The following is a 72,089-nucleotide window of genomic DNA, read 5'->3' as shown; positions in this document are numbered from 1 at the left end:
CGTATAAATAGCTTTTTTCTGCATCGTAGTCGAATGGAGTTTGTAAATTATTAATATTGCAATCCTCAGTGTCTAGATTATTGCTTGTAGATGGTGTTTTGGAAACATATGGATTGCGATACCCCATTATGTAGTACAAATGGCTCGCTTAGGGTATATACTCATGAATTCCCATCATCTTTGAACTACGTTTAGATTGTGTTATTATGTAGTTAGGAATTGCGATTTTGGCAATGGCACTATGTCCATTGCCAAAAGTTAACATTACTGGAAACGGCATGACTAATTAATATTAAGGAGGGGGATAAGAACAGTTGTTAGATCAATCATCCCTAAATAGTGTAACATTTTTTCATCATTTTGTAATTTTATATAAACTTCTTGTACATCCTTGCAACAGAAGTGTGATAAGTTGTTAGTGTAGATATGGGTATAGTATGTAATAATCGTACTTGTGTTGGTAAGTTTTACAGATAGTTCAATTAGAGTTACACGTTGTACAAAGAATATTACATAATTCAGAACAGTTATCAGCAGTTTGTCAAAAGAATTTTTTGATTTTTTAAAATCTTTTTTGGTATGCAGTTTTCTTCTTAGTTCTTGTAGTGGAGTATTGGTCTCTGTATACTGCATTGATTATTTTTAAATTATGACCGTTCAACTTTGGTTATGGTATAACAATACTTATCCGAATTTCTTTTTGCCTCTGAACGAGTTAAGGTTGTTTGTGGCATGGGATAGATGTTGGTGATTTTTGGATAATTTCTCACCTTTTGATTAGGAGAACCTGTCACATCCTACTGTCGGGAATGCTATGTGTTATTTCAAAAACTTGGGGGATGCTACATGTGATTAGAACAAACATTAGGGGAGGTTTCTGATATTAATCTGTGTTAGAAAATATTGAATTACATATAACATGATTCATGATTATATGCATCCAATGCAGTATAATAAAATGGTTAAAGCAGCATATGATAAGTTGAGCGAGGAAGAAGTCCAGAATCGAAAAGAGAACTATCGAAAAGAGAAAGAAGAGTACAAGAGAGAAATGGCGCGTCTTGGAAAGACTATACCGGGAAAACAGCAGATTAAGGTAAGCACAAGGCATGGATGCTGAAATAGGTTGTTACGTGATAATGTGTGTATATCTAACTAGTTTTTGTGCTTGAACTTAATTATAGAATCCGAAGTACACCATTCGTTGTTCACCAAATCAGATGGTTTGGTTAGCATCGAACATTGATGAAACAAAAAAACAGCAAATCAGAGATTTGGGGTTTGGAGGGCTGCTGGAAATAAAGTGTCGCTCCATTCCGAACGGCATAGCAACCTGGCTGATCGACAATTTTAATCCTACACTAAGTAGCTTTCAGCTACATAGAGATGGTGTGCTACCCTTAACAGCAAAAGACATCAGTTTAATCCTTGGAATCCCAAATGATGGCCCCTTACCAGTTGAAGATACTGATAGCAGTGAGGGTGGAGATTCTGGACCAAGTCGCTGAACATACAAATGGAAAGAGCTGCCCGAAGAGTTAGTAAGCATGAGCGGTGGGGACGAGTTCAAGCGACTATTTGTTGCATTTGCTTGTGGATGTCTATTAGCTCCAACTACACGGGCTGAGCATAAAATTCGACTATGGGATTGCACGAAGGTGGTTACTGAGGTGCCCTCATTAAACTGGGCAGAGTACGTTAGAAATGTACTATGCAATAGGATTTTAGAAGTACAGAAGAAAAGCGGAAAGCAGCACCAATATGTTGGGGGTTGCATGTTTGTCCTACTGGTAAGTTTAGTTATGTGATATTGAAAGTTAGTAAGTGATCTAAGTAGTAGGGGATGCAACAAAAAGAAATTTTAAGTAGGCACATGAAGGTTGTTTATGCATAGTACTTGAATTGTAGGTGATATAATTGATGTGTCAGTGTCTAATTATATTGCAGGTGCATTACATTGATCGAGTGACAATACTGAAGCACAGAGTGGCTCGAGTTACACCAAGAGTAAAGGCATGGACAGATGCTTTAATTTCAGAACGGGATGCATTGGAGATCGATAATCTCGGAGGTTATGGAAAAGGAAAACTAGTAAGAGCGATAACTTTTTTTTGATGGATTTTAACTTACTAGTTTGTATGTATAGGCCACACATACCATGTACTTATGAAGTGATGGTTTGATTTTGTTTTCGTAGATTGGGACGCATGAAGAAGAAGAGGCTGAATCTGGTGCACAGATAAATGAACTACCCCCTGAACTAGTTGGAATAATGATGGACAGCGGGCATCATGATATCGCAGTAAGCTGCCTAACTGTTAAAACTGATACTTCATTATGCGCTATTGTTGCTTAAGTTAAAGTTATACATTTTTTATAATTTGAACAATCATTCGTAAGCAGCCACAGCTACGTAACTTAGGAAAGTAATCTTGTCAAATACAATCATTAAGTGTTGACGTACAGCATACAATCATTTTGCGTTTGCTATGCTTGACATACAAAATCAGGAAAGTTAGTTGTAAATCGAGTATGGGACAAAGAAGTAGTTAAGCTTTGAAAAAAGGTGGGAAGATTTTTCGAACGCCGATCACAAATAACACTAGTGCTCAGCTATAATCTAGCTACATTTGAAACGCAGTGTGCTCATGTCGTTTGTTCCATATTTTATGACAGAAACGAGAGAGAAAAAAAATTCTCGAATATTATTCATGCAAAATACAAAGTTAATTGTATACTTCATGCAATTCGTGTGCCAAATACAGCTTAGTCATTTTCATGTAACTTTTCTTGAAAAATATTTCACCACCTGAAAGCGAACAGGCAGATTTCATGAGGTCCATGAGTAATTAATACAGATCAATGCATAATATGATGAATTCATCTGTTCAGATTAAGTCGAAACGGGCTATTCATTGTGGTTTGTTAATGTATAAGCAGGTTGAGCTTTCAGAAGTGTACAGTATGACAGTGAGTTGCCAAAAAAAGGATATTAAATATTGCAGAATTGCTGTGTTCTCATCCTAGGGCCAAAACAGCAACAACAGAGGTCGTTTCAAACGAAAAGCAGAAACAGAGGATGTCTGATTCAGAGCAAATACATCTTGATATGGACAGTGAAGATCATTCGGAATATCAATCCACAGAAGCAGGAAAGGACTCCAATGCTGACCATGACGGTGATAGTGAAAAAGAACAAGATGCAGGCGGTAATGATGATGACATTGGGACCTCAACCAGAGCAATAGATGAGACTGAACCAACAAATCGACATTCGATGGGGTAGACGACAGTTGGAAAAGAGCAAAGTGGGAGAACCACTGATGGGAAGGAGGCAGAAAATGTTGGCAACACAAGTGATGGGAAGGACATTTCAGACAGTGTGTACAAGTCAAATGATACCCCAACAATCATCCAATATGACTGAACAGGTCCCTTTCGAATTGAGCATCCTTTGGATCTGCCACACACACCGAGAAGGTTGCGGTCTTATAGTCGCAAAAGGAAAGGTTAGTGAACAAAAAAACAGTGTCTTGAATTTGATGTACAAGTACTCATAAATTAAATTTATTATGTTGTGTTCAGAAGATAGAAACCTTGATAGTATTTAGTCTGAATTAATAGTTACATTTGAGTTTTGCATATGAATTGAAGAATTCTTAGCTGATCGGTTAAACGTTATTGCAATGTGCTGCCCCATTAAATTTTTGTATAACATGTATACCTAATCATTAGGGTTAATATCAGAAACCTCCCTTGAGGTTTCTTCTAATCACACCTAGCACCCCTCATGTTTTCGAAATCACACTTAGCACCCCTGGAATGACAACTTTGGTATCATTGTCAACCCCTCAATATTTTTGTTCCACTTTTACCCTCCTTGTGAACTCTATTTATGTAACTCACATCCCTTCAACTTTAGTAACACTACAATATCGTGCCTGAACAGCGTAACATGTTTTGAACATTTTGTAATTTTATATAAGCTTCTTGTACATCTTTATAACAGATTGCGTTTCTGTTATTAAGTTTTACAAATAATTCACATAGAGTTATACATTGTTTAAAAAATGTTACATTGATCTGAATGAAGATAAAAAAAAATGTGAATATGGATTGTCAAAATGGCAGCAATAGTTTCAATATGTGGTTGTAGTTGTAAATAAACTTGCTCTTTCATTTTTGTGAAAATGAGGTAGTATAAATAGTTTTTTATGCATCCTAGTTGAATGGAGTTTGTAAGTTATTAATATTGCGATACCCTATTGTCAAGTAGAAATGGCTTGCTGATGCTATATACTCATGAATTTGCATCATCTTTGAATTACTTCTAGATTGTGTTTTATTCACTTAGGAATTGCAATTTTAGCAATGGCACTATGTCCATTGCCAAAAGTTAACGTCACTGGAAACTCCATGACTATTTAATATTAGAGAGTGGGATAGGAACAATTGTTAGATCAACCATCCCTAAATAGTGTAACATTTGTTGAATATTTTATAATTTTATGTAAACTTCTTGTACACTATTACAATAGAAGTGTGATAAGTTGTTAGTATACATACGGGTCCAATATGTAATAATCGTATTTGTGTTAATAAGTTTTATAAATAGTTCAATTAGAGTTACACTTTCTACAAAAAATATTACATAATTACAGAATAGTTTTTCATAATTTAGGGAAAACCTCAAGGGAGACTTCCGAAATTAACTCTACATAAATAGAGTTCACAAGGAGGGTAAAAGTGGAACAAAAATATTGAGGGGTTGACAATGATACCAAAGTTGTCATTCCAGGGGTACTAAGTGTGATTTCGAAAACATGAGGGGTGCTAGGTGTGATTAGAAGAAACCTCAAGGTAGGTTTCTGATATTAACCCCTTATCATTATTCTGTCAGTGTGAACTACATAACATTTTGATTTTCTGATGTATTGATATCTGCAGCAGTTGTTGAAGATGAGAATGAGCACAGGCCAGCTCGGGCAATGAAGAAAAGCAGCATGCTACGGTCAGCCGAGTATGTTCTGCCTTCGCACGTGACAATCAGCATTTACGACAAAAGGATCGCTGCATTCGCGTGGGAGGTACATAAGAATCCCAAGTAAGGTTCCTATATATTTATCATACGATTATGAGGTTATAATACAGGCACTTAAGGATTTATTGGTGCCACTATTTGTTAAATGCATCCCTCCAGTCCATTCGTAATCAATTCATGCATTTTTATGCTCTTCGAATTGGAATTCAATTTAGTCTAAAATGGTATCAATTGTAACCATAAGATTGTAACATTTGTCCCGAATTACGTTTCTTGAACATCCTTTTTGTAATGAAGAACTAGCATAAGGTAGTAAAATTGATGAATATTAGGGAATGCATGGTTTATTAGCGCTAGTATTTGTTGGCTGAAGTTGAATGTAACGTTATGATAAAGCATTTACTTTTTGTAGAACATGGTTGCTAACAACTGCCAATTTTAAAAGTAACTCTTTGTCTGACTTAATGGCAGGGAGACACTCATTCAGATGTTCCAACTTTCTCTAACACGAGATGACCTCAGGACTCTTTGTGATGGCATGCATGTGTCGACTCGGGTTAGGCATATTTTTTCAGCCCGAGAAATAATACATTGTGTTGGTTTGGTAAGGTAAAGCGATACGTTTTCCAAATGGCAGTAACTAAACCCATTCTGCTACTTGGCTGTAACTGTACGCAGGTCATGGACATATTTGCCAGGCATATAAACTGGGGTGGGGAGGCTAGTACAACCAGTAGACTCAAGCGCTATATTGTCGAGCCTATAGCAGTTGTAAGTATTAAAATTATTGTTAGATAATAAGTACCATTCAATAAAATATTATCAAAGTTTCACACAAATGCATGTACCAATCTATTACCCGAGTCAGTGAAATTCACCCTAAACATCTATATCCCCTTGTACTGATTGCTAACAGGATGGCATTTTGAATCTTCGAAAATTCGAAACACAACCCGATGACATCCTAACTACTAAGCTTATGAAGTTGTTCAAGATTCGCGGGCCTGATAAAGCGGCTGATCCATCTAAGTGTCAGTTGGTATGGATATAACCTTATCGTAACTATTGATGAGACATGCTATATATTGGCAAGTTATTGGTAAACTACTCTATTATGCTCGTGCTGATGAAATTTTTTTTTATGCTGCAGATTCTTGTTCCTGTCCTCGTAGACAGCTGCTGGTTTGTGTACTCCTTCCATGTCTCACAACGCATAGTGCATCTGCTAGACCCTGACCCACAACAAGCAAAGAGCAAAGATATTACAGTTCTAAAGCGCTTGGTATGAGTGTTTATAGGAATTGTTCATTACTTTTTATCGTACAAATAGTTACTTGACTCTGTTTCATGCAGCAACGTGCCCTCGGACTGATAATGGCAGCTAAATTTGGGATGGAACTTGACTTTGCAACTTTCAAACTCTTAGTTGCTGATGTACCTCATGTGTCACCCGATCGCATGTAAAATATGGGATCTTTCAATACCACCCCGATACCTTACTATTGCAATGTGTACTCCAATCACTTTAGTATATTGTCCATATTTCTGAGTCACAATATGTTGATCTGTACAGGTTCGATAGTGGAGTTTTCACGATGACCTTTCTTGAACACTGGAGTGGAAGATTGGCTGTGCGAATTACTGAGGTGTGATCATATTCTATAACTATCTGTTTTTCTACTTGTGGCAATAAAAAGGGGTAATAAATACCTCAATCCCCGGGTTTACTAATACAAGAGGTGAAATTGTGCAGGAAAATGTTGCGAAATATCGAATTATCTTCACCGCGCGGCTTTGTAGTTCGGAGCATAATACAAAGTTTCAGGACACTATTGTCGCCACGGTTGGGAGTAAACAGTAAAAGGTTGCAAGATCATCCTTGTTAAGAATGTAAATTCAGGACTCTTTTTGTATAGTAGCAAAGGATGTTTTTGAAGTAGTAGTTTTTCGACCTGGCCATATTAGCGACGAAATGTGCGTCTTTTTGTAACATACTGTTTATTTATCGGTTTTGGCCATAAAATCTGATTTTAAGTCATGTATTTTGTGTTCTTCGAGTTGCAGTTGTCAGTAATAACATTAGCCGAACATGTATATTTATGTATATTTTCCGTAACTCTATGCCAACTACTTGTAATACGGGCACTATGAAGAGTATGGACAATGAAGACCCATGGCACCAATGCCATTTAGATTGAGGTACGATGAAGAGTATGGACAATGAAAAAAAATTAGTTACATTTTCAAAGCATTAAGATGCATCCATGAAGTCCAAATTTGGTGCGAAGGACGCTGCCCTTCCAAATCTCCCTATTATATGAACCAAAGACACCATTTATTGTCATTAATAACCTCCCTTGTACAAGTATTTTTATAAAAACAAAACGTAACTATATGCTAAGAACTTGTAATACCGACCACAGGCATTAAAGTTTGGAGGTTTTATTATCTGTATCCATTTATTGTCAGTAACTACCACACTTGCTCAAACATAACACTTCTTTGAACAAGGTGTAAAGCCACGTCAAGTACTTGTGCATCAAATATTAAATATGGGGTCAAGATGATAAAGTGTGTGATGAAATAATGTACAGGTAAGGCATAAAACATGAAAAAATTCTTGATTTTAACAAATACTGCATGAAAAAACTTTATACACATATAAACGGTATACGGAAGGTCGGAAGCCTCAACCAACGCACATGACCTGCTGAGTTTTTGTTAAGTTCCTTTCATGATAAAAAAAGGGCAAGTTTCCGTAACTGTTTAGTAACTTGCCGTAACACTCATCAAACGTCTCGACACTATCTCCTGTATGCCTTGTACTCAAAGTAGGTGTGAAATCAAATGGACATGATTCCAAGAAAGGATGTTACTCTATAGATTTCAATCCCGCCACCTACTTCCTGGCATGCCTATTTCATAGGTGCAGTAATGAAAAATTTGCGGACATACACAGGAAAGGTTCCAAGTGCAATCGTTGCTGAAGGTGTGTGCATTTTGTATACTCCATAACTCTGTTTGCACATGGTGTAACTCCCGTTCGACAACGTGTAATTGTAGTACAAAATTAGGAGGGTTCCACACATATTGTTAAAAAATGTGGTATAAGATGATATCTAAACTGGACTAATTTTGTTTGGCCGAATATTAGCCATGAACAGCTCGCAAACGTGTCGTTTGATGTCTGAGATGTTTTTGTGTTAGATCCAGTCAACATGTTACTTATTTCATACTTACTAATTTCTGAGAAGCATCTTTGCTAGTTTATATCGTCGACAAAAATATATTTTTCACCCCTAATGTTTAAGGTGTTAACCAATTTCATCCCTAAAGTTTCATGCACAACACATTTGATCCTTGTAATTTTATAATTTTGATTAATTTCATCCTTCAAGTTCATAAATACACATTCCATCCTCATAATTTCCTAAATTTGGCAAATTAAGGACAATTGGTAGATTGTCAATCAGTTTGAATGGGATAGCGTCACTTAATTAAAGGGCGCAGTTGTACTTTTATATCCCACAACAACAAAAGTTTGTTCATCCCCCTTTCATTATCGTTTACACTTTTCATTGTATTCCACTTCACACTTCCCATTTCATACTACTGAAAGGTGGCAATGAACCCGAATACAAAATTTATTATTAGTAGTCTTCCACCCCTCTCAAAGTTGGTGTACAGGACCAGAACAAGAAGACAGCTGCAAAATTTATTTTATTGTCTGAATTGATTTGAAATAATTCAGTAGCAGCATGTGACCCATCATGATGCTTCCACATTTGGGACGACATTGCTGTCATGTAAACGATTAGAAACAGCACGTAACACGTATATTCACTGTCGGTACTACAAATCTAACGCTTTGTATGTAACGAAACTTATCTGACATGGTTCAAGCACTGCATGTGAGTCTACAGTCTCTTCTCCCGTGATATACTAGTTGGCTTCATATGCAAAAATGTCGATCTCACTATTTTAATGAGATATTCGAGAATGCCTCACTACCGAATGTTTTGGGGTTCGAAACGATCATTGTAACTATTCTCAATAGACACTTAATAAAGTGTCTAAGAAATTTAATGTGTCAGTGGGAGGAATTATCGTTTCTGCCAAGGGCAATAGCACAAATTCCAAGAAGAGGAAAGTTTCATCGAATATTAACTAGTTGTATTATCACTAGTTGTAACATCAGGGAATATCTAGTTGGAATATTATTCAGTTTTAAATAGAGCAGACGAAAAGTTGCAGATTGCAAATTCATTAGTTATAATTAATTGTAACATACACTCAACTGGTTGTAATGCAATCCGTACATAGTGAAATGTACAGGCCACTGATGTGTAACTCTTTATCCACGTGACCCTTAATATTGGTGTACAGGTCATTTCATGACAAAAGCTGCATAATTTGTTTTATTGTCTGAACAGATGTGACACAGTTCAATGGCATGCATTGAACTCTACAGCTTCCACTGCCAGGACGAAATTGTTTGCCCTGGAATGCATTGTCCAGTGATATTTTAGCACATTGTTCTTTGTTGGCGGACTATAAAAGGGCGCGGGTGCAGTAGTATATCCCTCAACAACAAAAATTTTTTCATCCACCTTTCATTACTGCACAAACATTTTTCATTTTAAATTACTTCACACTTCCCATATCATTCTACTGAAGGGTGGCAATGAACTCGTGCCTGAAATTTATTATTACTATTCTTCAACCCGCCTCTAACTTCAATTGCAGTGTCATCAATAGAGGGTTCACACAAAAATCAAGTTCTTGGCTGCCAAATAGCAGCCAGTAGGTTGTACGATGTTCGAGAAGATCTCGCTAATTTAATGAGATGTTCGAGAAGGCCCCGCTACATCAATTGTTTTGGGGTTCGAATCGATCATCTTTATGTTCTCATTAGACACTTACTAAAGTGTCTAATGAAATTTTATGTGTTGGGGGGAGGACTTGTTGTTTGTGCCAAGTGCAATTGCACAAACAAGAGAAGAGGAAAGGTTCATCAGATATTAACTAGTTGTAGTATCACTAGTTGTAATATCAGGAAATTTCTAGTTGTAATATCACTAGTTTTAAGTAGATAAGACGAAAAACTGCCGATTGCAAATTCATTAGTTGTAATGAATTGTAACATATATATAACTAGTTGTAACTCAAAATGGTACATGGCGTAATCAAAATTTGTTGCATTTTAAATATTAGTTACCATACTTTCGAATTACTTGTCCCAACGAAGTATCATGTTCTTCTGTGAAACTGTTACTTATTATGTGGTCACGTGGAACCAAGCTGAGCCGCCAATTGTAAGTTCATTTCTGTACTGAAGGAGTACTACCTATTGAAGTGCTTGTAGTACTATCTGTAATACTTATCATTAATACAATTATAAACAAATTGTCTAAGTTTTAACATACAAGCAAATGACAAGGTGCCTGTACAAGCACATCAATAAGCGGTAACAGCTTATTAATTTCTTGTAACGTACATATGCTGGTTGCAACTTCTTGTTACACTTGAAAGGTAAGGTGACTGACGTATAACTGGGTATTCACGACCCAATGGTTGTTGGAGTACAGGTCATGATCCAATCGAATTGAACCATTATTCCATCCACACACTATACATTTGACCAAACGTTGAGTCTATTCTCTCGTTAATAGGTGGTTGCCATGGCTTCATCAACTCACCCAGGAGTACTATCCTGTGGAGAACAGCATGAAATGACACAGCAAGCAGTTGGTCAAGTTGCCAGAAGAAACCATTTACTATGCATGGTCTGAAACAGGTGCTCCGTTAAAAATTTCTAACTCTTTTTTTCTCCCACCTTTTTCTTTATCAGTAGATCCTTTCTTTCATCCAACCAAAAAGCAGTAGCTATCAGCATAGTCATGCAATCCACAAACGAAGGATCTCATACAAGCTCACCATCAAATGTTCGGCAAAAAAGACGGAAAGTATCGTTGGGTCCAACAAATGCCATCAGCAAGTACGAAACACCAGACGGGAGGATTTTATATGGTACCAAACGCGAGTTCAAGAATGCTCCGCTTAACACCAACAACTCTCTGGGACTAGCTGGTCACATTTTTAAAAATACCGTCAATAATCATCTACCGTCTGGCTATTCCGTTATGAACCATGAACCCATATGGGAGCCTGTTCGTGAGCGAAGAATGGAATTAGAGGTACTTTGTCGCTGGCATGGCCTCCGCGTCCCGAGAACAAGGTCGGCGGATCTTATTATAGGACCACAAGCCAATGATGCAAGCGTATTACATAGACTACAGCGAGAAGTTATGCAGATGGAGCGTAGGCTTCACAGGTTTCACGAGATCCAAGCCGCAAAAAGACATGGTATTAGAAAACAATTTGATGTTCAGCACATTTTAGCAGATCCCATGCTTATATCCGATCCGGACCTATCTGACTTTACTGAATCAAGCGACGATGACTTTCAAAGGTACATACCCCATTGTCTAATGCATGACGGCGTTCCCAGGTGTTGTATGGGATACAACTGATAACAAGGGATGTAGTTCAATGTTTGTTAGGGTAGCGGTAAAACTATACTCATTATAATCTCTACTCAAACAAATTGCTTACCATATTTGGATATTAATCATGCCTGTTAAACAGTCGTAACTAGTTGTAACGTAACAGTAACATATCCCTAACTGGTTGTAATCCATTGTGTACTGTTCGTTCTTCCTTTTTTGTTGCATTGTAAAACTTCATTTTAACGTTACAAATTAGTTCTCCAAGAAATCATTTTCTTATGCGCACCTATTACCAACATGTGGTCGTGACCTGACTTGACCATAATTTAATTAACCTAAAAACTTGTAATACCAATTGATGTGCCTGTGATATATCATGTCAATGGTGCACTAAATTCGCCAAGCGATGCAAAACAAATGGCCTAAATGATAATGTTTTATAAAAATAGCCCAATAATAATTCGAATTTATCATCATAACAAAATCAAGACAATTTAGACTTTAGATTGTGTTATCCTATATATCGTACCTTTGGCGGTGCGATCTATGCCAATAAATATGTTATTAAGGTATGCAATTGAATGTAGTAGAATGGTATACATATCACGATAACCATTCAACTGTTATGGTCGATTTAGTGAAAAATATCCGATCACAAAAAATACGTTTAATTCTATTGTAAAATTGTTACTTCAATTTTCTACCAACTTTATAATTTTCTAACAATTTTATACAACCCAATACAAACTATTGATGACTACTAACATTAGATGCGATTACAATTGTAATCCATTTGTCTAAATTTGAAAAGAGTGAAACATCAATGGTGCCTGTATAATCTCGTCAACAAGTTGTAACAGCTTATTAACTGCTTGTAACGTACATATGCAGCATTCTCAAGTTGGGATAACCACTTAATGTCTCGTTCAAAATGTATAGTTACACATCATTCATCAACCTCATTTTGGGGGGAGGCGACGTCAACGCGTAGTTGCAATCCCTGTGTGTTATTTCTTCCCTGAAATGCGTAACGATGGCAAATCAGCAAATATTATTAATAAAACATACGATTAATGATATACGATATCCAAGTCTCCAATTAATAACATTACATAAATATGTGCTGTAACGATAAAAGTTTATCACCTGAGGTGATGGTGCAAATACATGATATGCATCAACATCACAGTGTGTTGAAATTATCCCACGCTCCTCCTACATTATATAGTATAAGTAATCGACTGTCAACAAATCATTACCAGTGCCTATATTGCTCACTTATAAAGTTAAATTGGACTAGACATTATAACAAAAATGATATATCAGACCATTAAGACATCTCTGATGGAGTTATGCTTGAAAAAAATAGAAAATCTGAGATGCATCCATTCTGTAGGGACACTTGCAGGAGGCCCCTGATTAGCCAAACGGTGGATCTTGAAATAATAAAAAATAATACGTTATTAAAGCGAACATACGTTAACTACATAATTTGCATGATTTGACAGCCTTCGGGAGCCCACCGTTACAATTAAAGAAAAAAAGGTAGCTCTACTACATGAACAAGAAGGTTTTATTTTAACTACTAAATGCATGCATACCGTTTGACTTTCATCGGTATCGGGAGCAACAACATTTGGAGGGCCATTCACTGTCTGACTCATTGAATGCGTCTACAAGTTTCGTATGGGCCAAATCATTGTATAAGACAAACAAAATACATATATCAGGAGGGATGACGGCCGTAACAACATTATCACACAATGTAACATCAATGCAACTATTTATGTTGTTAGAAACATCCAAATAAAAGTAAGAGTTATGTCCATTTTATATTAACCGAAACAGAGTCAGTAGATGAACGGCATCCCATAAACATGTATTCCTCAAATGAAACCGATGTCGGCTCCGATTCTGAGACCTACAGTATTGACACGACAATAATATTATTTCATAATGAATGTTACCTAAACTTTAGTTAATAGTATAACAATAACTTAGTTTTAGCATAAATGTTCCCCAAGTACCAAAATTTGATCCATACCGTAGTCTGTGTAGTTCTTGATAATCTAGATTTTCTTTTTACTCTGTCAAATTTATCGACCCAACTTCGCATCACTTTACTTTTCTTCCCACCGCCTCGTTTTTTAATGTCTCTTGCGACTACTGCCTCCCCCATTTCATTTACAATTTCAATTTTATCTCGTTCCTCCATATTCAGATTTTTTTGATTTTGCAAATGTTGCTCTTCACTTTCTGAGAGGAGGAGCTCAACTCTCTTTGACAAATCGGATATGACAGTGATTGCTACTTTGCTGGTGTCCTTCGACATTGCTGCTCGAGTTGCGACCTTAATCATGGCTGGAGCGAGCTCCCGATAACGAGTTGAAATCATGACTTTAGGATCAGCCACAACTTCCTGTCCTCGCCGATCAAAACAATCTCCAGCCCGAGCTCTTTTTGTCCATCGCCTCTTAATGTATTCAGGAGGAATTATTTTTATGCCCACGGTATCAAACACCTTCAACGCGTGCCCACATAAAATGCCTTCATTCTCGTATTTTTTGCAACTGCAACGTACACTTAGATCATTCCGATTGAATACTACTGTTCTTTCAGGTCCTCCATCATACCTCATGACCGTAAACTCCACAAACATCGCTGCATCTTGTTGTCTCAATATAACCATAGCTGTTGACTCGCCATATTCATTTTGGAATGCAACAAATACGGTTGGTGAATACGTCTCTGATGCATGCACAAGCATAGGTGTTTGCCTTAACCCTACCATGGGGAGCTTTTGCCTCATTTCATATTCTGCGATCAGTTCATTATGTCTCTTTTCATCAACCACCTGATTGAAATGTCTAAAGAACTGCACAAGGTCATGATCCAGTTTCAAATGATTTTTAATTGCTGCATTTAGGCTTTCGCTGAGTTGGGTGCTTCGCATTCCCGCAGTCCATCTTTCTTTCATCATGCACCTTGCCCATTTATCACGAATTTTGTACAACCCCGAGAGCCATTCATTATTTTCAAGATTGTGTTTCTTCACCATCGCCTCCCACACCCTATTGAATTGTTCCACTTCTTGAAACTCATACATGCAGGCACCAAACATGTATGGAAGATCACTATTTTCCTTGTAATGATTGCCAAGATGTTTCATAAAATTACGCCTTATGTGAAACGTACATAGATCATGAAATGTTTCAGGCATGACAATTGAAAGAGCGGCTGCCATGGCGTGATCTTGGTCGGTTAGTATGGTACTTGGATGTTTTCCGCACATTGCTTCTAAAAATGTACCAAACACCCATTTGAAAGAATCTATCGTCTCATCATACATAAGGGCAGCACCGAATATCACAATTTGCCTATGCTGGTTAAAACCCACAAATACTCCAAGTGGCCGGTATTCTTTATTTGTTTTGTAGGTTGTGTCGAATGTGACTACGTCTCCAAAAAAGTTGTAGTCAATTAACATTCCTGCATCAGCCCAAAAGATATTCGTTATTTGTTCTTCACAGTCCAGCTGTACGGCATGAAAAAAGGATGGATTCTCGAGTGTTTGCTCTTGAAAATAATTCAGCATGCTACCTGCTTCTCCATATTTCAAGCTCCTTTCCCGTCTTGTTCGAAGATATCGTTTAAGATCATCCCGAGTATATCCCACATTACCCATCCCACCTGCTTCCGTTCCCATAAGCTCATGGCTCTGTTTCAATGAAAACCCAGCATCCTCGCTTATTTCAGTTTGGAATCCTTGAGCCACACTCACTTTTCTTTGTGATGGCATCATGTGAGCACATTGAGCAATGTGCAACTCATGATTATGCTCTAAGACAAGGTCATGCACACGGTACTTCATTGTCCCTCTAAACAACACGATAACCATCTTAGCTCCACACCCTGTTTTCGTCGGCGCTCGTGTCCTCTTTGGCATCACATCACCTTCGTACTTGCGTTTCACACCTTCCTTGCAGCAACTATATCTCCTAGACGTGGTCATGCCGTCTTTGTCTTTATTCAGATAGTCTTTACGTACACTGAAACCCATTTTAAAGGCATACTTGTTGTAAAACTTGTACGCATCCTCTTCACTGTTGAACTCCATTCCTAATTCAGGGGTCCCATTTTCTGCCAATTTGCTGCAATCCATTACTTCTACTCCTGCCAATTATGTATCAAACACCCTAATTTGCAACATTTCATGAATAGTATGTACATAAACGCCAATATAAATGTATATTACCATTTATAATGTGTTATGAATCACACATTACTCGTATACCAAATCCTATTATTACGCTTATCAATATGATTAATGATTCACATCACCTTACTTTTACTCTAAGACAACGGTATTATCTATGTACAAATACAACTCCATGTACACTAACTTATACGGACTATAATGTATGAGGGGCAAACTAATATTGCTCCATGAGCATGGACCAATTACTAAATGCACAATGATTCATATCAATTGTAATACGGTGGCTATAACATGTAACTAATTTACAACAAGATGTATATTCATTCACTTGTTAAATGTGACTTTGTTTCTCTCATCTTTCCCTAATTCCAGCCCTTAAGCATAATGTAGATCTAGTGTCTTTTTTATGTCTGTGTGTAATGTTTGTTTGTATGTCTCTGTCCATATATTTATTGTCCCTTTTTGCGTGTACAATAAGACATGCATACACTAGATATAGATTATGCTTAATGGCAGGGAGATCGAGGCACACTATATATTATTCATCAATAACAGAAGAAAAAAGGGATACCCTCAAAGAGAGCAAATCAATATTTTATATACTACTCACGAATCCAGCAGCATATGTTGAGGTTTAGATCATGAAAGAGCCAAAAAGGGGTAACGGAGATCTAAAGCCTTGAGATTGGCTCTGCTACTTTTCAACGTTGAAGTTGGTGTGAAGCATGCACGTAAATTAAGAAAGGCCAAATTACCAACTCAGCTTTCAAACTTGATCAATTTGTCAACAAGAGAAGATTCCTTGTAATTTGATCAATTTGTCAACAAGAGAAGATTCCTTGATCAATTTCGAAATGTCCAGGTCCAACCTGCGCTGGTTATTGCATTTCATGATTGTATCAGTTAATTCCCTTGTAAAGCTGCTGTAGCGTTTGACCAGAGGCAATAAAATGAGGGCCTCAGTTTCTTCATCATTAGTATGTACGAATTACTTATTGAGGAATTTATCAAATATGTCTGCACAATTGTATCAACATGAGGGAGTAATCACATATGTCTGTAAAATTATCAACATGATCAAGAGACCATGGAGGGTATGTCTCATTGTATGTGAGTTCCGTCTAGTAATATGTTAGGGTTCACTCAATCATTAACTTTTTTTTTGTAATTTTGTTTCAACAAAATTCAAGAGGAGAGGGCAGGATTCAAGAAATTAACGAGGAATGGGTAGGGGAATTAAAACTCAAAATCTCTAATTTCTAACTTGTGTGTCAATTTCTGATGGTTTGTAATAGGGTAAATTACATTTTACCCCCCTGTGGTTTACCCTTTTTTTTACATAACTCCCCTATGGTTTCAAAAGCTATACATAACCCCCTCATGATTTGGATTAAAGTGTCAAAGTGAGGGAAATAGTCACTCGTAACGGAACTTCTAAAAATGTCGAAATTACCCTTATAAATACATGACATATTAATCCCGTATGATTTTTATATTTTACCATATAACCCCTTATGCTTTAATACTTTACCATATAACCCCCTTATGATTTTTAAAATATACACATAACCCCTCTTGGTTAATACATAATTTTCTATTTTACATAAGGGTAATTTTGACATTTTAGGTGACGCCGTTACGAGTGACTATTTTTGTCAATTTGACACTTTAATCCAAACTATAAAAGGGTTATGTATAGTTTTTGAAACTATATGGTTATGTAAAAAAGAGGTAAACTACAGGGAGGTAAAATATAATTTATCCTTTGTAATATGATCCTTCCCTAGTGAGTTAGTTGTATTCTTTAAAAAAGAGTATAGAAAAAAGGATTAACGACACAATATGATTCCTTTTGCGAAACTGAAAATGAACAATGATGGTTCGATGGAGTTTGTCCAACTAATATCTTCATTTAAGTCAAAAAAAAAAGAATACATCTTCATTTAACTGTCTGCTGCACAATGTCAACTTGTCTTTATATGCATGCCCGAGAAATAAGATGTACCGGGAAAAGCTTTTTGAAGACTTTTATTCAACCCTAAACCGGAAATTTATGCTATAAAAAAGGTCAATGGCCGGTGAGAATTATTAAAGATTTTATATATCACGGCAATGGATTTTGCGAAGAGAAAATAAGCCTTATTTGGAAAGTTATTTTTCTCCAAAAAATTTTTATGTTTTTCATGGACACATTTCTCAATTATATTTTTTACCTCACATACATTAAATCTCTACAGTATTTTTTGTTTTATAAAAACTCCAGAAAATAGCAATTCAAATTTTAACTTTTAAGAAGAAAAATAACGGTAGCTTCACATGATTCATGACAAGGTGTTCCCAGTTCTGGATATGAATAAGTAATTCGCAAACTTATCGAATTTTTTATGAATAAAATTATTTCTTTTTTTTTTTTTGGGTTGCATCATGAATAAGTAAGTTATTCACCAAATTGGAAGGCTTTACCAGGAATAAATAATAAGATCCTTGATATCTTCAATTTTTTTTTTCTGTTTTTCAAATCTGTAATACCCATGACAATCCATGCACCAAACAGTCTAGTAGTGTTTGTTCAACTGAGGAAACTAATAATTACATTAAACAGACCATAAAGTAGCCTTTCTCTCACTATGATATATTCCAGGTGGTGTGAATGATGCTTTGGCTATTTGATTCTAGACTCATTCCCTCTTCACTCTACTTTTATTTACATATGCAAAATAAGCGAATTGCAATCATTTTGTATGGAGAATGAAAAAGTCCATAGCTGAGCTGGTGCCATCTCTGCTTAGTTAGTTGAAAACGCAATGAGCCCTTTAGAACCTGCAAGACTTGTCAATGCAAGCCAATCTGTACCCTCTTTTCTATGTTATCCTTTAAGTTTCAAGAATCCAGCTTATATCTATAATTAAGGAGCTAATTAAAGATATGTAACTTAATTATGGGAGATCTAGAGTCAAAATTGTTTCTGCAACTTTTTCAATGTTCAAGCTGGTATGAAGCATGCACATCCATTAACAAGTACCTTGACTAATTAAGTTAATTAACTACTTGATCGATCAAATTGTCAACAACAAAAGAAAAACCAATTTTTTTCCCAAAAAAAAAAAAAGAAAGAAAAACCCAATTTCTATCTCGATCTTTTGGCTGTTGAAATGTCCACGGCCTAATTGATAGGAGTGTCTTGTTGTCTGGGATAATTATGATCAGCAATATTATCCAACTTTCAGCTGACTGGCCTCCACGATGCTGAGAAAAATGCCAAATAACGACTTGAATAATGCAAGATATCTTCCTGTTTTTATAGCGTGCCAACTATTCTTTAATTAGCCTTTATTTTTCTTGTGTTTATCTATAGATATATTTTGGCAAGCTGAGAAATTGATGAGTCTCTCTAGTTCTCATCAAACAGGCCTTTTTTTTTTTTTTTTTAAATGATCTTTACCAACAGACGAGGATAAAAACTTTCTCAAAACTGGATGAGAGAATGCAATTTGACCTAAAGTTAATGCACTCGAAAGCTCTAAAGAATTAGAGATAGGCAAAGAAAAAGAAAATTGTCAATTTATGCACCAAGGAAGTGAATTTTGGGCATATTATTAGGAAGGAAATAGGTATTTTTAATAATGTCTACAGAGTTGGGTATTGCAACCCTAAAGTAAGATGTAGCTTTTGTTCCTAAACTCTCAAGCAATAAATTAAGCAGGAATACAATACTTGTGAGTGGACTCCCGATGTAACCATTAACTTCATTTAAAAAAAAAAAATTGTACTATATATATTTATGCCTTCTGGGAGGGTTTGAGAAGCATAATCAATGCTGATTTCAGCTCCCATGATTCAGGAAATGGCTTTTGAATTGTTTATGTGCAATATGCCTCTTTGCGGAGTCCATATTTGGTTCAATCGTGAGTGCATTCCAGTTCTGGAAATGAACTAATTGACAGCCCTCATCGAATTTTTTTTATCAATTAGTTTATTAATTTAACTCTTCCAGTTCTTGAAATCTGTTTTTTTTTTGGTCTCACCCACCCTTCAAATTTTTATTATTCTGGCTCGTGCCCACATATCTTTAGGAAATTTTTTTCAGATTTCTCCCTCCATTCCATCAAGAAGGACTCCACAGCTCCATCAAATATATACATCATCAATTTTTTGTATAATAGTATTTAATTTTTCTCTAGGTCATCCATCATTTTCTATGTGAGTCCTATATGTTATCTACAAACTAGTCCCTGATCTAATTAGGATACTGATGCTTTCACGACTCTGTGGGTCAATAATAGCATAGAAGTCTCTATTAATTTCATAAAACTTTCCGGTCTAAGTATTTTGACTTCTCTGTTTCTGCACCCAAGACTCAATTGTGCTTGTGCATTTTAACTGGGCACAATCAGCTCAGTGTTTGGACGATCTGTAAGAACTTTTACAAGTAATCTATATACCCCGTAGTGGTGACCGGATTCAAACCCGTGCAAATTTTTCTATACCAAAAAAAAAAAAAACATGGACCCCCTCATACTTTCGTGATTTAGAGAGTATTTTAAGAAGGAAAAATATTAGTGTTGCTGTGTCACAGTCCATAACTTGGAGTTAGGGACAAATCTTCATGCTTCATTCATAGTGAACGGAAAAGGATACTTGTTAAGCCGGTTATCCGTTTGTTTTGCATTGTCTCCCACTAACTTTAGATGTTTCGTCAATTTAATTGTTGACCGCAATTACTGATTCCAAACACCACCGCACCACCATAATCCCAGTTTGATTTTCAGTTCGACCTACTGATGAACGCTATCCACTTTGATGTTCCATTCCACCTCCTCATCTTTACCCCAAACCTCAATTACCACAGAGGCACACAGTTAGGTGATTACCTTTTTTTTTTTTTTTTTTGGCGAAACTTATTCACTGCTATTTTGTTTGATTTCAAATGACAATTTTACTCAGGCTAAATTCACAAAACTAAGACAAATCAGGACTAATCATGATGAATAAGGGGCTGAAACTAAGATTAATATACACCCAATTATAGGAGGTGAATAGCCAAAGGAAGAGATTGGAGAGGATGAGATGAAAAAATTACAAATTTGTGGTTGGAGTTTGTAGTAGAATTGGTCAAGAATGAGCAATTTGCAATTCAACATAGTACAGGGGCTATTTTCAAATAATAACTTCATTTGACAATAATTCATAGCCTGTCAATTTTGTCCGATCATTGGGTTTGCTAAACACACGTAAACAGTAGGATGTTTCTTGTCGGAGCAGCACAAAAAAATGAATGAGAGGCACTGTACAACACTTGTGTCTTTCTATTTTCGATTTCAGTTTCGAATAGGTCACATTTTCCTTCTTTTTTCGACAAGGTTGGACTAATCCATGTTCCGCGAATAATTAATCCTGAATTTGCGTAATTTTTTAATGTTTTCAATACCTGTAAAATATTTGTACATGCAAGTGTAATTATTCTAACTGTAAATCGTATTAAATTGGAACACTTAATCCATAACAATCAATAGGGAAAACACACTTTTTTTTTCCTCTTTCTTGTTTGGTCTAATCTATTGAGAAGATGACATAGTACACGAGGGAGGAATCTAAAGGTCAACCACTTGTTGTAACGTCCAAAAAAGCTCACTTTCACTTGGTTTAGTTCATGGATTTGGAACACATGTGGGTGATTGAACATGGTCAAAGATAGGGATGGTAATTAACAAAGTTTAAGAACAAGTGATGAGCAAAAAGGCCTTGATCTGCATACAGACGTTATGGTGAGAAAAAATAGACAAAAAAAATTACTTTTTTGAAAGTGACCAGCTACTGGGGGGTTAAAGTGGACATAATCTTCAGAGAAGAACTTGTTTAGAGCGTCATGAGTGCAATTGGAATATGCCTTGTTGAAGATGCTCTATAATGTCCTTCATTGTTACGGAGAATTCATTGTCCACCTGCAAAAATGTAATGGAGATGATTCATGAGGTTATTATATGCAGTATGCGACTGAAAGTAGAACTATGCATACATACATACATACATATTATTGCAGTAAAAGACATAAGGACGCTTTATTAAACTATCTGAAAACTTTGTGTGGCACCAAAAAAATTATTTTTCAAAGAAAGTTAGAGAAATGGAGTTCAATTTCTCAAAAAAAAAATTAACTTTTTCAACCTTGCGGGATTAATTGGCTATCCCCTTTCCAAATGCCGGTAGAAGGTTGTTAATTACTGTTACAAACAATGGAGGGAAAAGAATAAAGACAAAAATATATAGAAGTAGTAGCTCTTTGCTGATCATGTCAAATTGCTGTATTGCAGGATGGGAAATTTGGGATGAAAGATTTCATAATATTTTGAAGGATTAGCAAAGATATTTAGGAAAGAAGATGCAGAAACATTAGTATCCATATTCCATACCATATATCTTAGTAGAAACCATTAGGGATTATTTCAGTCGAGAATTCGAGAAAGGATGTAGAAAGTACCTGAGCCTTAAGAGTAATGTCAAGTGTACAACAACCAAATCTTAAGATTCTGGAATCCAGGATGGTAAGATGTAGTTTCTCAAGTTCACTTGACATGCTTGATATGGATCCCTGGTATTTTTTCTCGCACAGGATTTTTACAAGCACGTTTTTGCCCTGGATTTTAACCTTGATCTCAGGGATTAGTTCTAGTGTGGCGCCTTTGAAGGAAGAAGTATTACCACTGCATGTAGAGATAATACATCTTTCTACCATGATTTCGGGTGCTTTGGAGTTGTTCTTTTTCTCTTCCTCCAGAGTCTTCAAACGTTCTTGGAGTTCTTTAATGTGCTTGTTTGCATCTTCAAGGACAGAAGCCTTGTCCAGCTGAATTTAAACGAAATGAATTTGATGAATAAAACGATGTTGTTTCAGCTAATAAACTGACATTAACTATGTATGCTATAGCTAATAAACTTCTCATTCGATATTGTCAAAATGTATGCTGAAGTTTGATGACGCATATTAAATGAGGAATCCAATGGTCATCAGCAGCTCATGCCACAATTGGATCACATCAATAGACTAACTTTTCATAAATCAAATAAGGCCACATCCGCTTGTTTTCACGTTAAAATATGACTTCAGTTTCTTGAAGGACATCAATCTACGAATCTTTGAGAAAAGGTTAAATACAAGATGCATGTGCTGATAGGATCCCCCACCGGGCTGTTTACCGAAGGTTGAGGGCCAGGAATATGATGAGATAAAACATGAATAACGATAACAGCGTTGTTAACACTACAGGCAAAACAAGGCCTTGTGTTTGTTCCGCTTTACTTCACACAATTACAGAGCCTTCTCAAGATGACAGTAATCAGTCTTGGCAATTGACAGCATAAGACCATGTTCATGGGGATCAGAAGTTTTACTGTCTCTGGGGGCAGCTAATAATCACTGGTTTGATCATCTGTGTATCAATTCTTGAATGAAAAAGAAAGGAGATGTAGAAAAATTTTATGCGCCAGATTTAAGCTAAGAATCTGAGAACGAATACCTTTTTGAGGCCTGGAACAAGTTTTGAAAGAGCTATGAAGAGGTCACTCAGCTTTTCTCTTCGCTTCCTTTCTGCCTGAACATGATATTGAGCTTGAATTGGCGTTCTCCTTATGGGGATTCTGCTATTGTAAACAATTTCATCTTCTGAGAAATGGAAACGGTTCTCATCAGAAGAGTTATTCATCAAATATGGGAAGTTTATAATTTCATGTAATACTCCATGATTTGTAACTCTTACCGTATGATTTCTCACCATCTGATGAGTATGGACTTGATTTTCCAAAAGAAATAAGTTGCGTATTAGAGAATGGAGATGAGCCCTTTAGATTTGATTCAACTGTAGGGTGTGAAGGGCTCAAATTGGTGTCGTTAAGCTGCTTGAATTTCTGTTTCATGCAAGTCTGAGGCATCTGAATCGGAATACTGTCTGAATTACAGTATGATATTGCAGGGAAAACCTCGGAAAGAAAAGGTTTAATGTCAAAAAATCCATCATCAACTTGGTGATCCTGCATTGAGTTGGTTACAAATTGATTGTTGAAGCTGGCCATGTCCATGCCCTATGAATTATCAAATCACAGAAGAAACGAATGATCAAGAGACAGAAAGTTAATACAAGAATGTACTGGTAACACCCCAAAAAAATACTCATAAATTTTCTGTTCCTTTTTATGACCGACATTTTCAAGAAACAAATGATGCAGGATACAATTTTTACAATCATAGGAATTGATAAATGAAAAGACGAGGAGCTGTGAAACAAAGAAACCATCGAGAAAAGGCCATGCTTAGGTAAGGGAGTTGGGAGCTCACCAATAATGAAGATCAACTTATGTTTCTGCTTCTTAATTCAGCCAACTGCTTGAAAAAATAAAAACCCAATTCTATCCTTTCTCAACTCCTGGATTAGATCGAGAATAGTGCAAAAGCATGGATTATGGGTAGATGTAAGCGTCCAAGAAATCAGGTCTCCTAATTAAGGGTCGTCTCGCCTGTATCAAGACTGTCAATAAATGGCAAGCAGCTGGATTAGCTTTCGGAAATTGACGGTCAAAAGAAGAGCAAAAGATGCTTGCTTGGAACCTTACCTCCATAAAAGAATATGGACTTGAAGTTCTGCCTTTGTCAACTGGTCTAGGAAGGGGTTCGAATTCGATCTCTTTACTTTGTGGCAAGTGTGGACGTACGGACTACAAGTGCAGGTGGTTTGAATAGCCTTTATCTTTCTCTTGAGGGTACTGTTAACATGGAGGCGCTCTTCTTTACACAGTACCCACACGTGAGCAATTAAATTGGATTTTTTAGTGCAAAAGCACAGGAATTTCTATCCATTCACAGATAGTTTGGAGCCACCGGCCATGGTGAAAAGGAAAAAAGCTATGATCTTTGTCTTTAGAACATATGACTGTAAATCTTTTCAATCTTCAAGAATGAAATCCCATTCAACAGAACGACTTTTCTTCTATCCTTTGTTTCGTTCATGAGAATGCCGCCCTCCTTGTTTACAAACTTTTTTAGTCTACACTTTTTATGAATAGTTTATATAGTTGTACCTTTGTCTTTTTTCAGCAAATATAGTTTCACTTTCACTTTATAATTCTACCACCTCTTTTCAAAGAATCCGGTTATCTTTTAAACGGTAATTATGTGCCAATAACTATTTTGCATGGTCAGTACTCCTCGGCTTCTTTTTGTTTTGGGTTCAAATGAAAAGAATGTGGATTCTCTTAATATATGGTATGTATTCCAGTCAATATATAAAAAAGATTAATCTTATCAAATCTGTACCGATTATGATTAATTTTCAAACTTTCACAATCAGTTAGAATGATTGACATTTCATACATTAACAGTTGTAATTCATATTTTTTTTTAGTATAAACGAGAGATTTTCTCACTTGTACCCATACTGTCAAACTCATCTCTCCCTGCAATTGTAATTGACATTATTCGACAAGAGCTTTAATGGAGCGTGCATTCAATAAATATATAATCAAATGTCAAAAGAAGTTAAGTGTGATCGCCTCGTGGTGTACGGTTTCCTTTTTGAATCTGCATATAATATATAAAGGTACAACGAGCCCATTACTCCAACTAATTCGAAAGATTAATATCAATCAAAAAGAAAATATAAAGATGGTAACTCTTCAGATCAGGTTTGCAGAATAGAGAAGACTTGTTACTTACAAATAAATGCAAGCCAGTATGAATCCTCTTGTCTATATTACTCCCTCCGTCCCACTTTGATAGTCCTGTTTCTTTTTTCACACAGTTTAAGAAAAAGTAGTTAACTTTGTTGGAAAAGTAAATTTAGATTGCTATTTTCCTAAAATACCCTCACATTAAATAGAGTACAACTTTATGGGAACTTGAATTGATGGTAAAAAAAGAATCAACTCTCATTAAATGGGGTAGGTTTATAGCAACAACAACTTGTATTGAATAAGGGTATTTTAGGAAAATGAAAATACAACTACATTTTTCAATTGGAAAGTGGACTGCAATTTGGGACAGACAAAAAAGGAAAACAGGACTATCAAAGTGGGACGGAGGAAGTATCAAATTTCAAAGTTTAGTTGTTTGTTTATTAATTAGGTTAAGTTTCTGCTTGAAGCTAATTAATGATGTTTACACGGATCTCAAGGATTTGATTGGCGCTTTTTTAAATACTAGTTCAGCGGCCAAATGGACATAATTTGTGTGTTCGATATGCTTAAATTTTGGTTGGCCTCTGAAAGCAGGTGATTGATTTTTGTTCCACTGACTTGAAGCTAAGGACGATAGTATGGAACCTTTTTAAGTAGTTTGGTAGCCAAATGGACATAATTTTATGGTTAAATTTTGGCAGCAGATTTCGAACCATATATAGAAGGTTTGTTTACTCTCTTAGACTAATATAGCTTGTATCATAGAAGCATAAACCAAAAACGAAACTGATATATCCCCAGGAATCTTTAAACTAAACTTATTATAGGAAAGGTTGGCTGTGGTTGTCCACAAAACTTGGAAATACTCCAATTAATTAACTGGTGGCAAGTCTCAAGCATTGCAAATTAATAAAGGCTTAGACACTGTTTAATAACCTAATTTAGCCGTTAACTGTCCATCATGTCAAGTAATTGGATGTTTTCTGCTTAGCTGTATTTCGCTATCAAATATATTACCAATACCAAGATCTATATGCACTTCAAAATTTTGTACAAACCTAATTCTCATCATATTCATTAGTCTCTCTCTCTCTCTCTCATCCATACATATACTTTCCTTGCTCTCTGACACTCAAACAAAAGCAATTATTTTTTTAAAAATAAAATTGTGTGCGCTATTTCAATCACTACTTAAATTCACTTAGTTATCAAACATATATAATTTTATCACTTTAGTGACTTAATACTTTACTGAATTTATAGATTTCAAATTTTGGTTTTATCAAAGGGATAGATACCTTTCAGATTAGTTTCATTTTTACTAAAAAAAAAATTAACACTCAAATCTATTTTAGCTAGTGTCCCAGGATGATTAAAGAGCTAGAAATCATCTATCCTACAGCTGAAAATGGAGGGTCTCTAGTGCAATTCTCATATATCTAGGGAACTTAACTTCCAGGGATGTCAGTGCAGTTATGTTATCATAACAAAACTTGTATATAAACTGTGTACATAAATTATGTAAAAACCAATTCTATGATTATATTAAGGTTTTCTTGATCACTTTTCTCAAAAGCTCCTCTGTCAAAGTTTAAGCCCCCATTATGGTTCATATATGCCGATTGATTTTTTTTTTTTTTTTTTTTTGAATTTGGGATATTGGTGTTTGCAGCTAAGATTTGCATATTCTCTTCAAATTCATGGAATTTTTTTACTTCAACTACGAAGTCTAGTAGTCTAGGGCTCTTGTGAAGAAATTTTGTATTGGTCATGCAATAGTAGATGACTTTCTTTATGTTCAACAACCTACAGTTGAGTAAGCTAGGTTAGGTAATTTAGGGTTCCGAAATTCTCTTTTGTGGAATTGATCCTCATTATCATCTGGGGAAAACAAAAAAAAAAAAAGCATTGTTGCTGAAAACAATTCCAATGTTTCTGGTTCTACTGTAGTTATGCTTAAATAGTGGGAGAGGCACACTATAATGGTCAACAGAAGGTACCTTCTTACAAAACTAATTTTTCAACTACGCCTTCGACTATAATGAATCCAGCTTAATTGAGATATAGATCATGATAGGAGCCAGAAACACAAGGATTGAAGATGGAGATCTAAAGTCAAGAATGGTTCTACTTCTTTTCAATATACAACATAAATTAAGAAGCCTAAATTACCTGACTTAGTTTACAACTTGATCAATTTGTCAACAGAGAAGATTCCCCGCAACATGGATAACACTAAATTAATCCTAATCTGTTGAACTGTCTGGGTCCTGATTACTAAAACCATGCCCAACTGTGTTGGATAAACAATTATACTGCATTTTTGTGTGTTTACTCGACCTGGTTGGTTTTTTTTTTTTTTCCTCAAATCTTGGTAACCTTGTTTCAACGCTTTTCCTAAATCTGTTCAATCTTCAGTTACTGGCCTCCATCTTGCAGAGGAAAATCTACCAAGTGGTGACCCTTTAGACAATCCAAAAAAGCACTGCTGTGCGCGCAGCTACCATGCCAACTGTACTAGCTCGTGCACTTAATTCTCTTGTGTAGCTGTAGCTTTTGACAAGAAGCAACATCATGAGGGTCTTAATTTCATCATCATTATGTAATCCTTGTTGAGGGATCTTAATTGCAAACATGCCTGCTATCAATAGTCAACATGATCAAATAATTTAAGTAGCCGAAAAAGGAAACCAACTTTGATGGGGTTTTGCAACTAATACGATCGCCTAATCACTATGTCATATTTTTTTGTTTATAAAAAATTCAAGTGGTTTCATCTCCAGCCATCATCACACTACAGTCCTGGCATTAGCAGTAAGATTCGAATATATAATCTTTTTTTTTTTAAAAAAAAGATGTAGTTTGTTCATCCCAATTGAGCGAACATCCATTGATTACTACGTCAACTTTTGCATTGATCTTCTATGTATGAATGATGTGGCCAAATGATAAGGTGTGTGTAGAGGATAACATTTTAGTCTACGACAGTGATTAGATTAGTGCTCAAGTTTTGTTACTCAACGTCAAAGCTGAAGCTGGAAAGTAATGTTATAGAATGGGGCACTGGCCGGTGAGAATCATGAATGGCTTTATACCATGTCGTCTTCTTGTGCTTTCTAGAAGGGTTTGAGGGAAAAAAAAATTTGCTGGCAGCTAGCTTCACCGGATTCATGATGCGGCTGTCAACATTTCAGACCAGCATTGTATCGTAGGGTGTTTCTAGTTCTCAAACTTGTCAAATTCTTCATAGATAAGTAAGTTATTCACAAATATATATTAAGATTTTTTTAAAAAAAAATATATGTTCAGATCCTGTGTATCTTTCTTTGTCTCTCCCATGCCCTCGCTAAATGTGCATCTAATCTGTTTAAACTTTTTTTTTAAAGGTTTTCTGAGTTAATAAATGTTGCGACCATGTATATAAAGCAACGTTAGTCAATTCGGTTGCAGGACCTCATTAATTAGTGCAATAAAACATATAACATCTCCATTTTCTTTGCTTACACGTTAATATATTGGGTTTATCTCTCCATTTATCATTCATGCAAATATAGTACTACCTTCTCGAGAATCTAAAATGTTAAAAAACTACTACGTCAAACATATTACTATCTTAATTGGTTGAGAAATTTTTATTTTTTCCCATATCACATCGATCATTACATATGAGCTTATAATTGATATGCCAAACATTGATTGAGTGAATGAGATACAATACATAGACCACGAAGTGAATCAATAATATACATTAACTCCATGTGGTGTGAAGCTGTGAATGGTATCCTTGGCTATCTATTCTAGAGCAGTTTCTCCTAACTCTCCTTTTAACAGTATACATTTGACCAAACTGCAACTACATTAGGACTAACTCCACTTTGTGACTTAGGTTGCATTTGATAAAAGCGAAGTTTGAAAATTAAAATCTGAAATATAAAGTTTCAATTCATTAAGTTATTGAATTGTTAAGTAGTAAATCTAATACATTTGAGTGTATATCACATTCAGTGATAAGTGAATAGCTTATCAATTAATTTTGAGAGCAAATTTTGCCTAGAAAATTCAGTACAACTTAATTAATTCAGATGTTCAATTTTTAGATATCAAACGCGTCTAAACATATTAAAATCTGAATCTATTAAATTTAAATGTTGAATAGGGTTTCAAACAGGGCCTTAATCTCATTGTGCATCTTAAATTTTAATTTTAGACACTTTACACTCTAGTCTTTCACATTTGTCTCACTTAAGTCCAACCGATAACACTGTTGGCAAAACTGGTAGAATCAAGAATTGCTCAATTTAAGGGCTGTGTGCTAAAAGTCATCAAAAAAGCAAAGGGTCCGCAGATTCATGATTGAAACAAAATGATACGATTTCGTTGATTTGTACGGTCCTCTATGCTTTTAATTTTGTCAATGATGTTATAGATTGAAGTTATGTAGGACAAATATGAGAGGCTAGGGAGCGGAGCATGTTCGAAATTGAAATTTCAAGTGTAAAACGAGAATGGGGTATAGATTAGGAAGTGTAAAGTTGAATTAGTCCGTTACTCTATACAAATCAAAAAAGTCCACAGATGGGCAGGTGCCACCTGTCTAGATAAAAAAAAAAAAGCAATGAGCACTTTAGAATCTACAAGACTTATTAATGCAAGCGAATCTCTTCTCCCTCTGACTTAAACCTAATGGTTAAGAAGAGTCAAGGACTTGGTTGTGGTGTATTTTCTCAAGGTTCAGTGCTCAAATTAATTCTGAGGCTAGACTATGCGATTGAACAATATCTGCCGCACAGAAACATGTTTTTCTAGTTCTAAAATGTAGGTTAATGGAAAAGATTCGACTAAACCACAATAATATATGACGAGGCATCTCTGTGAAAAAAAAATTAAAATAGGAAAGTAAATGTGATAGCAGCATATGACACATATAATCAACACGAGTTGAGCTTCTGCACAATGCCTGGTAAGACCTCATTATCTTTTAATCTTAAGCTTTTATTAATCAGCAGAGTAGCCTGGATTATCTTCCAAGTTTTTCTGAAAACAACCATCCAATGAAGCAGAGCCAAATATCGTGACTTCAACAAAACTATGGTTACTTTCAATTGGAGGCAAAGTGAAAGGCATCAACCTAAAGAACATGTTTAAAGAATCCAGTTTATATCTGAGGTGTAGATAATTAGACGGAGCTAAAGATATGTAGGTTGATTATGGAGATCCAGAGTCAAGGTTGTTTCTGCATCTTTTCAATGTTCAACTCGGTGTGAAGCATGCACGTCCACTAACAAGTACCTAATTAAGCTAATTACCAACTTGATCAAATTGTCAACAAGAAAAGAAAAACCAACCTTTCAAAAAGGTTTTTTGGCCTTACATATTGAATCAGATTCAACGGTGCTGGTGGATATGATTGAGGGCGGCCGTGTCAATGTTCCATGGAATGTTCAGAGGGTTTTGATCAATTGATTCAATTTAAGCAACACTTTTTCCAGATTTCCCATTGCCTTTGGGAGGCTAAAAAACTTGCGGATAGGCTGGCTAATATTGGGGTATTTGAAGCTAGTAACAAGGTTTATGATCGTTTTTCAGCTTTGCCAAGGATGGTTCACGGGGATTTTTTTTGTTTTTTTTTTTTGGCATTCGTCGCTATTTTATCTATATCCTACTTTATCATAATCAATCTAAAAATAAATTGATAATTTAGGATTTCCTTCTTTTGGACGAGGATAGCCTTAGGTATTTTCAAATCACTTATAAAAAGGAGTAGGACTCTTAATTTCGCGACTTTTTTCAAAAATTCATGTAATTATGGAGTTCAGGTTTATGTCTCCCTCCCTTTTCTTTTTTTCTAGCTTATTAATAAAATTCCAAAAGTGGCTCCCTCCCCTATGTACGGGGTTAGCCCTTAAAAAAAAGAAAAAAGAAACGAAAACCCAAATTAAATTTAAAAAAAAAAAAGAATAATTTTCCATCTTGTTTGGCTGTTGAAATGTCAAGAGCCTAGCTGATTGATATGACTGTCTAATTGTCTGGGATAAATTACGGTCTGCAATATACCAAATGGTGACTTACAAAATATTGCAGGGCATGTTCTTGTTTTTCTAGTATGACAACTGTTCTTTAGCATTTAATTTATTTTGTTGTGTATAGGTGAGAAAATGCCAGAGTCTCTCAAGTTCATATGGAACATTCCATGTTCAGGTATCCAATCTAACATGCCTCTTTGATGATCAACTTCAAAAAATGAGGGTATAGTTTCTTACAACTGGAAATGAGGGTGCAATTTGACCTAAACTTAATGCACTAGAAAGATAAAAGAAAGGCAAGAAAGTTGTCAATTTAGGCACCCAAAAAGTCAAATTTCAACATATTATTAGGAGACAGCATTTTTAATAGTGTCTCCAGATTGGGTTTTTGTTCCTCAACCCTAAAGCAGTAAAGCTGGAATACAATACTTTTGAGTTGCCTCTAAAAGTAACTAACTACTTTATTAACTTCAAAGTGTATATTTGTGCCTTTCTTGAAGGGTTGAGAAGCATCATCAGTCCTGATTTCAGCTCACATGATCCACGAAATGGCCTTTGAATTGTTTATGTGCAATGTCGCCTTCTAGAGTCCAAAATTGGTTCAATCATTAAGTGTAATCCAATTTTGGACGTTGAATAATTGACAACCCTCATCGAATTGTTTGTGGATAAGCAATTAATTAACTCCTCGAATTCCCCAATCCTTATCACTAACATTGATTAAGATTCTTGAAATCTCTCAGTCTGTCTCACCCACCCTTCAAATTTCTATTATTCTGTGTCATGGCCCTCACCTTTGGACAATGCTTTTCAGAGAAAGACCATTTCTTTATCAAGCATGTACATCCCTAGAAACGAGGATTAAAGAAATAATCTGTGTATAGCTTGTGGTATAATACTATATAAGTAAATTTGTAGTGTCTTTCATCTAAAAAGTATATATGTCACCACATTTCTTATATCACAATATCTAAAATACAAGACCATGAAGCATATTTTGTGTGTGTGTGTGTATATATGTGTGTGTGTGTGTGTGCGCCATTAACTGTTGGGTGGTACGGAAGAAGGAGTGTAACCGTATAAATGAGAGATCCCAAGTTCGAGACCTTTTACTTGCATTTAAAAGAAAGTTTAAAAAAAAAAAAAAAAAAAGATTGTGGATACCCCAATTGTGGCTGATTTATTTACATGATCAAAACTTTGGTTCTTTAAGTGAATACGATCAGGTCACTTTCGTTATTCAAATCTCAGATTGTCCAAGGGATTGTCAAAATCGGAGAAGTTTGGTTTCAGCTAGCTCTTCTAGTCATGGGGAATTGTGCTATTTCAAGAATACATTTCCAAGTAGCTCTAATGATGCTTTTGGCAGTAATAGTACAATAAGAACAATGCTCAACGCCAATGAAACTGTGATCAGTTAATTCCACACAAACGACAATGGCAAATATAATGAATCACAGAACCGAAACAAACATCAGTTTATGACATTCAAAATAATGTGAGTAAGAAAGAGGAGCAAACAGGCTGATGGGCCAAAAACAATAGTAACAAAATTTGATTTTTTTAAGCTTCTAAGAAATCATATTCATCGGTAAGAAACTACTGAAAGAAGCCATTCAAGGTCCCAACTTATAGCTTCTAATGCTAGTTAGAACCACAATATGTGTAAACTGTTTTTTCTAGCATCCGTTTAGGTCATGATTTTGATGTTAAAAATAAAACATGCTAGATGCTAGCAAAAGAGGTAGAGTGGAAATTCCAGCCATGGGCATAAGTACCTAGTTGGAAGTGTTTTCAAATCTCAATGTAAATTAAGAGTCTCGATCAGGCTCATTAGTCCCTCCAGATAACATGATCCCATTGACAAATTATCCTGAACTCTCAAGTTGCATCAATGGTTTCACCTTTCAAAGACTAATCATTACATACAACTTGCAGCTAATCAATAATTCCAAAAGATGCAAGCTGAGGTCTGATTCACAGACCAATTAACAGATCCTGAGCATACAAAGAAAACCTTCGCTGAAAAACAGAAAGTAAAATTAAATACAAAAATATTTTACTAAATGATGAACAGATAATCATTTATCCCAAACACAAGAAGGGAAACTTGATATCCCAATAGAGCTGGATCAGATATTAGCTGCAAGTGTGGATAGGTATTCCGTATTCATACAAATTCAAGTAAGACTTAACTGACCCAAAACAGTTTCAGGAAAAGCCTAGACACTAGTTGCCTGCTTGAAACAACTGTTCAACCTCTGCTATCACTTTTTCTGCTTCTTCAACTTCTGCTCCATGTTTTTTGTTTGACTCTTCCAACTCAAGCTGAAACAAGATTGTGTGACTAGCAGTCAGCAAGCAGAATTCCTCATATACTCCAAATAGTTGAATTATCAAATTGATTCCAATGAAACACTACAGCAATCACAGAAGCAGAACTAGTAATCTAGTACAAACCAGAACCAGACAAGTGATATCCCTCTAGCACTAGAAACAACTAGCTATGTCTGAGTGAATCAACTAAAATTCAACAAAAGATTCCATCAAATTATGTTTGGAAAACAGCAAATCAGCACCATCACATCTCCAGTCTTGAAGAACGTAAATGATATCAGGAAAAGGTGAAATGACCAACTTAGATGCAGCGCAAAAGCCCAAGTTGAAATGCACTGAAAATGCAATCAAGTCCTAGTTTCCTGCAACAACTAGTTAGAACGTTTCATCATTCTTTTGGCAGGATGGGATATTCATCCTATGTAATACGACATTAAAAATATGCGTCATACAAAATCCAAAGTTAACACTTTTCAAGCTACAAACAGTGAATATCCATCAAAAGCAGGACGCAAAGATAAATTTCACTCCAATATAGCACCTCAATCAAGAAATCATGTGACAAGAAGCATATATCTCCAAAATAAATTAGTATCTTACTCTACTCAAATCCCACCAACAACATAGGAGCAAGTGAATTACAGAAAATTTACAGTTTCATATTCCCAATTGCAGAAGTTATCTTCATTTAGGCACTTCAGCTTATTATTACAGCTAATTCAAATAAATTGCTGTTACACTAAACATCAACATATAACCTACCAGAATATTTTTCAGGTCAGCCAAGGCAGCTTCTAGACGCTTGTGGCAATCAGGAATCATCATCCTAGATTCAGCAAGCACATTTTCCTGCATAATTCATCAATTGCAAGAACGTTATAATAGGATACTCTACTACAAAAGAAAGAAATATTAGAGAAAAATTCAAACAGCAAGTTTCGCAGCTTCTATCTGTTAACTGTCATGTAAAAACTGTCTCACTGATCAAAAGCAAGCTTCAAGCAGTCAGGCCACCCTTAAGAGTCAAGTCACCAGAACAATTTAAAGACCCACTCTGCATAATAGATATATCCAGCTAAAAAAGCTTACAACTATGCCATGCATCAAACGACGTACACACCCATCCTCAATGCAAAGAACAAATTAAGGGTATAAAGTTAGAGTTTGAACTAATATACTCAAAAAACACTTGCATACACAATGATTTTTTCCTCAATTGCAATACAAGTAGTGCTTCCAATTGCTAACTTGACTTTGTGAAGAAAGACTGAAATAATATTTGTCCCTCATTTTCCTTCTTAACAGTCATAACTGGCTTTAACATTTGCAAATTGGAACAAACCATCATTGCATTACAGAAAGGAGGGAAGTGGGGGCCTTTTATGACTAGAGTATTTTATGACTAGAGTCTTTAATAATGGGTAGGATCTTGAATAGCTCCTAGAAAAGCCTTGATTGGTATTATCAGGCTACAATAACCAAAAATTGGGTCAGTTCCCAAACCAGACAGCTTTAGTACTTTTACTATTAAAAAAAATCTAGATCACCACTTATTGTTGAGGTTCACCTGCAAGAGGGCAGAATTGTGAATTTTCCTGATTATCTGGTCCAACCAAAAGGCTAAAGATTTATAGTCAAAGGCAGTGATCCAGAAAGTAAACTAACTGCATAGGAGCAAGTAAGAAGGAAAAACTAAACAGCATTCACGTGCATCCCCTCCAGACTACAGATACAAAAAAATGTGCAGGACAGAGTAAAATAGTTCCTCAATGACTACTTTTAGGACCAAACTTGAAATCATTGATCTAACACTTTATTCAAGAGGATTGCAGTAAATGATGCAGCAACAAAAGTCTCAAAAGAAGGAATGGTTTCTAAACCTAATTTGAAGTTTCCCACTGCCTTCCATAAAAGGAAGACATGATTTTGGCCCGTATTAGGTAGACAAAAATTCCCGAACATGTTAACTCTCAAAACTATTATGTCATTAGCTTATTCAAGTGAATTTTGGATCGAATGACTATCTGGCAACCTATCATCTTTCATCACTCTTCAAGGCATTTCTCTTTTGATGTAAGGATCTCCATTTTTGTTCTGTTTAACTTTCCTTATGGGAGATTAAGCTTGTTATGAGTAATACTCGACGACAACATATGGCATGTCATCCCTTATCTTCCTTTTTCTTTCCTCAACTTTGTGATAAACAATAAAGATTATTTGTTTTTACATAATGACTAAAAGGCACTCTGCTAAGTCTGATACCACCTTCTCTAAATTGACATGACATGTGCTGTAAGAAACCACTATATGATTAGAACTAATGCAGGACCTGCTGTTTGATATCATATGGATCAGCTCCTTTGTCCTTCATGTCTGCAACCTTGGCAGCCTCTCTCTCGACCTCTTTCTCATAGGAATGGAGCTCTTTGACTATGCGCTTGCATGTTGAAGTCTTTATTTTCAGATTTTTCATTGTCGACGCCATTCTGCACAATTTTGTCAAATTAAAATTCCCTGCCAAACCAATATAAAAAATATGTGAAGCGTGTGCGTGTCTAGAGAAAGAGAGACAAATAGACAAAAGAATTTCAATTTATTAATTACAGAAAAACATAAACATACATGGATGAGGGGAAAATATAGTAATAGATCTCGAAAAATGTTTTTCTTTCTTTTCTATACCATTTCTCACATCAGTACGGCCTAATGCAGTCTAACAAATGATCTATCTCTTGTTTATATCACTTCCTTACTTTGCAATATTTTGTAAGCGACCATCTTGACAATTTCATTGTTTATCTGTTATGGTCAACCAAATTGAGATTTGACGGAGTATTTCTAATTGAAACGACCAAAATTTGAGAAAACTTTGAGATTGATCAAAAATTTCCTCTTGCAGGCTCAAGAAAGAAAAAATCCAAACACTTGGAATGTAGGTAATATCACTAGCAGCTTTAAGTCAGTCAGATCACATTCTTTCACTCCCCAGAAGCTCAAGCTTTCTGGTTACAACTTTCTCGAAAATATTGGACATTGCCAGATACCTATCCAGTTAATTCAGAGGGCAAATCTTTTTAGCCAATTCCAAACAATGTGTTGCAATATCTTACTCTGAGAGCATTCAAAACTGAAAGCAACGAAAAGAAGTTGAATTCTTTGGAACATACAACCCCTTGTTTCTATTTCCTAATCTGAGAAACTTGCAGGTTTTCCATTTTCTCATTCTTCTCTGAGTGAGTTGGAACCCTTTACTTTATTCAACATCATAAACCCAATTCAAACACACAAGCCCTTCCCAAAAATCAACACAAATCATGCTGAAAATCCAACCTTTAGATTAGGCAAACAAATAAGCACACAACGTATACAAATTATAAGTACATTAGAAGCAAAGTGCAACGATTTTTTTCCTTTCTTTCCTTCGGAAAGGAAGATCAGAATAAAGCACAGAACAAGCAAAAAAGATAAGATTAATTGATTAACTAATGGGCATTCATGAATCACTTACGGATTTTGTTGGGTTTTTGAGAAGAAAGATGTGGGCAGAGGAGTGAAGCCAAGAGAACACCAACGACGAGCTCGAAAAATGATGCTCTTTAATTTTCTTTTTCCCCTTTTCTCTCCAATCTTCAGGGAGTCAGCGACTCTTCCCCTGCCAACAATTTCTGGCCTTGTCCTTTTCGCATTTCTTTTTTTTGTTTTCTCTTTTGTTTGAGTACATATTAGTACAAATTAGGGGTGTACATTCGGTGCAAATTCGGTAATTCGGTGCACTGAATTCGATGAATTCGGTTATTCTACCTGTAAAAATTTAAACCGTTTTCAATTCCGAATTGAGCATAACCGAATTCATTCCGCAACCGATTTCAAATTCGAAAACGATAATGAATTCGGTTAAACCGAATTCATCTATTTAAAAAAAAGATAATAATACCCTGTTATCAGCTTAAGTTTGCAACGCTGCTTCCGTACAACTTACAGGCTATGAGGCTAATTGCAAACTAATTCTAATTGCAAACTTACAGGCTACAAGCCTACAACACCAATTCAAAGGAAATCAACATCCAAATTATTACACACACATTACAAATGCCAAAATCCAGCAAATACAAATCTGGAGTACCAAGTACCAACTGCCAATATACAATACAACTACAAGTTATTCAAAGTAACACTAACACACACTTTTCAAGTTCACATTTCACAAGTCACAATGAACTGAATGCAGAAACCAGAAATCAGAAATCATTCAAATTGAAAAGAATACATAATGGCAAATTGTCTTGAAAATTCAAATTACAAATGGCTATTATGGCTTAGATAACAGAAACTCAGTCAAAATCTGAAAACTGACTGCAACATAATTTAGTTCCAGACTTCCATTATCTTTAAAGAGTGATTGAAGTTTGCAATTGGAAGCTCAGATTTCGTCCCCTTATCAATTCAGGATAACAAATTTCCAAGTCGATCTTGGCCATTTTACTGCCAGAGATGAGCACTTACCTAAGCGAGCCAGAGATGAGCAGTGATTGGTGCTTCGGCTTTGGCACTCAGCAGCGATGAACCAGCACGGCAGGGATGAACTGGTGAAGTGAGAAATTCGGTCGAATGAGGACTGAGATGGAGACAGGAGAGACGTAGAGTGCGGCGGAGAGCAGCTTCGATTTGGGAATTGGGACTTGGGAGTGAAGCTGTGAAAGCCCTAAGTGAAGGCACTACCGCACTAGGCAGTGATTGTTCAAATTATCAGCTGAAATCTGACTTTTCCCAAATTCATCCGAAGTGATTGTATAATTTTTAATTTATAAATTGGGGCTCCTAAATTATAATACATTCATTATGCTCCTCAATGATTTATAAATTATTACTGATTTGATCCCAAATTTATTCATAATTGAACACATTACTTATGTTATAATCATTTTGTGGTTTAATTGGCATTTATTGGGTCACTTATACCTAGAATCCTTAGTCTATGATTTAAGAAACACATAAAAAGTGATTAATTTAAATTAGAATAAACCTTAGACTATACAATGATTGGTGATAATTTATGAATTTATAATTTACAATGATTAATAATAAGCAATATTAGTTAGTAGTTACAATGAATTTATAATTTACACTGATTAATAATAAGTAATATTAGTTACAAACTTACAAATTACAATGATTAGTGATAAGTTATATTAGTTACAAATTTATAATTTATTTCAAATCAAAATAAAAACTTATTTACTTACACATGTTATTGTGAAAGTCAATATACTAATACATTGATTTGCAATTCACATACATTCACTTACAGTCTTACACTGCTTAGTTGTCTTGTCTATACTTAAAACCTTAAGATTAGTAAATAGATAATATGAATTTTAACTTATTTGATAACTTATGCCTAAAATCATTAGTCTATGATTTAAGGAACACATAAAAAGTGATTAATTTAAACTAGAATAAACCTTAGACTGTATAATGATTAGTGATAATTTATGAATTTATAATTTACAATGATTAATAATAAGTAATAGTAGTTACAAACTTACAAATTACAATGAGTAGTGATAAGTTACATTACTTACAAACTTATAATTTATTTCAAATCAAAATAAAACTTATTTACTTACATATATTATTGTGAAAGTCAATACATTAGTACATTGATTTGCAATTCATAAGCATTCACATGCACTGCTAACTATTTAGTTGTCTTATCTATACTTAAAGTCTTAAGAATTAAGATTAGTGAATAGATAATATGAATTTTTATGTTAAATATGTAGAGTACACTAATACTTGCAAGTTAGAGATTACGCATTCAAATATTCAATAATTCAAACATGAATGATGTATCAAATTACCAATATCTAAATTTAATTACTAATTATGTTTATTGTTTAATATTTAGTATTATACATATATGTGTTAATTATTATCTAATTCTAGTCATATTACTCATGTATAAAATAATAAGTATTATAGTTATCTTATATTGTTATGTATTACTATATATTTGTATTATTATAGTCATATAAGTATATAACAATTAACAAATACTAAAATAATATATTGTACATTATTATATATTATTATTATTATAAGTACATGATATGATGATAAATTGATAATACCATATACTAATTATTATTAATAGCATTTACCTATATAATATAATAAAGTATTAGTAGTATATACTAATACTAAATAACATTTATCTATATATTATATAATTTTATATACCAATTTGGTAATTCGAATGCGGTAATGTGGTACCCGATTTTAATTATCGAATTTGAATGCGAAATCGGTTATTACCTAATTCATAATCTCATTACCTATTTTTAGAATTCGGTGAATTTGGTACGTACCGAATTTGTACCAAATTATCAAATACCCGATTTCAAATTACCGAATTAAATTTAAAATCGGTCATGAATTCGGTAAGAACTGAATTTGCTCACCCCTAGTACAAATGATCATCAAACTATTTTAAATTCTCCTATTTTGGTTAATAGTAAACATATTTTTTGTGTAAAAATAATCATTCAACTAAGAATTTTATCATTCAACTAGTAAAATTCTTTATGTTTTTTGTCACGCACGTAATTAAAAGATATATGAAATTTTCCTCTCCAAAACTATTATTATTATTATTATTATTATTATTATTATTTGGTCAAGTACATTTGTATTAGTTGAATAACCAATCTTTTTTAAAGTAAAGAGCAAAACTAGTTGCTAAACTGTTTGGAATTACCTATTTTTAAAGTATATTTTTTGTTATGTTTTTTGTCACAAAATTCGTGACATTTGTTAAATAGTTGAGTGATAATTTGTGACATTTCCTCAAAAATTCAACAATCAAAATGGATTACTTTAATTAATTTAGTAATCATTTATGCTATTTTGCCCTTCTTTTCTTTCTTTTGCTTTTCTTCTTCTCCCCAAGAATACATTTTACACCCCCATAAATTAATAATACTAAAAATTTAGATTTCCCCCCTCTAACTTTCGAAATCAATACACCCGTGCAGTTTTAGGACTCCAGTCCAAAATCGACTTATCAGATTTTTAGACTCTGACTGAATTGGGAGCGACTCAGCTAATCAGCTGTCATTTAGCTTCCACCACAATGCAGACGACGAAGAGCTCCGATTTGCCACCTCAACCAACCCGGGAAGAATCCGGACCCGGAGCAACAGACTCCGCATCCCCATTCAAAAGCGGGCAGAGAGTTCACTCCGCCGGCGACACCAGGCGAATCGGAACGGTCAAGTACGTGGGATCCGTGGAAGGCTATTCGGGGACATGGGTCGGAGTCGACTGGGACGACGGCGGCCAAGGCAAGCACGACGGTTCCCACAATGGCGTCCAGTATTTCCAAGCCAGAGGACTCAAGACAGCATCTTTAGTCCGCCCGCATAACTTGAGCTCCGGGATCACGCTGCTGGAGGCCCTTCAAGTTCGCTATCGTGGTACTTCCACTAAAGAAGAAGAAGGTAATAGGCATATCCAAAAGTTAAATCGGGTGTTGTACTGTGTGCTTTAAAGGTCTTTGTTTCTGTTTTCTTTTTCTTTCTTTTTTCTTTGTTGGTGAAACGTGAAGGGTTTTTGGTGCTTTTTGAAAACGTGAAATGGGCTGTGGAGTTCTTGTTGTTGCTTAGAGATAGTGCTGTATTCTCTGCTTCAATGGCTGTATCTTTAGTCCTTGTCTAAAGCATTTTCAGTTCTTTGTTTTGTTTTGGTGAAAATGGCGGTTCAAGGGATAATGAGTATTTCATGTTTCCTTGAAATGTGAAATGCAATGTAGAGTTTTTAATATTTATGCTGCTACTGTGATTATACCTCTATTGTTTTTGTCACTATTTTCCTATGTATATTCACGATAATGTAGTATTCTTTCGTTTTGTCAGTTTTCTTTTCATCCGTTTCATGTTTGTTAAGATGACAACTGCAATATATAGGTTTTAAGTGTAATTCTGTGGTATATATTCCAGATGAGATGTATGTGCTTTCTTCAACGAATAAACGGGTATCAATTGAGCTTCTTGGCAAAGAAAAAATTCAAAACAAGCTGAGTAGATTTGAAGAGTTGACGGGCGTGTCACTCTCTTTTCTGGGGGTTAGCTCTCCTGGACCTTCAAGCCAAATCAGTAATACTCTACCAAGTGAGTTTGGCCTCTTATGGTCAGTCATTTTGTATATTCTACATTCCACTTCTCTTAACAGTGTTCCACATATGTATGTTTCACAATTTTCAATTTCACTAGTCAAAGCCTTTCAAGTATTTCGATGTTTCTCTGCCATCCTTTTACTTGTTCTATTTCCTCTCTGATTTTATGACCAATATCTGTTTCTACTGCAAAACATTTCCACCCTGCCAACCGGCTTTTATTTTGTGAGACCTATGACTATTGAAGATCTTACATTGGATTCATTGCAGATTTGAAGCAGCTGGATTTGAGTGGAAATCTGCTTTCTGATTGGAAAGTATGTCCATTTGCTGGTAAAGATATACATCCAAAAAATTGGGGGATAAAAAGGATGACCTGTTAGAGCTTTTGTCATATTGATAATTGATTACTGCTACCTTTCATATTGATTGCATGCTTTACCCAATAATCCTGATATGAATGGTCTCTGCACTCTTTTGCATATGTCCATTATAATCCATTTAACACTTTTATTCTGTATATTGTTCTGCAGAATTGTTGCACACATATCTACTCAAACTAATCTGTAATAGAGAAATGCCTATGGCCAAATAATGACTCTTAATAATTATGAGTTTTGTGTTCTAAGGAAACTTTCGCTTTGATCAGATCCTACCAGTAGTATACAACCATACATCAGCTCATCCTTGCACTTCCTGAGATTCTTGAACCCTTTCATATGCAATCGTTATCATATGCAATCGTTGTAAATAATGTGCTTCTTATCCTTAAATAGGGAAATCTTCTTGAAGCTTAGTAACTGCAGTCTAAGGAAAATCTTCATGCAGGATGTTGGCATCATATGTAAAGAGTTACCTGCACTTGAAGTTCTCAATCTATCCTACAATTCAATGTTACATGATACAGTTGAGATACCCAAGCTACACAATATAAGGATTCTAGTTTTGAACCATATCGGCATAAACTGGAAGCAGGTGTGGACTCCTCTTGATTGTTCAAGTTTCTTTTGTTGTTGATGCTTTTCCTTTCTTTAGACGTGTGATGATACCTTTTCTAATATATGGTCTCATTTGGCAGGTTGAAATGCTTAAAGATTCAGTTCCACGCATAGAGGAGCTTCATCTGATAGGGAACAATATAAAAGAAATTACGGTCAGTGTTTTCCCATTGCCATGATATTTTGCCTTTGGTTTGTCACTCAAAATTCCTGAAACATCTGATTAGGTGAGATGCACTGGTGACCAAAAAGGAATAAAAAAAGGACCATTGCACTAACATTTGCATTTTGAACCAGCCAAAAAGTGTGAGATAACTAACCTGGTGATCTATGTAATTCAATGAGTCAGCTGCATTGGGCAGAGTTAAGACACTGAATAAAAATATAAATAACAGTTAATTACCATGGTAATCACTCGGCTCAATTTCTTAGAGTGTTGGCTCTTATCCTTGTATATGATCTAGAAATGGAAGACCAGCAACAACCAATTTTCTCGACATTAGTAGTCAAACTTGTTATCTCAAAAGAGGTCTCCATCCCAGATTGCATTCAATTTATTAAATTTCATGTATAACCACTATTATGGATTATTTATGTTTTGTCTTTTGTCCAGCTATCATCTTCCATGAGAGTAGAAGGATTTGATTATCTGCGTCTTCTTAACTTGGAAGAAAATTGTTTAGCTGATTGGAACGAAATTGTGAAGCTCTCAAAAATAAAAAGGTATTAGATAAAAGTGTCTTCTTATTCCAGTTTTGTTACTGAATCTAAGTACTATCATCAGATGTTACTCTTGTGGCTCCTGATTTCAGTTTGGAGCAGCTTCTGTTAAACAAAAATAGTTTGAATCAAATATGGTACCCTGAACATAGTACATCAGATGGAGCTGGTAATGAATCACTTGGGAGAAATTTTAAGCCTTTTCAGAGTTTGCGCTGCCTTCTGCTAGGTAATTGTGTAACTGCACTCAACCCTTTCTAGACAACTATATCTCAACTTTTTCCTTCCTCTGAAATTTTGTTTGGTTGCTTGCTCTTACTATCTCGCATCTTTCAGGAGGTAACAACATCAAAGATCTGCCTTCTGTTGATTCAGTGAACTCTTTCCCAAGCTTGATTGTAAGGGTTCTCTTATTTGATTTGGCCTTAAAACCAAAACCAACAGCTGAAGTTGGGAAATGTTTGTGTTAGTAATTGCTGTACTTTAACTGATTGAAGATTGTTGCATCAGACATTTTTGATAAAGCTGTAAAGATGAATTAAGTTTCACAAATCAAAATGAAAGCCACTTTGAATTTGCTGAGTGGGTTTTTGTGTCAACTAAGATATGCACAAGAAGGTTGCTTTGCTTTCATTAGTTGAAGGGCTGAACTAAGTAAGACTATGAGTTAAATGGGGAAAAAATGGCTTTGGTTGGTGGAGTTTGTTGTCAAATTTCATGCCACTTGTTAGTTAAGTGTCTCAAACAACAGTTTCTTGTCAAAATGCAACTTTTATTGTACCAATTTGGTCAATTTTGCAATATCTATTTGACTTTCTTTAAGTTTCCTTTTTTTTTTTAAGCAAGTTGTATGTCAACTGGTTGTTCTCCATTTTCATCCAGGATATAAGACTTTCTGGGAACCCAGTATCAGATACTGGGAAAGATGGTGTCCCAAGATTTGTTTTGATTGCCCGTTTGGCAAATGTTAAAATTTTAAATGGAAGCGAGGTAAATTCTAGAAATGGTTCTGTTTCGAATATGTTGATGTCTACAAGTATCAAATTCTGAACCTCTTTCTTCCTTTATCCAGGTTAGTCCACGTGAACGGAAGGATTCTGAGATTCGGTATATCTTTGCTATTATAAGTTCTGTATAACAATGTCAGTAACCTGAAATAATAATGCTTCCATGTCTTTTAGGCATCTGAAGTTGCAACTTTGATATGTGTTGGCCTTAGTGGTTTGTCATGGGATCTGTGCACATCTGAGTTTTCACATTCTGTTGCTTATTTAATTACAACTAGGCTACTGAGAAGGGAAGTTTTCTAGTCTTCAAATTTCACTCCAATTATCACTTTGCTGATTGTCAATAAATTAGTGCTAAGGTTCACCCATTGACTGCTCATCCTGGAGGAACAACCTCCATACTTCCTTCCTTTTAGCCGAGACTAGTATCATGTGTTTCCTAGGGGTGATCGACATTCAGAAATCACTAAAGAATCTTGCATCTGTTTCTGAAAAGACATCTTACTATTCTTTTGGTTGACCCTTGTCAGCCCTATGTCACAGAAAAAAGCTGCTTATTGGTAGTTATTGGTGAAAGCTTGATGCACCTGTCCTGTGAACATTACTTCACAGCATTTCATCTATCACGTGGAAAGAAAATAACGAAAAGGAATGCTTTTGTATGGAGACTTGTTCATCTGTGGACATGTTGCTAGTTTCTGGAAGTTGACATTCATATGAGATTTGGCCTCTTAAGAAGACTGAACGAGTGCTAAGTGATTAGGCAACAGGCCTGGTGGCTTCTTGTTAGAAACATTTCTATTAAGCAGACCCCTTAACAGAATGGTTCTTGTAGAGGTAGATAATATATTGGTTTTAATCATTGAAAAAGGTTCAGGTGATTGCTATTGTAACATTGTGCAACAACCCATTTGACAAAGAGGTACAAAATGCAGAAATTTTCAATTTGATAATATAAACAGAAATTCTTGTGACCTCAAATCTGATCCCTTTTTTTTTTAAAAAAAAAATTCATTTAGTAGATATCGCTGTACAAATTTAGTTTGTCGGATTGCTCTATCTTGATTAGTCTTGGAAACTGAGATTGATAAGCATATTCTTTTTGCTCAAAATACTTTTGCAGGTATGTTCGCTTAGTTATGACCAAGTACAATGACAATGTGGAAGAACTCATGCATCTCCATCCCAGGTATGCCTTGTTATTCTTGTAGTCCTTTCCAAGATTTTTTTGAATGCATAAAATGATAAACATGTCCACTTGATGTTTTCTTTCTGTCTTTAAAAAATGTAAAGAACAAAACAGGGGTGTAGTGAAATGGATTTGTAATCTTCCCTCTAGTGAAACACTTAAATTTCTATGTAAAGCTTGTTATTGATTGTTAAAATGACACGTTTATTTTTATGAAAGACACATAGACGGCTAGATTTCTTCAGTTTAGTAATCCTTCTGTACTTAATATTTCCTTTTCTAGCATTTCATTTATGTTAGGTGGTACTCAAAAATTAGCAGTTTGACAATGGCTACAGCCCTGATTTGTAAGGGGTTGGTAATGGCTACAGGTTTGCTGAGCTTAAAAGATTTCATGGAATTGAGGATGTAAAGGCACCAATTGGAGTATTCGGGCCCCAGAAAATGTCTTCAGGACTTATTTGTACGGTTCTTTTAACTTTTGAGGTTTCCTCTAGCAACGCAAGACATGTATGTCCTCCCTACTTACGCCTGCTTTTTGCAGCCGTCACCCTGAAATGTGTGGGATCTTCAATTGGTGAAAAGCAGCCTCTGACAAAAAAGTTGCCTTCTACAACAACGGTGATGTTTATATGCTACTGTGATCATGTCCTTTCTGAGATTCTTTTTCCAAGTTACCCATATTAAATATTGTTGCTTATCTAGGTTGGCAAATTGAAGAACCTCTGTGAGAGTTTCTTCAAATTAAAATCTGTAAAGCCAAAGCTGTTTCTTCAAGAAGAGGTTAGTACAATGGTCCAAAAGTTATCATTTTGATTATTTGTCCTATTAGTGGTCGGATAAGGCTAATGATGTTTTCTCCCTTTCTTTTCACCTTTGCTTATCCAATTTTACTCTTGGTTGTAAAAGTTGTGCTCTATTGAGGCTTGTCTTGAGAACCATGCCTAACCTGTTTTGACATTCCCTGCTGGTTCTTTTCAGACAGTTTTTTTTTTTAATCTATCTGGCACAAAGTATATTTTAGGGAATTTTGGGATTACCTCCTTGCCCATATGAAATATACCTTGAAATACAATGACATGCAATAGTCATCCAAATGTTGAGTAACCATTATGACTGGGAATTCAGGCCAGGGCAACAGCTCTTTTGCAATGAAGTTCACGAGTCTCTAATGCTCAAATAAGACTACAGAAGCAATCTCCATATATTGCTGAGTGGTTTTTTTCTTGAGTCAATGAAGATGTAAATTCCAGGCTCTGCTTTTAGATTCTTTGTGCTTGCTAATGACATCTTTATGAAACACGCAGGGCACCCCTTTACCCACATTACTTGATGACGACATGGCATCTTTGATGGAAATTGGGGTTGGGAACGACTCGACCATTCTTGTTGATGAGGTCAACTGATACAGTCCATGCAATTTGGAAGGGGATTCAGAAACTTAAATAGCAGTTCAAGTGTTACACATATGTGCACGTCATGTTATCCGGCGGTGTCTATACGTTTGTTCCTAATGCCTGGGTCATGCTGCAATCTACACAATGACTAAGATGATTTTCAAAGGGGACATCGCTATTGATATAACCAAGAGGGAAAAAAAGGCACAAGGTGTTTTCTGCTTTATGCTGCATTTTGTTGCGTGATACAGGCAGTCTATAGTTGAGCAGGTGTATACAACAATTTCGGGAGTTGATAGTTGTCTGAGTGTACTGTTCTCTGATTAACAGGAATTTAATTTATTTCTGAGTGCGACCAATTTCAGGAGTTGATGGTTGTCTCGCTGTGTATTGTTGTCTTTTTAGCAGGAATTTAAGTGCCATTGACTGTCATAACAAAATCGAAGCACTACTAGTGGAAGATGAACAAAGTGACAGGGAGCTAGAAATAACCCAAACGCCAAGGTTACGGTGAAACTTTCAAAATAGTTTAGTAACATAAACGTTTTTGCATCAAAGTCTCTAAAAAGTTTCACAAACAAAAATTAAAGACCTATTAGAGACAATACAGCATCCAGACAAACCAAAAACTCCTAGACGTCTAATTCTTTGACCGCTAAAATAAATTAATCTCATTGTATCTTTCCCAATAGCGAGTGGTGCCACTTCGAATGTAATAATTACAAAGAAAGACCAGAAGCGAGTGGTTATCCTACCATTAAAGATAAGCTATGATGATCAGCAAAGACAACTTCTTCTCAGTCAAACATCAGTATGTCAGCTAGGGTGTTTGTGGCAAATTCCAACAATTCAGCCATTAACCAAACTGTCTTTTCTAAGAACAACCGAGCAACAAAGAGACTAAACAGAAGTGGTCAATTAGATGAAACCTAGCAACATGCAAAGATGGCTTAAGCTTTCCTACCTTTGTACCAGTTTGAACTCATTCCTTTCTTCTAGCATTCATGACCATCACATGCGCACAACTCTCATTTTCTATAGGATTTTAACTGTAATCGAGTCATATACCATTTCCTGCGGTACTTTAACCGTAATGAGGTCACATCGTCCACTGTCATTCACAGAGTAAGTTCACTTTAATAATAAAGTAGAGCAAGCCTCTTGGAAAGATAATTAACAGGACATACTTAACAGAGCCATTCATGCTACATGAGTTAACTAAGTCAATAGGTCATCGAATTATGAGAAATTATAACACATCCCGATGTTTGATTCTGTGCAGTACAACTTGACCGCATCTGGGGTCCTAGACACAGTAAAGTAGAGATAGTATGAATGCCTTGTACTTTGAAGCTAAAATTAAAAAAAAACACAGCTCCTACTCCCAACTATCAGCTAGAAACCAACAGCATTTCACCGAGGTGCCGCATACATCTGACTGGAGTCATACTGCGGATAACCAGGCTGGGGTGACAAACTCTTCGCATAACCAGCTGGTGCAGGTGTAGTTCCATAAGCACCACTAGTTTGAGGGTTGGATTGATCATAGCCTGGCTGGGTTGGAGGTGGTTGACCATAGCCTGGTTGGACAGCAGAAGGGGCACCATAAGCTCCAGAAGCTGGATACGCTGCATCCGATGCGCCTTGATACCCATAACCAGCAGTGGCAGCGGCTGGTTGTTCGGTGTAACCAGGCTGTGCTGGATATGAACCATAACCTCCTGTGGCATAAGCAGAGGGCTGCTGTCCACCAGGCTGGCCATAACCAGAAACAGGTTGTGCACTAGGCTGAGCATAACCAGGACCAGCAGCAGCTGCAGGTGCTGGGTGATTATAACCGTCAGCAGCATGTCCTGAACCATAAGAAGGATAGCTTTGCTGCACTGGACCACTTGATGCGTACCCATATGATTGCTGTGGGGGCACATTGGAACCATATGCTTGGGTTGAAACAGGAGCTGGATAAGGCATTTCACCAGGTTGATTAGGCCTAGGCTGGCCATAAGTTTGGCCATGAGGCGCCTGTGGAGGCATACCATATGATGCTGACCTGCCATATTGGTCCTGTGGACCATAGCCTGGATGGGTACCACCACCTTGAGGGTAACCCGTTGACTGAGGTACCCCATGTCCACCATAAGAATGGTGGGCTGGCAACTGGCTATCATATTTCACTTCGCTGTATCCTTGCCCATAGCCCGGTGCAGGTGTCTGGGAATAAGGCGCAGGCTGCCCATATTCTGGACCCTGTGGCTGCCCATAGTTGTAATTTGCCTGCAAGTAGATGCATCATAATAGGGCGAGTAGCAGGATTGTTAGAAAACCGAAGCACATTTCAGCTGTATGATCCTCAACCACGATAGAAGTAAAAAATACCAAACCTGCGGTGGCTGGCCATGCATAGCTGCTGGGGCCCTCTGTTCCCAACTAGGACCAAAGCTGCTTCTGGGTCCTTGGGGAGGATAGTTCCCATACGGTTGAGCTGGATATTGAGGATTTTGTGATGGATATGGTCCTCTTTGCTGATAATCATAGCCCATAAACTGCCCAGGATAAGGACCACGATTTCCCCATTGCGGGTTAACAGGGCCACGAGGACGGATAGCCTGCTGACTATATCCACCAGAAAGAGGTGATGGCCTCACAGTCTAAAAAACAAAGATGAACAAAAAAAGTGAGGATAGCAACTTTTTATTTGATAATCACACGACTGGAAGAGTGCAGAATGTCTAACTATTATGAAATAATAATGCATGACTTGGCTCACAAAACTAATGATTAGGAAGCTAAAACAATCCAGTCAGATACCACATATGGAGACCATTAGAAGCAGAACTGGCAGATAATCATCTACAAAGATCACTGAATAACCAAAATGAAGTAATATGCATAGCCACAACAGTCGCGAAAACACCTATTAAAAAATCAATCAACTAAGCAATGCATTACTCTAGCACAAATAATTAAGCATTAGTGAACAATCAAATTAAATGTAGGAAACTACAGAGAAAAAACTAGTCTTAAATTTGCAAACCTCAAACCATATATCAGCACAGAAACAGGAAACATAAATTTCTATGCAACATTTCCATATCATCAAAGTACAAAATGTAATTGATGTGTTGATTCCATTCAGAATATCCAAGGACTGAAATTTTGACAAATTAACAATCAATCAAAAAGGAAAACAAACATCAGATCATCCAAATATGCTTCACTCTTAACAAAATAAATTACTTCATATAATGTGGAATAGGAAAATAATTTATGCAAAAAGATGAAATCCCAATGTCAAATCATGCAAATTGTACCTGCATACATATATTTTATAGCATATTGACAATTGACAAACCTAAAATTTATCTTTACAGTTAATAATCAACAGTTTCCCATTAGTAGAAGCCGTGTGGGCAAGGTTGCCCCCTGATCAAAGGATATAAAACAATGCAAAAAAGAATCAAATGTCAGGTAAGTGTCAGCTGTCACAATATTCCAGATACATAAAACCCGTCAATAATTGCCTCGTAATACCAGTCGCAAATAGCAAACTAAGGGGAGAAAAACACTAGATGTAACTCGAGTAGAAAAATGACTACTATGCTAATGCACAATAATACACAGATCTGGTGAAAGAAATTCAAAAAATTGAAGCCAGTTCAGACAACTAAGCCTTGCAAACCCCAAGCTAATAATTGCAATTGACAAACATAAAGTTCACATTTACCGTACAATGAAGAGAAGAAAATAAATGCAGCTTATGCATCACAGGATCAAATTTTGTAGCAAAAGTTAGATCAAAGCAGTGCAAATGACATTTTCATATCAGAACAAGAATGGTCCCAAATAAATAAATAAATAAGGATGAACTCCAGATGAGGCACATTTGAAGACCACAGATACATAGTAAACTGCCAAACTCATTCGAAATCAATATTGCAATCGTAGAGCATGGAAGAAAACAAACTTTGTCAACCCATCAAAAAGCATCCATATCACATTTATATAACATGGCCCATATTCAATCATCATGGCTCTCCAAATATTCAACTCCAAATAATGCATTACAAGGATAAGTGTCATTGTCTTCATTGTTCCTTGCATCACCAAATTAAATCTAGACATATGAAACCTATAACACTTCAGAAAACATCATCCAACTGAGCATGATACTCCTCCCCATAACGTCTCAAGCAAAGAACATGAGGACACCAGAGCACTAGGGCTAATGAAACACAATCTTAGTAGTATTTATCACTTCAGTTTTCAAGTCTCAAAGCAATCTTACCAACTATTTTACCATCCTGCAATCCCGAGGATTAATGCTTGGTACCTCTCTTTGGTAGATGAGAGTGAATAGTTGTCTATTGCTACACCAAGAAGGCAATGCTGACCCGAAGTGAGAGGCAGAAGCCAAATCTGCATTTTTAAAGCCAAGCAATTCGAAATCGGCAGCTTCAAGATAAATAAATCATGGCAACCGACATCTCATTGAATATAAGACCAGCCTTCCTAACTGCATTAAAGTGACCTATTACACAAAAAACCTTAAGACTCTAATCACGCAATTAGCTCTCAGTCCATCTTGTGATAGTTAAACTGTTATCTAAACCATCAAATATGCGCCACTCAAAAAAGACATAGCAACCATCACTTGCTTAAACAACACATCATAATTCCAAGTGAAACATGGATCTGATTATCAAGATCTCACCATTACATAAAAGTACCATCAATTTTGCCAACAGTGACTAGAATTCTAGTAGCATGTCAAATGCCTACCCTACAAAAACAATTTTTATGATGACCAGCCAATAAACTCAACAAGCATATTGGGATTACAATGCGATACGTCATTTGTCCATAACTTGAGTTTCTAAACATAACAATGCTCTTCATGGAAACTTCAGGCTCAAACAGAAAACTGAAATTGAAATAAATAGTTTAAGCTTGGCAGCATACATATGTGGCATGAGCATAACAATCACACAAGCAATCAGAAAAATGCATCTTCACATCACAACCAAGATTTTGTATACTTGTGCATTCTAATCCTCTGCTTAGAAGTTGTTTTAACAAACAGAAGTCTAATCAATAGGAGTGCCAAACAGCCATCTACACAACATCCTTGCAATACACAATGAGGTAATGTTGCAACACAGCCAAGTCATATACTGGTTAACTGCACTGACACCATGATTAAAGAAACAACACTGTAGCTACCCAAATCTTACTCAATTAAAGGAGAGGGTGGAAAAGCATACAGAGGCAATCCATCATAAACCCAACTAATATTCCTCACAACTGAGAGTACATTTCTTCTTATAACTAATACTTGAGCAGTAACACAAGTCAAAAAGTGATTTAGTGATTAAGAAGAAGCAAGTTTCTTCAGACAATTACTTCAAACCCAGCAAAAGTTGCATCCAGTAATGCAAATGATGTAAAGGACAATAAACTATTGTGCGAGAACAAAAGTGCAAAGTAAATACAAACCTGATTCATGACTTCTTTGATCATCTCCCTTGCCATTTCAATCTGCTTCATTACACCAGTAACTCGCACTGTCCTTTCTTTGGATTGATCACCAGCTGGGAGATGCTGGGGAACCAACTAAAACAAAAAGGACAGCATCAACAACTTATCATCAGGAGATTCATGAAAAATTACTTTCACATCAGACTTTCCCTTGGCTTTTCACACATACTACAGAATAGAATATTTGATAACTACCTGAATACGAGCTCCAGATTTTGTCTGTAAATTCTTAATAGTTTCTCCACCTTTTCCAATGATTAAGCCAACCTGTAACAGAAAAATACAAAATTAAGTTCAGCTGGAGAACATAAGAATAGCTAGAGTATACCGAGAGAGAGAAAAAGAGAGAAACAAAGGGACTGGAGATACAGAAAGACAACAACACAAGTAAAACCTTTTCATTCGGGACTTGAATCTCAACTTGATCTCCAACTACAGCCTGCACAGTGCTGAAGCCCCTAGCCACAAGAGAAGGAGAACCCCCAGCATCTGCCTGAAAATGCAATACATTTGGTTATTAAATTACAAATATCCAAAAGAGAGCTGACTATAAAACCAAATGAGTTATACATCATCCAACTCAATGCAGAACAATGTTTAAGGAAAGCAACCTCAGCAATAACATCGTTGATCATCTTCTCCGCCTTGTTTATGCTATCTAGAGTTCCAATTAGTTCCACAGGCCTGGTAGCCGCACGCGGATCAGCATCAGCATCTCTCATAATTTGAATTTTAGCACCTGAATTATATTGCAGAAACCTAATAGTATCCCCAGCCTTGCCAATCAAAACACCAACCTATACCACATCAGAGAAAAATCCATAAGAGATAAACATAAGACAGGTAAGGATACCAATATTATGGTGATATTAAAGTACACACTTAAAGCAACAAGTTATATGTACAAATTCCCTCTCCCATTGTTTAAGCTAAATATTAACACTACTACGCATCTTTCTACACAAACCATCTATCTTGCATGCCAAAAAAAGAAATAGAAACATGCTGAGACATTCTTATCCTCTCAGTCCCCCTAGCCAAAAACCTCCCCAAGATAATTAAAAAAGAAAACCTAAATTCCTTCTTATGGAGCATCTACAGGGTTGTGAAAAATGAACAAAACTTTCAGCAATAGCAACCATAGCTAGAACATCTCTAGAAAAGACATTAAGCCAATACAGGCCTGATTAAACAAACTACCTTATTATTAGGAACCTCAATTTTCTTTGAGGTTTCAGCATCAGAACTGGATTGCTGCTGAACAATAGACCCATCACCTTCTGCAGAAGGCTCCTCACCTTCCTTCTTGGACTCTTCTTCATTTCCAGCTGCAGGTCTCTCATTCTCAACTGAGGGCTGGTCACCATTACCATTCTGTTCATCTCCATGAGCCAGTTCTTCGACTGTTGCAGAAGCTTCTAGAGCTAGTTCTTGGCCATCTCCATCCTCCAATTTAGCATTATCTTCCACACTTGTTGGCTGCTCATCAGCGTCCCCTCCTTCAGACTGTTCTGGCTTGTCATACCCATTCTCCGGACCTGCCAACCAAAGTGGAGCCATTATTACCCACTAATATACTAGTCAAAACATTGTTAATAAATTTCACCATCGTCATGTTTGCACAAGCTGTTAAATCATATTTTCAAAGCATAATCAGTTCTTAGTTGAATTGTTTCATGTGCTCACCCCATACATTAAAATGGCACCAGCATAACAAATCTTCCCGATCCTTTTTACAATGAATTTGGGCTACCATTTGCATAAAGATGCAATGTTTTAGTACTTTCTAAACAAAAATTTTACAGTACATCCAGATACAAGTATCTTCATGCCCAAACGTAAATATAAATATATAAAACTTAAATATTTAGAATACAAAATGGTTTAAGGCCACAAACACACATGCAGAATTGCTACAAGCCCAAAAACGAAACAAATTTCCCACCAAAAACTCAAAAATTACATTCCCAAGCACAATACTTAAACGCCTATATCAAACAATTAACATCTATATTCAGCACTAAACATACCGAGGCCAGCAGGTTGGTCGTTGTTCTCAGCATTATCCTCCACACGCTGTCGTTTGAGGTCCGCCAACTCATCATCCTCCTCTGCATTCCCATCCTTATCCGCGTCCACCTTGGCGTGCGAGTCAACACCGGAGAGTGGCTCCGGAACGTCGGTCTCCAAATCCTCGAGCTTGCGCTTTTTCTCATGGTCGGAAAGTTGCACCCCGCTCCCTGCCGCAGCAACCATAACCTCCTCGTCCGCCATTTCAGATCAGCGTCAAATATCCACCACCAAGCCCTAGCTAGGGTTTCAAAATATCAGCTTACGTTACTATCTTAGCACAGAAGAGAGAGTTTCTTCTTTTTTTTTTTTTTTTTTAGGGGAAGACAGATAATGGTTACAAAAATGTAATAAACCAATTCCTTTGCGCGTGGGTGGCTGTATTTATAGCAGGAGATTAGGCTCGAGGGGGCAGAATTTTGGATTAGGGTTTCGGGTAGAATGGGCTGAATACGTAAAGCCCAACCAATTTAGCTGAACGCTTGATACTAGAACCGGATTGCTTCAGCATCCAAGGCCGCTTGGTGCACCAGTCACTTACCATTGCTAAGGTTCCGTTTGATAAAACTGAATCTGAATTCTGAAGTCTGAATTCTGAAATCTGAATACTGATACAATTAATTTATTGAATTTTAAGTACTGAAAAGAGATACATGAATGTCTGAATTTTAATACTAAACCTATTTATACTGTGTGATAAACATTTATAACTGAGTGCTTAATAAGTTAAATTTGACAATTTTGCCCTTATATTTTTCATCAAAAAAAGAAATGGAACCTATGATTTAATTAGCTAAAAATATTAGGTATGAAAATGACAATATTTATTTTTAAATCAAACTAATATAAAAGATGAATTATATTATATGAGGAGTATAGAGAAGAAATGAAAGTCATTCAAAAGAGAGAAAAGAGAAATAGAAAATTATTAGATACAGAATATTAAGTTGTTTAGTTATATAAGAATTTTGAACATAATTAATAAATAAGGGTAGATTTGGTAGATAAGATAAGGTATTTGAAATAATTCTATTGATTCTTATCAGAATTAAGCATTCAGTTAGGATTCTTATACTGAAAAAAATACACACAAGTTCAACACTACTTAATAAGTTCAGCAAATGGATTTTCATTTATCAAACACTCAAAACATCTGAATGTCTGAAAAAATTCAAATTCAGCACTTTTTATGTTATCAAACAGACCCTAAGATATATTTAGACCATTCGACCCTCATCTTCTCGACTACTCTCTCTCTCTCTCGGTGCCGAGGTTATTTCCTTTGTCCCAATTTTTTTTTGTTTTGGATTATCAAACGAACGACGAGAAATTGAGGATCCCCTATTCAGTGACTGCAACAAAAGGAGCAGTAGATAGTTTGAAGATGTTCCGACCCTCTTCATTTCTTGCTTGGGAGATAAAACCACAATCAATGAACTCTATCGTTTTTTCCATGACTTTGACGGGGCTAGATGGGTCACTGGAATACAATTCTTTGACGATCCCAAAGTTGGTCGATATGCCTTGGTGGAGTTTGTGAGTCGAGTAGATGGTACGTTTTCTCTTCCAGTCTTTAAAAAATCAGCAATAGAAGTTTTGGGTCTTCAGTTTTCCTTGTTGATGCTTTGTTAACTACAGTAGTAATTGGAGTACTTTGAATTACCACAAGGTTTTAGCCTATTTTTAGCAATTCGGCTTCTTTCGTTCCTTACCTAGTGCTTTGTTACGTGTATCTTCTTCCCATTAGTTGTTATCGCCCACAATTTTTTGCTTTCATGACTTTTTGGCTTATGATACTATCTGCTCCTTACATATTTCTGTTATTTATCTGAAGGTTCATTTTATCATGAAAATCTTCAATTGTTTGCATTAGTTTCCTTTTTGTGCGTCTGTACATGCATGTGAAGCGCAAGTATATGCTAAGCTGGGTAAATCCATTAGCCTATAAGTGTCTTTGTCATTTGAACAGAATGACATACTATAATTTTGCTTTGGTAGATGGACTTGTAAAAGGGATCTATGTAGGCTTCTGATGTTGCAATGTATAGAGAAATTAAAACAGTAAAACAAAGTCCCACTGGAGCAATATCTTGAAAAGTGACTCTTCATATTACTCTTCTACTATTATAACAAAACAAATTATGAAAACCATGGATTCAATGCAATGTTGTAAACTTTGATTCAAGCAAAATCTGAAGCAATTCTCGCACCCTATTTTTGAAAAATAAAAAAGTTGTTTTAAAAAAATGAATTTTTTTTATTTTAGAAAATAAAGAAAAATGGCCTAAAATGGAACTTTAAATAATGCAACAGTTTGGACCCAAAATGTTAGTCTAAAAAGGGTTTTTAAAAAAAAAAAGTCGTCACTTGGTATCGAATCTAGGTATACCAAATTATCCAAAGTATATTTTAAATAAAAATAAATAAAACACTTTTAAACGACTTCAGGTCTTTAAAAATAAGATAAAAGAGTTGGGGAGTCACGTTTGAAAAAAGAAAAGGCAATGATTTGATCTAAAACACTCTTTCAACCTAACCAAGATTAGTTGCGAGATTTAGTCCAAAATTTTCCTAGTCTAACTTATAAAACTTATCACATTTTGAATGTTTCTATATGGATACGAGTCTAGATCTAAGGGATATCGAGATGGTCGAAATGTCTTTTCAAAATTTAATTAGTACCAATCACATTAATTGTAACGGTTAAAAATGATTTTTTGAAAAGGTCACGAAAGATGTAAAAGATGAGACTCAAAAAAGAAAATTATAATATATAAATAAATATACATAACCTAAAAGAGGAGAATTTAATATAAAGGATATGAGAAACTAAAATTCGTGATTCAATTTTTCTTTTTATAAAGGAGTGACAGCGTGCTAAGGCTAAAAAGTCATACTCACTTATTTTCCATATTCGAAAGATAAATTCTCTTAATCTAGTCAAACAAATGGACTAACTACTTCTAATTTCCTAAAATGAAATGCAATTCTAAATGATATGGTCCAAGCATATAGAGGGTATGAGAATAATAGTAGAAAAATATGAAAATAACCTAAAAATAGGAAAAAATGCATGAGACGTAGTAAAGGTCACACAAGGTATGAATCTAGCGCGAAAACGGTTTAAAGGGTTTAATATTGAACTAACAAATTTCTGCAAGTCCCCACTAGCATTAGATTAGTGAGAAATCAGGGAGAAAAGTCACAACTAGCATTGGACTAGTGTGGTGACATCATACACTCATTATAAATAAATAAAACATATAAAACATAATTAAAACAAATAAACACATAAAACATATAGAGTATGTAGGGCTAATTTAAAATAACCCTGATAGTACGTTATTTTGTTAGAATATGACTCCTTTAATACGTAAGGCAATCAGGGAATTAAATCTTACAGGCGTGCCTAGAATTATTTCTCAATTAGAGCAGTGATCATTGGACGTACCTTAATCACCGATACAGTAAGGAGGGGTTGATTGTCATCGCTTGTTTGGCAACTATAACCTATTTATTAATAAATAATTGAAATTACTTGTGCATCGATGATCAATTAGGTGAACCATTGCTGAAGTTATTTCTTGACTAGACCTTTAATTATCATTACTCTAATTTTAGTGAATTGTCATTTAATTTCTAGTTAGTTATTTAATTTTCTTTGAACTCCTTTGATTGTCGTCGTTTATACAAAAACATCCCCAGTGTTACTTTGGATTTGAAAAAAGACAAATATCTCCAATTTCTGAGGATACGACCCTACTTGTCCCGTTTACAAATTAATAATTATTTGTGAAAAAACCATTCCATTCGGGTATATCGGATCAAGCAAATTCTTCGGGAACAGGATGAATCAAGTAACCCATTGTACACCTAGAGTCCCTGCTCCAGTACTTGGAATCGGGTTTTGGCTATTTTAATTGGCAATTAGGTTTATTTTTTATTATTGCATAGGCCTCGACAACCTGTCAGTTGCTGTGTATTTTGCACCAATAGTTGCATTATGTACATGTTTTTCAATCATCTATTTATCTTTCAATCTATTTGTTTTATTTCAAATACATCATATCATAATTTAAAAAAAAAAAAGAAATAGTTTCATATTCAAAAACACTTGTTATTTCTGTAATTTAATCAATAACTAAATTAAGTATTAATAATACAATTATTAATGGGACATATGATGATATTATGTCCAAATTGGTTAACAATCATTTAATTGTCCTCAATTGGTATAAATTATGAAACTGTAAGGATGACATGTACTCTACATAAACTTTAGGGACCAAATTGGTCAAAATTATAAAACTATGACGATGAAATATGTTTGGAATGAAACTTCAGAGACGAAATTGGTTAACACCTTACATATTAGGGATGAAAAATGCATTTTCCCCATTTATCATTTCAAGTATTTAATGGTCATAGTTCCACAAAAAATTAAGTGTATTATTAGACTTTGATTGGAGTAGCATATTTTGCATATCTTGTCTTTGTTTATGTCATTTAATAAAATATGTAATTTTAACCATCATTGAAAGCGTTACTTTCATCAATTGATGGCTTCAAACAAATAAAACCGTGGGTCAGCTGAAAGGAAGGAAAGCATGTGCTTATAACATTAGGACACCATATAACTGGATTACTAAAACCTAAAGATTGATCCAATCCAATCACGAAGCTTTAATCCTACAAGGATTAGGATATAGTTCTAGTTGTATACTTTCTACTAAATTTGTGGCATGTAAACTTAGCTTCCCTTTTCCTAAATATTAGGACTTTTCTGACTGTTGCAACATATGTACAACAACGTTGAGGAGACATCATAACATCTTTTGTTTTATTCCACGGTCCAATCTTGAAACCCTATTCTTTTAATCTTCCTGTAAATTGTAACCTCCAGACAAGTCATATCATGCACATGAATAAGGTATATATTTGGTCAGTTTATAGGAGAAGAGTTCTTTTGTTTTACTTTCAAACTATATTGAATCAAGATTTTTGCATGAATATACAAAAATAGGGTTGATTAAGAAAATGTTGGACTCAATGCTACTTCTAATTCAAGGTAAAATATTAAAAAGAAAAAGCAAAAAAATCAACCGTGGCATTTGGTTTAGAATATCAAGTTGTTAAATCCTTAAGTTTTGGATCTAATACTTTAGAGAAACGAAAAATAGAATGATTATGACCAAAACTATTCTTAGAGCTCTTATACGTGGGATTTTGCCTGAATCTCAGTACCTAAGCTAATCTGTATCTTCTGATACACCGTGCCAAAATGTAACTGCATATTGCATACATCATGACAATTGACAACCTTTCCGCCATCAGAATTATCAAAAAATCAAAATATAGATATAAGCATTTGCATACTAATTCACATCCATGCAAGAACAAAACATGCATCTATGAACTCTGGTGCATGCATTTGGTAATATATACAATTACTGTGGCATAACAAGCTTATATAAGGCAATTAAGAACTCTCAGGATAGGATAGACCATCACACAAATGAAAGAAATGGATTTTAAAATCACCCGCCGTCTATTTGTTTACACAAAAAATCAACTTAAAGTATTCTTTTCAGGCAGAGCATTCTTGGAGTTGTGATTTGGTTTGCATCAACTATGTAGGCCTACTGGCTTAGTAAACTATCTAACTTGAATATTGTCCAAAATCTTTTAGGACTCAACGTACTTTTAGCTTAGTAAAATATGTGTAAAAAGGCTCCTAAAATTACAATTAAAGAATTGTAAAATAACGACAAATCATCACCAATCCATACAAGAAATTATCCATCTTTAAAATCATTAAAATAACTTGTATCTCTCAAAATAATTCAAAATAAGTACATGTATATTAAACAAAAACTCCGTTAACAATCCACAAATTAGTCAAACGATATCGAGATGGCATCAAACATCAGAGAGGTTAATCTTTCCTCCTTACAAATGTAGAATCAACACCTCTCCTAAAGATGCCAACAGGAGTTAGATCAGTACCTGCATCATATGCACAAACAAATTAAAAATCGTTTTGATAATGTTCTAATGTGAGAGATGAAAGAAGCTGATGATAAAAAATTTGATAGCAAGAACCACCTAGCTAAATTATTAGCAAAAGTCAACGGTATAGTAAGGTTTACAAAGGAATGTGGCAAGAGAATTATGTATAATAAAAGGATTTCAGCTTAGCACTTGACTCATACTTGGCCTCCTTGTGAATCAGTCAGCGCAACATTGGACATTTTGATCATTATCTTAGCAAACTCAGCCCTGAATACGGCACCATCATCCTAGGTGAATTCCTCTACTACCTCTCTAGTGTTGTTATTTGTCATCAGCTGCTGATTAGCAAAGAGAAGACCTCTACTCTACTCAAACCCTTGAGGTACTTCATGCCCAATGCAGCTAATTCACCCCTGGATTGCACAAAAATGTTGACGTTCATGATATTGGTGTTACTACTTTGACATTTGAGTCTCATTTCTTCAAGAAACTCAGGCGGCATAGTGGAATCAGGCAACCTTGACTCCCAGGAATTGCTGAGCCTAGGTAAAATGAACTAATAGCCTATTTTACCTATATTATGCCATCCTACGTATGCAAAGAAGAAGGAATAACAAGGTGAATAAGATACTTTCTTATCCCTCTAAATATGAGAGAATACAGCAAACTTATACCAAAAAGTGCAATTGTTATACTGAAACCGCCGAGTCTAAACAGTTATAGTGTTTCATTGATATTTCCATAGGGGCTTGGGATCCGGCCAAGGCTTTGCTAAAGTATGTCTTGTTACTATCTTTTCTTCCACTGTAGACAGGATAGCATGGACCAGCAAAATAAAAGGAAAATAACAAGGTAGGAAAACTCCTATAACATAATCAAAAAAGAGTGCAACGTGGACTAGAGAGTAAAAAATTTGTAACCAACACATAAAAAGCTCAGCAAACTATTCAAACCAAACTAATTGCATCCTTGCTTGCTAAGATTAACAAATCCAAACATAAGACCACTCAAGGACATTTGTTTTCTATTGCTTCTTTAGCATATCTATAATTTCGAATCTCTTTAGTGTCTAGTTTGGGATGACTATCTTTTTAATTGTTTCTATACAATTGTTGTTGTCTGACAGAATTGATGCATCACATCCCTGGAAAAGTTTTCCAAAAAGGTACATAATATTGTTGTTTAAAGGAATAATTGCAGAAACCTCCCCTCAGATTTCTGACATTTGCACTGACCTCCCCTCTAGGTTTAGAAATTGCATTCACCTCCCTTGAACAGTAACAATTCGTTGCAGAAACCTCCCTGACAGCTTGATGTCCCAGGAAAAAATTATTTGTAGAAGTGAGATAAAACATTTCTTCCAATTTTGCCCTCATCTTGCTTGACAATTATTATTTGCTTGACAATTGCTTAATTAATTATCTAATTAGTTAATAGTTAAGCTAATTAGCTATTAACTAATTATCTAATTAACTATTAACTAATTAACTAATTATCGAATTAATTAATTAACTAATTAACTTTTCTATTTATCTAATTTACTAATTAACTAATTATCTAATTAACTAAATCTGTTGTCTGTCTGAAACTAACAAACTATTTGCATGTTAAACTAATTAACTGCTTAACTAATTAACTAACTAACTGATTAACAGATTATTTGCATGTTAAACTATATGCAGTACGCATTACCTATTTAAAGTATCGGCTCTTTATGAGTAGTTTACTTTCAAACATTTAATTTATGATAAAAATATCAATGTTTGTAAGTAAAATTCAAAAAGTGTTACAGTAATATTCTTACAAAAAGGGAGGAGCATAGGGCCATAAATTAAATATTTGAAAGTAAGAATATTGATATTTTTTGTAACACTTTTTGAATTTTACTTACAAATATTGATATTTTTATCATAAATTAAATGTTTGAAAGTAAAATACCCATAAAGAGCCGATACTTTAAATAAGTAATGCGTACTGCATATAGTTTAACATGCAAATAGTCTGTTAATCAGTTAGTTAGTTAATTAGTTATGCAGTTAATTAGTTAATTAGTTTAACATGCAAATAGTTTGTTAGTTTCAGACAAACAACAGTTTTAGTTAATTAGTTAATTAGATAATTAGATAAATAGAAATTAGTTAATTAGTTAATTAATTAATTAGATAATTAGTTAGTTAATTAGTTAAGCAGTTAATTAGTTAATTAGTTTAACATGCAAATAGTTTATTAGTTTCAGATAGGCAACAGCTTCAGTTAATTAGATAATTAGACAATTAGTTAATTAGATAAACAAAAATTAGTTAATTAGTTAATTAATTAGATAATTAGTTAGTTAATTAGTTAAGCAGTTAATTAGTTTAACATGTAAATAGTTTGTTAGTTTCGGACAGACAACAGCTTTAGTTAATTAGATAAATAGAAATTAGTTAATTAGTTAATTAATTAGATAATTAGTTAGTTAATTAGTTAAGCAGTTAATTAGTTAACATGTAAATAGTTTGTTAGTTTCGGACAGACAACAGCTTTAGTTAATTAGATAAATAGAAATTAGTTAATTAGTTAATTAGTTAATTAATTAGTTAATTAGTTAATAGTTAATTAGATAATTAGTTAATAGTTAATTAGTTTAACTATGCAGAAATAGTTTGATTAGTTAATAACTATTAACAATTAGATAATTAGTTATTAGTTTAGCTATGAAGAAATAGTTTGATTAGTTAATTAGTTAATTAGATAATTAGTTAGTTAGATAAAATAGAAATTAGTTAATTAGATAATTAGTTAATTAATTTAACTATGCAGAAATAGTTTGATTAGTTTAATTTATTTAACAAATTAAACGTTGGTTTTGATGAAAGTACTCAAACCCTTCACCTGGTAAAGTCAAATCCAATAGGGGTACTCTAGTAATTCACACATTTTACCTTTTAAATTAGTTCCAACTTTTTCTAGGGGAGGTTAATGCAATTTCAAAATTGATAGGGGAGGTCAGTGCAAATGTCAGAAATTTCAGGGGAGGTTTCTGTAATTATCCCTTGTTTAAAATATCATGTAAAAATATAAAAGAAAAATCCATCATAAAGTTTTGACATCAAACTTAACAGTTAGTAATATCATTAATATCAGGCAAATTATGCAAACAATTGTACTTTTCCTGACTTTTATGAAGCACTAGTTAGGTCTCATAGCTCAGAAGTGAAGAATGATAATAGGAATGGGATAGCTAAAACTTGGAGGGACAAATAGAATAATACATAGCTATATAGGACAAATAGATTAACACACAACTAGTATAGGTACCATTGTCTTCTAGAGAAACAAAATATAGCTCAACTTGACCAATTGCAGTGAGAACAAGGCTACTTGCTTTCTCTAATATGCTGTTGGCTCCCGTTGGCATGAGAAAAGCGAAAAGGTTAGATAGTGTCCAAGATACAAGATTAATATTTTCCTTACAAGCACTGTTTTCTCAAACAGCAGCTTCATGATTTAGATAACTATAAGGATAAAATACATAAAATCCCCTTGTGGTTAAGGAAATTGACACGAAACTCCCTTATTGTTTAAAAACACCCACTTAACCCCCCTGTGCTTTAGACTTCTTAGGATTTTACCTGCTAACCGGCTGAGAAGCTAGCGAGTGATATTGACGCGACCTAATGGTCACTTGTGACTAGAAGAAACTCGTTTTCATTCCAATTTTGCCCTCCATGTCTCTTACGAATGAAACCCACCATAGTTATAGTTTTACAAATGGAAAAAATGGACAGAAAAATACAAAACTAAGACAAAAAAACATCAGAGTTTGAAAAAAATGCAAGGCTGAATTGGCAAATTTTGAGCACACCAAATTTGGACTTTGCACAAAAAAAAAAAAGAAAAAAAGAAATGGTGTTAGCAAGCTCCAGATTGAAGTAGTGATTGCTAGAATGGCGGCAGCAACTATAAGGAAAGAACGACAACTAGCTAACTACTTTACCTGCCTCTTAAAAAACAAAAGGGATAATTGCAGAAACCTCCCCTGAGATTTCTGACATTTGCACTGACCTCTCCTCTAGGTTTAGAAATTGCATTCACCTCCCCTGAACAGTAACAATTTGTTGCAGAAACCTCCCTGGCAGCTTTTGTAGAAGTGAGATAAGAAATTTCTTCCAATTTTGCCATCTTCTTGCTTGACAATTATTATTTGCTTGACAATTGCTTAACTAATTATCTAATTAGTTAATAGTTAAACTAATTAACTATTAACTACTTATTTGATTAATTATTAACTAATTAACTAATTAATTAATTAACTAATTTCTATTTATCTAATTAACTAAAACTATTGTCTGTCCGAAACAAACAAACTATTTGCATGTTAAACTAATTAATTAATTAACTGCTTAACTAATTAACTAATTAACAAATTATTTGCATGTTAGACTATATGCAGTACGCATTACCTATTTAAAGTATTGGCTCTTTATGGGTATTTTTTACTTTCAAACATTTAATTTATGATAAAAACATCAATGTTTGTAAGTAAAATTCAAAAAATGTTGCAGTAATATTCTTACAAAAAGGGAGGGACATAGGGCCATAAATTAAATGTTTGAAATTAAGAATATTGATATTTTTTGTAACACTTTTTGAATTTTACTTACAAACATTGATATTTTTATCATAAATTAAATGTTTGAAAGTAAAATGCCTATAAAGAGCCGATACTTTAATAAGTAATGCGTACTGTATATAGTTTAACATGCAAATAGTTTGTTAATTAGTTAGTTAATTAATTAGTTAATTAGTTAAGCAGTTAATTAGTTAATTAGATAAATAGAAATTAGTTAATTAGCTAATTAATTAATTAGATAATTAGTTAGTTAAGTAGTTAATTAGTTAATTAGTTTAACATACAAATAGTTTGTTAGTTTCGGATAGACAACAGCTTTAGTTAATTAGATAAACAGAAATTAGTTAATTAGTTAATTAATTAATTAGATAATTAGTTAGTTAATTAGTTAAGTAGTTAATTATTTAATTAGTTTAACATGCAAATAGTTTGTTAGTTTCGGACAGACAACAGCTTTAGTTAATTAGTTAATTAGTTAATTAGTTTAACATGCAAATAGTTTGCTAGTTTCGGATAGACAACAACTTTAGTTAATTAGTTAATTAGATAAACAAAAATTAGTTAATTAATTAATTAAATAATTAGTTAGTTAATTAGTTAAGCAGTTAATTAGTTAATTAGTTTAACATGCAAATAGTTTGTTAGTTTAGGATAGACAATAGCTTTAGTTAATTAGTTAAGCAATTAATTAGTTAATTAGTTTAACATGCAAATAGTTTGTTAGTTTCGGATAGACAACAACTTTAGTTAATTAGTTAATTAGATAAACAAAAATTAGTTAATTAGTTAATTAAATAATTAGGTAGTTAATTAGTTAAGCAGCTAATTAGTTAATTAGTTTAACATGCAAATAATTTATTAGTTTCGGATAGACAACAACTTTAGTTAATTAGATAATTAGTTAATTAGTTAATTAGATAAATAGAGATTAGTTAATTAGATAAACAGAAATTAGTTAATTAGTTAATTAGATAATTAGTTAATTAGTTAATAGTTAATTAGATAATTAGTTAATAGTTAATTAGTTTAATTATGCAGAAATAGTTTGATTAGTTAATAACTATTAACAATTAGATAATTAGTTAATTAGTTAATAGTTAATTAGATAATTTTTTATTAATTAATTAGATTATTAGTTAATTAGTTAATTAGTTAATTAGTTAAACTGTGCAGAAATAGTTAATTTTGTGTAATTTTTATTAACAAATGTTTTGTTGGGTTTGATGAAAGTACTCATCACATTCATTTGGTAAAATTAAATCATGTCAGGGGTACTTTGGTAAATTGATCCACTTTTGCCTATTAAATTGCCTCCAACTTTTGATAGGGTAGGTCAGTGCTATTTCAAAATTGATAGGGGAGGTCAATGCTATTACTATAAAAGTCAGGGGAGGTTTCTGCAATTATCCCAAAACAAAAAGAGTATTCCTCCTTTCTTCATCCAAATGGCGGAATGTTGTACTAACCAGAAATACTACCGGTGAAGTAGATTAACAAAATCTCCCGGATACAAGTGGAGACCAATCAGTGGCCAGTTGATTTATAAAATGAATGAACAAAGCAAGACGAAGAAGAGACAAACTTAAGAGGAAATTTATAGTAGTTGTAGTATCATAGGAGGAAGAAGAGAGAAAAAAAAAACTAGAGAGCCCTCTCCTCTGCCCGCACCCAAGAGAGTCCCAGTGGCTACTGCAGTGGCCTCCCACCACTACCAAAACAAGAGTAAAGATACAGACCAATCAGTAGCCCAGCAGGCAGTAGCAAAGAAAGGCAAAAGGGTTGCAGACAGACAGCAATCAGGTTGCTCCGATAGTCCCTCTTGCCTCCCACCCATGGCTGAAAGAAGAAGAAGCAACGGCAGCGGCAATGAATCATCATCATCATCATCAGGTGCAGTAGCAGCGACAGTGTGCAGAATACCGGATGTCCACCTCTTCTCCATCTTGTTGCGTCTTCCAATAGACTCAACCCTCTGCTTTGGTATGCCTTGCAGAAGATTGAGGTCTCTTACTCACTCCGACGCTCTCTGGGAATCCATCTGCAGGTGCGACTGGGGTTCAAAATATCCCATTTTTTTCAAATAATACTTCTTTTACCAAGTTTCAAAATATCCCCAACAATTTAGTACCAAAACACCTGCCATCAAACAAATCAACTCCTCTGAAATTTAGGGTTCAAATATGAGATTGCCTGGTTAATAGCTATGCTCAATTCGTTGCAACCCTCAACCGATCTGCACAGAAACGCTGACCGATCTTCACTATAATTCAGACCGATCTGCATAGAAACACCCCTTTCTTGGTTGTAGATTTAGGGTTTCTCTCTCTACATATTACACATGAAGTACTCTAAAGATTTACTAATTGCATCTGTACCTTTTCAAATATTATAAATGAGGGTATCTTTGGTATTTCATATTGTTACTGGCTTCCCAGCCGGTTAGCAGGTAAAATCCTAAGAAGTCCAAAGCACAGGGGGGTTAAGTGGGTGTTTCTAAATAATGAGGAAGTTTCGTGTCAATTTCCTTAACCACAGATGGGTTTTATGTATTTTACCCTAACTATAATCAAAAGTGATTCTTTATAGTCTTCTTAAGCAAGAAATTATACCATGGCAGCCTGAAACCCAAAAAATAGATAACTTATTTGGATTTCATCTTCTGTATTGTTTCACCATAAATTCGACTAAAAGAGGTCTAAAACTGGCTATAGAAGCAAATGATGTTATGAATCAGGAATTAGTAATTCTTCGCTTCAGATTGCTTAAAGAAGGAGCATAAATTAATCATATCGTACTACTTATAATTTCTTTATTAATTTAGAAGAGTGTGATGACTTAAACTATGTAAAACAAATGTTGCTTTCAACAGCTTTAGGGCCTTCTAAGTTGCCATCTTAGTCTGCATTTAACTATACCATAAAACAGAGAACATATGACTAAAGATGTTGTACAAAGGTGTATACATGATGATCTTATAGCAGCTACCAAAAGGTGTTCTACATTATCTGCGAGCTTGCAATATTTTCTAGAGTGCAATAATACCAATAAGTTGGAAGAGAACTTCCTCTTACAATTGATTGACAAAATTAAATTTGAAATTGATTAGCAACAACAAAAAATCTCTATGCAATTGACAAAGTAATTTGTAAACACGATATCCAGGACAATTGCAAAATTCAACTAGTCTAAATGTCAGATCACTCCAAGACAATTGCTTTCAAACTGCTACTTTAGCATATCTATAATTTTGAACCCTTTAGTATCTGGTTTGGGATTGTTATCCTTTCAACTGTTTCTTTACCATTGTCATCATCTAATAGAATTGAAGCGTCACATCCTAACAATGAAAATTTTCCAACAAACATAGCATAGTACTTTTATATCATGAAGAAGAATGAAAAAGGAAAAGCCATCAAAATTAGCAGTTACTAATGTCATTAGCATCAGGCAAATTATGCAAATAATTGTACTTTCCTTGGCTTTTCAAGAAGCATTATTAAGTTCTTAGAGCTGCTCAAGAAGCATTATTAAGTTCTCAGAGCTTTCAAGATTCACTATTAAGTTTTCACAGCTTGCTCAAAAGAAAAAAAAAGTTTTCACAACTTGCTCAAAAAAAAAGTTTTCACAACTCAATAGTGGAGGAGGAAAACCAGAGGAGGATGGCTAAAAACAGTATAGCTAGTAGAGAAGCGAATCACAACTCAATTTGAACAATTATGGTGTGACTGAGGCTATTGGCTCTCCTATCCACTGCTGGCTTCCAGCACCCATAGGAGAATGAGAATCGAGCCTTTTAAGCATAGTTTCCTCAAACAACATGTTTATCATTAGGTAATTATCATGATAATTGATCCTCTGTAGTCTTCATTTGAAAGTTAGAAATCACAACTATTTTTATAGTTTTGATTAAACAACCATTGAAAATTTGTTTTGAAAAATAGTTATAATAAAAAGTTTCAAAAAGCACACACAGAAACAATGATCAAGCATGAAGAGCAAAAAGATGAATTCATGAATATTACCGAGTCATTTGAAAAAGTTTAAAATTTTACTTACCTTTTAGCCCCACTTTCATCTTTCCTTAACCCTACAAGCTTTGCCACCAAGTAATCACATCTCCTACCTACTCCTACGACACTATTTATTTCCTCAGCAATCATCATTTTTCCATTCTATAGCTCCCTTGAACCATATATGGCCCTTCCCCAACCAAAACTCCATATTTTCCCTCGTTTATTGTTCACAACGTCACTTTTTTGTTGGGGATCCAAGCGCGGAACTAATGACTATTGAGACATCAAATATATAATAATTTAATGACAAACTAGTCACAAGTATAAAAGATAAATGACATAAAAGTTTTAATATGTTTCGATTCCATCATTGAGTCTACATTCACAATGAGAGAAAAGGAAAATCTTATATAAGAATATAACTTGAATTCAAGTCCAAACCCTTGTATGTCATCTCTCATCGCCCAAGAACCCACCACATGTATAAGACTATATGTCGCCCTTGTGTGTTTCTTGTAGTATGCCAATCCCATTTATTTATAAGTTACACTACGTGGCCAACATCCAAGTAATAAAAAGAAATAATTGCTAATTCCTAAACTTATACAAAATAGGAAATAACTTCTAAATCTTAAATAAAATAAGAAATTCCTTGGCTACTACTTCAAGTAACTAGACAATTAGGAAACTAGTTACTTGCATACAAAATTAAAAACTTGCCTAAAAGAAATTAAATCAAATTTCTAATATTTTTAGACATCTTTCAACTTCTAGGCCAAAACGGGATATACAAAAAAAAAAAAAAAAAATCATATGAGTTTGGGGTGTAAGTTTCAGGAAATTCTACTAGTTTTGGAAGTATTTTCATAAATAGGGTAGTCAATTTTTTTATGAAATTATTAATAAAAAATTTGCTAAAAATATTCCCTAATGTGAAGAGTGAAAAAATAAGTTCAGTAATTTTGTGGATTTATATTTTGTTTATTTTCAACAACCTTTTACATTTTTAAGTTGCAATTACCATATTGTAAAATTGGGATATTTTGTTTTCCTTTTTAGATTTGGATCTCTTCTAATTTCAAGAGATCTACAGATGTTTTTTTTTTGTTGTGTTTATATGTAGGGTTTGTTTGGATTGCTTCATATTTCCCCAATTTTATTTGCTTACATCATCTTTACAATTTCCAATACACCTTTTTATCTTCCCAATATCTTTTTATCTCACACACATCACATCACAAAAAGTGCTACAGTAAAAATATCTCAAATAATCCCAAATAACTTACAATCCAAACAGAAGTGGACATGGGTAGCCAAAATCCCAAGAGAATGAAATTAAGAAGTCTTTGGGATCATTCTCAAGAGGAAAGGACGATGTAGTGCGACGTTAGAGGGTATTTTAGAGTTATGAACAGTTAAAGGGTCCTACATGAACACCTTCACTAGGTGTCTATTCCTATAATTTCACATTCATTTATTGTGCTGAGGAAATTGCGTGCTATGCTTAAAGGGTTGTACATTATGATCCAACTGTAGATGATGTTATCATATTATCGTTATGTGCCTGTTATACCCTTATTATGTATTTTTTACTTATTAATAGAATTGGGTTTTTTTTTTTTGTCTTTTTGCCCCTCTTTCTCTCCACTCACCTCTTACTCCTTCTCGCCACACCTATCGAACCCCAAAGGGGCTTATCGACCGAGGTTCTCTGCAGCTCTCATGCCTCCTCCTCTTTCCCCCATTTCCTTTTCTCTTGTCTATCGATTCTCCTCATTAATGACGACCAATTGAGGGTGCTTAAGTGTATAGATTAAAACTATTGCAAGGTTGTGTGGCAATCTCATGTTGGATTTTTAGTTGTGTTTATTAGGATCCTGACCAAAATTTTAGAGTCTCCTCATTTTTTGAGAACTATAGAGAAGGAAAATAAAGGACAAAAGATATATTACTTCTCCTTACTAGTTCAAGATGATAAAGTATTGTACCAACATAGTCATTACCTTGTGGTTTTTGATAGTGTGTCACAGGCAGACTAGATCAAGAGATTATCAAGTTAAACAAATCGTTATATATAAAGATTTGTTTGTGCCATGCTTCATAATTGTCATTTTGCTCTGTTGTTTTTTCAATCTCAGCCATTATATTATTGTCATTGCAGCAACTTCATCAACACCTAGTAGAAGTGGATGATGCAATAGAAGAGAGAGAAATTTCTAAAATTATGATGAATTTTAAAAAATTTCTACAAAGGGGGCATTTTGAGTATACAATTCCGTTCAAGGGGTCTTCGCATTCAACAAATGCGAGCTCAGGAGTTCGTATTTGCTGAATGCGAAGTCCCCTTGAATTTTCGACCCACAAAATCCAAAAAAAAAAAAAGAAAAAAGAAAACCAGACCTCGCATTTCAAAAATGCGAGGTCACTTACCTCGCATCTGTTAAATGCTACCTGGACAATCGCATCTGTTCAGCATCTTCTTCCGTCACTGGACAATAGCATCAGAAAGCTTAACTTATTCACTGAAAGCTGGCTGTAGCTTCAACATTTTCCGGTCTCCATTTTGTA

General features: G+C 34.8%; 5 protein-coding genes across 9 annotated transcripts; 1 reads left to right on the top strand and 4 right to left on the bottom strand.

Moving 5' to 3' along the window:
* Window positions 1-12,496: 12,496 nt before the first annotated feature.
* On the bottom strand, window positions 12,497-15,712 carry LOC140015729 (protein FAR1-RELATED SEQUENCE 5-like). The gene is made up of 6 exons (XM_072068546.1): window positions 13,595-15,712; window positions 13,391-13,471; window positions 13,152-13,223; window positions 12,879-12,986; window positions 12,697-12,765; window positions 12,497-12,568 (listed from the first exon to the last, which is right to left on the bottom strand). The coding sequence occupies exons 1-6, from the start codon at window positions 15,710-15,712 to the stop codon at window positions 12,497-12,499; spliced, it is 2,520 nt and encodes an 839-aa protein (XP_071924647.1).
* Window positions 15,713-21,387: 5,675 nt separating this feature from the next.
* On the bottom strand, window positions 21,388-24,484 carry LOC113713510 (transcription factor bHLH25-like). The gene is made up of 6 exons (XM_027237243.2): window positions 24,374-24,484; window positions 24,099-24,288; window positions 23,524-23,845; window positions 23,284-23,429; window positions 22,248-22,613; window positions 21,388-21,711 (listed from the first exon to the last, which is right to left on the bottom strand). Exons 3-6 carry the CDS (start codon window positions 23,840-23,842, stop codon window positions 21,634-21,636), a joined length of 909 nt encoding a protein of 302 aa, XP_027093044.1. The 5' UTR covers window positions 23,843-23,845; window positions 24,099-24,288; window positions 24,374-24,484; the 3' UTR covers window positions 21,388-21,633.
* Window positions 24,485-33,492: 9,008 nt separating this feature from the next.
* LOC113714732 (tubulin-folding cofactor A) lies at window positions 33,493-38,585 on the bottom strand. Of its 4 annotated transcripts, none has more exons than XM_027238767.2 (5): window positions 38,296-38,537; window positions 37,301-37,593; window positions 36,122-36,306; window positions 34,555-34,641; window positions 33,493-33,783 (listed from the first exon to the last, which is right to left on the bottom strand). In XM_027238767.2, exons 3-5 carry the CDS (start codon window positions 36,275-36,277, stop codon window positions 33,685-33,687), a joined length of 342 nt encoding a protein of 113 aa, XP_027094568.2. In that variant the 5' UTR covers window positions 36,278-36,306; window positions 37,301-37,593; window positions 38,296-38,537; the 3' UTR covers window positions 33,493-33,684. The 4 variants fall into 4 exon arrangements, with proteins under 4 accessions (XP_027094568.2, XP_027094569.2, XP_027094570.2 ...); XM_027238768.2 differs by having other exon boundaries at window positions 36,122-36,278; window positions 38,296-38,496; XM_027238769.2 differs by lacking the exon at window positions 37,301-37,593 and having other exon boundaries at window positions 38,296-38,585.
* Window positions 38,586-40,806: 2,221 nt separating this feature from the next.
* LOC113714731 (tubulin-folding cofactor E-like) lies at window positions 40,807-47,646 on the top strand. 2 transcript variants are annotated; one of them, XM_027238765.2, is made up of 15 exons: window positions 40,817-41,291; window positions 41,790-41,960; window positions 42,236-42,282; window positions 42,794-42,940; window positions 43,044-43,118; window positions 43,577-43,686; window positions 43,776-43,912; window positions 44,020-44,081; window positions 44,566-44,673; window positions 44,756-44,790; window positions 45,814-45,879; window positions 46,251-46,342; window positions 46,424-46,500; window positions 46,585-46,662; window positions 47,187-47,646. In XM_027238765.2, exons 1-15 carry the CDS (start codon window positions 40,925-40,927, stop codon window positions 47,283-47,285), a joined length of 1,671 nt encoding a protein of 556 aa, XP_027094566.1. In that variant the 5' UTR covers window positions 40,817-40,924; the 3' UTR covers window positions 47,286-47,646. The 2 variants fall into 2 exon arrangements, with proteins under 2 accessions (XP_027094567.1, XP_027094566.1); XM_027238766.2 differs by lacking the exons at window positions 46,424-46,500; window positions 46,585-46,662; window positions 47,187-47,646 and having other exon boundaries at window positions 40,807-41,291; window positions 46,218-46,342.
* Window positions 47,647-48,490: 844 nt separating this feature from the next.
* On the bottom strand, window positions 48,491-55,246 carry LOC113714730 (uncharacterized). Its single transcript, XM_027238764.2, has 8 exons — window positions 54,842-55,246; window positions 54,012-54,349; window positions 53,423-53,608; window positions 53,206-53,304; window positions 53,007-53,078; window positions 52,770-52,886; window positions 49,658-49,924; window positions 48,491-49,550 (listed from the first exon to the last, which is right to left on the bottom strand). Exons 1-8 carry the CDS (start codon window positions 55,083-55,085, stop codon window positions 48,690-48,692), a joined length of 2,184 nt encoding a protein of 727 aa, XP_027094565.1. The 5' UTR covers window positions 55,086-55,246; the 3' UTR covers window positions 48,491-48,689.
* Between the last annotated feature and the right edge of the window lie 16,843 nt (window positions 55,247-72,089).

The sequence above is a fragment of the Coffea arabica genome, chromosome 10c (assembly GCF_036785885.1).
Source record: "Coffea arabica cultivar ET-39 chromosome 10c, Coffea Arabica ET-39 HiFi, whole genome shotgun sequence".
Taxonomy (NCBI): domain Eukaryota; kingdom Viridiplantae; phylum Streptophyta; class Magnoliopsida; order Gentianales; family Rubiaceae; genus Coffea; species Coffea arabica.
Note: the sequence above shows the minus strand (reverse complement) of the source record. Positions and strands in the feature narration are given on the sequence as shown.

Coding starts and splice junctions, on each gene's coding strand:
- LOC140015729 (XM_072068546.1), bottom strand. CDS start 15,712: ATGGATTGCAGCAAATTGGCAGAAAATGGGACCCCTGAATTAGGAATG. Junction 13,472..13,594: donor CAAGAACTACACAGACTACG/GTATGGATCAAA, acceptor TCAATACTGTAG/GTCTCAGAATCGGAGCCGAC. Junction 12,766..12,878: donor CCATCAGAGATGTCTTAATG/GTCTGATATATC, acceptor TATATAATGTAG/GAGGAGCGTGGGATAATTTC.
- LOC113713510 (XM_027237243.2), bottom strand. CDS start 23,842: ATGGACATGGCCAGCTTCAACAATCAATTTGTAACCAACTCAATGCAG. Junction 23,430..23,523: donor AGATGGTGAGAAATCATACG/GTAAGAGTTACA, acceptor TCCATTTCTCAG/AAGATGAAATTGTTTACAAT. Junction 22,614..23,283: donor TTGTTCCAGGCCTCAAAAAG/GTATTCGTTCTC, acceptor GTTTAAATTCAG/CTGGACAAGGCTTCTGTCCT.
- LOC113714732 (XM_027238769.2), bottom strand. CDS start 36,277: ATGGCGTCGACAATGAAAAATCTGAAAATAAAGACTTCAACATGCAAG. Junction 34,642..36,121: donor CATATGATATCAAACAGCAG/GTCCTGCATTAG, acceptor TGAATTATGCAG/GAAAATGTGCTTGCTGAATC. Junction 33,784..34,554: donor CTGACCTGAAAAATATTCTG/GTAGGTTATATG, acceptor ATCTTGTTTCAG/CTTGAGTTGGAAGAGTCAAA.
- LOC113714731 (XM_027238765.2), top strand. CDS start 40,925: ATGCAGACGACGAAGAGCTCCGATTTGCCACCTCAACCAACCCGGGAA. Junction 42,283..42,793: donor ATCTGCTTTCTGATTGGAAA/GTATGTCCATTT, acceptor ATCTTCATGCAG/GATGTTGGCATCATATGTAA. Junction 46,343..46,423: donor AATGTCTTCAGGACTTATTT/GTACGGTTCTTT, acceptor TGCTTTTTGCAG/CCGTCACCCTGAAATGTGTG.
- LOC113714730 (XM_027238764.2), bottom strand. CDS start 55,085: ATGGCGGACGAGGAGGTTATGGTTGCTGCGGCAGGGAGCGGGGTGCAA. Junction 53,079..53,205: donor TTCAAGTCCCGAATGAAAAG/GTTTTACTTGTG, acceptor TTTCTGTTACAG/GTTGGCTTAATCATTGGAAA. Junction 49,925..52,769: donor TCAAAGAAGTCATGAATCAG/GTTTGTATTTAC, acceptor TTTGTTTTTTAG/ACTGTGAGGCCATCACCTCT.